General features: G+C 33.5%; 7 protein-coding genes and 1 pseudogene across 10 annotated transcripts; 4 read left to right on the top strand and 4 right to left on the bottom strand.

Moving 5' to 3' along the window:
• The first annotated feature begins 4,653 nt into the window (after positions 1–4,653).
• On the top strand, positions 4,654–9,474 carry LOC114758236 (oxidation resistance protein 1-like). Its single transcript, XM_028947276.1, has 8 exons — positions 4,654–4,968; positions 5,451–5,977; positions 6,102–6,174; positions 7,528–7,605; positions 7,700–7,763; positions 8,692–8,779; positions 8,871–8,955; positions 9,173–9,474. The coding sequence occupies exons 1-8, from the start codon at positions 4,855–4,857 to the stop codon at positions 9,257–9,259; spliced, it is 1,116 nt and encodes a 371-aa protein (XP_028803109.1). The 5' UTR covers positions 4,654–4,854; the 3' UTR covers positions 9,260–9,474.
• Positions 9,457–14,283, bottom strand: LOC114758230 (asparagine synthetase [glutamine-hydrolyzing] 2-like; annotated as a pseudogene).
• A 10,920-nt stretch (positions 14,284–25,203) lies between these two features.
• Positions 25,204–29,365, top strand: LOC114758245 (UDP-N-acetylglucosamine transporter ROCK1). The gene is made up of 8 exons (XM_028947283.1): positions 25,204–25,267; positions 25,348–25,686; positions 26,887–26,935; positions 27,040–27,266; positions 27,585–27,783; positions 27,869–28,012; positions 28,464–28,538; positions 28,868–29,365. Exons 2-8 carry the CDS (start codon positions 25,559–25,561, stop codon positions 29,027–29,029), a joined length of 984 nt encoding a protein of 327 aa, XP_028803116.1. The 5' UTR covers positions 25,204–25,267; positions 25,348–25,558; the 3' UTR covers positions 29,030–29,365.
• Positions 29,366–33,013: 3,648 nt separating this feature from the next.
• LOC114758274 (BTB/POZ domain-containing protein DOT3-like) lies at positions 33,014–36,488 on the bottom strand. Its single transcript, XM_028947307.1, has 6 exons — positions 36,328–36,488; positions 36,070–36,139; positions 34,883–35,781; positions 34,485–34,758; positions 34,248–34,376; positions 33,014–33,626 (listed from the first exon to the last, which is right to left on the bottom strand). Exons 1-6 carry the CDS (start codon positions 36,486–36,488, stop codon positions 33,246–33,248), a joined length of 1,914 nt encoding a protein of 637 aa, XP_028803140.1. The 3' UTR covers positions 33,014–33,245.
• A 2,517-nt stretch (positions 36,489–39,005) lies between these two features.
• LOC114758198 (ras-related protein RABH1e) lies at positions 39,006–42,904 on the top strand. The gene is made up of 6 exons (XM_028947230.1): positions 39,006–39,188; positions 40,046–40,116; positions 40,679–40,767; positions 41,018–41,129; positions 42,353–42,443; positions 42,577–42,904. Exons 1-6 carry the CDS (start codon positions 39,072–39,074, stop codon positions 42,718–42,720), a joined length of 624 nt encoding a protein of 207 aa, XP_028803063.1. The 5' UTR covers positions 39,006–39,071; the 3' UTR covers positions 42,721–42,904.
• Positions 42,905–43,181: 277 nt separating this feature from the next.
• On the bottom strand, positions 43,182–49,653 carry LOC114758183 (uncharacterized). Of its 2 annotated transcripts, none has more exons than XM_028947211.1 (8): positions 49,434–49,653; positions 48,488–48,602; positions 48,321–48,391; positions 47,168–47,452; positions 46,897–46,939; positions 46,081–46,243; positions 43,809–43,864; positions 43,182–43,318 (listed from the first exon to the last, which is right to left on the bottom strand). In XM_028947211.1, the coding sequence occupies exons 1-8, from the start codon at positions 49,455–49,457 to the stop codon at positions 43,281–43,283; spliced, it is 795 nt and encodes a 264-aa protein (XP_028803044.1). In that variant the 5' UTR covers positions 49,458–49,653; the 3' UTR covers positions 43,182–43,280. The 2 variants fall into 2 exon arrangements, with proteins under 2 accessions (XP_028803044.1, XP_028803052.1); XM_028947219.1 differs by having other exon boundaries at positions 43,183–43,318; positions 46,081–46,189.
• Positions 49,654–59,902: 10,249 nt separating this feature from the next.
• On the bottom strand, positions 59,903–60,217 carry LOC114758265 (uncharacterized). Its single transcript, XM_028947300.1, has one exon. The coding sequence runs from the start codon at positions 60,215–60,217 to the stop codon at positions 59,903–59,905; it is 315 nt and encodes a 104-aa protein (XP_028803133.1).
• Positions 60,218–65,028: 4,811 nt separating this feature from the next.
• LOC114758211 (probable mitochondrial adenine nucleotide transporter BTL3) lies at positions 65,029–68,296 on the top strand. 3 transcript variants are annotated; one of them, XM_028947237.1, is made up of 4 exons: positions 65,029–65,590; positions 66,175–66,478; positions 67,244–67,711; positions 68,129–68,296. In XM_028947237.1, exons 1-4 carry the CDS (start codon positions 65,163–65,165, stop codon positions 68,159–68,161), a joined length of 1,233 nt encoding a protein of 410 aa, XP_028803070.1. In that variant the 5' UTR covers positions 65,029–65,162; the 3' UTR covers positions 68,162–68,296. The 3 variants fall into 3 exon arrangements, with proteins under 3 accessions (XP_028803070.1, XP_028803078.1, XP_028803085.1); XM_028947245.1 differs by having other exon boundaries at positions 68,117–68,296; XM_028947252.1 differs by lacking the exon at positions 68,129–68,296 and having other exon boundaries at positions 67,244–68,077.
• Positions 68,297–68,478: the final 182 nt, after the last annotated feature.

The following is a 68,478-nucleotide window of genomic DNA, read 5'->3' as shown; positions in this document are numbered from 1 at the left end:
TTTTCTTCCGTAAATCACTATTAAAAAAACTATTTATAAGTTGTTTCAAATATGTCCTAAATTTCTTCTCAGCAGTATTGACAGTGGCAATCTGTAATGATGTTTTCAATAAATAAATTGGTCGAGTCTTGAACATAATACTAGCACTTCTTAATCATCTTCGCTCTATGAGAGTTGCAGCAACAGGGATTGACAAGCTTAATCAAAAGAAAACACCCAAACCAAGCCAAACCCCTCATAGCCAACACCTTCACGATGCTTCAAAGAAATGGTGTTATGGTTTCAGCAAACTCCTTCTCTGTAACTTTGTTTCAATTAAAAATATTGACAACTTGAAGACTTCCATCATGTCAGTTGCGAAATGTTGGTTATGTAGGTGCCGTTAGACACGTCAGCAGTTTTAACAGCGTTAGTGCCCAGCTGTCAGTCCTCAAAACAATACTACCTCCTGTACTTAGTATAAAAGCTAGTAACTAATTTGAATAGATAAAAAAGATTATTATATTAGTTATTTGTAATAATTAGACGTTGCCTTTCATGGAATATTCTTATTATCATGTGTATTAGTTACAACTATCATTTGATTGAATTTTTAACATGTACAACTATTATAATAACTACTTTAAAAAATATGAATAAATATGAAAAATAAAATGGATTGAGATATATACTTAAGACTAAATTAAAAATTAAATTAATTTTTATATTAAGAATCGGAGATAGTATTTGAAAGCGGGGAGAGTATCGGTGCAGACAGAAAAACTTTTAGGGAGTTGCTTCAAAAATATTAGAAATCAGATCCTAGAACCAAAACTACCTAAAACTATAAGGACTAGAGTTCCATTTTCCCTTATTTTATGTCCAATTTCATTTTGAAGCCCCAAAATACAAATACAAGTACAGCGATCTATGCGGATAAGGTCGTAAATATCCAATCACAATTTAAAAATGACACTGCTTTGTTTTCCTTTTTCTTTGTTTTTTCTTTTTAAAAACCAAACACTTCAAAGTGACACTTGCTTAGAACAGAATTGGAATTATTTTAAGGTCGTAAATATCTTTGCATTGTAGATTATGGATTCATCCAACACCCTTTGATTTTCTTGGGTTAATGTGTTTTAATTAAAAACTATTATTCTGGTTAGGTACTGAAGATTTGTGAGAGCTCTTATTGAAACAGACTGTGTAGAGGCGTTTTGTGTTGCAGGAAAAAAAAAATTTCACTGAAAACGCTGAATGGAGAGGTATAGATGGGAATTGCAATCTGTTAGCTGTGAGTAAAGAGCTTGATGCTAATCTGACAAGAAGAAAGAACAAGGTTGTTGTAAAGTGTAGGCAAGGAGTGTGCGTGCCCTATTGGGTGGGTAACTTCATCAACACCCTTTTTGGCTAAGATTCTAGCTAATGATATGAAGAACTGGAAGCCTGAGGAAGTTGCTTCTGATTTGTGCTGAAAAGGGAAGAAGCTCAAATGTGGAAGAAGGACGAATTCGAAGTGGAATGGCTGAGGGTGTTTGGTTGCTGATTTCAAATTGTACCACCTCTAGTCTTTAGATAACTAATTTGATAATATTAAAAAAATTAATTAAATTAGTTATTTGTAATAAATAAATTTTTAAAATACTTTTGTTAATCGTATGCATTTGAGTTATCCTGTGATTATAAAAACTCCTTAACATATCCAAACATAATTTGAAGGGTAAAATGAATAAATATTAAAAATAAGGTGGATTGAGATATTATATTTAAAATCAAATTTAATATTTAACTAGCTCTTAATAGGAACCAGGAAATACCAATGAATATAGCTTAGTTGTTCGGCTTATATAGTTATAGTTATAATCCGTATAATTTGTTTCAGTTTTTTTTAACAGATAAATAGTTGGTTATTTTTTTCTCGACTGCTATAGGTATAGTTTTGTTTTCTGGTTTAGCTGCGCGTTAGATTGTGCGTGTAAGCTTTTTGGGTGGCTTTTTTTTTTTTTTTTTGCCCCTCGTTTTGGATACCGGTGTTTGTATTATGGTTTTTTGAGATTAATAAAGCTGACTTCTTTTTGGTCTGTTTGTGAGGGAGTTTAGGCATCCTAGACTTGCCATTGGATGGGAAAATGTGCTATCCATAAAATTGTAGTGTTTGGGTTATTTTGAATTTGATATAAAAAGTTACAATAAGCTATAAATAGAAATTTAAGACTTGTTTGGATCAAATTGTAAAAGTAATTTCACGCAAGTCGAGAGAAAAACTCCTCTCACATATTTATCTCGTATTTTGTAAATCAAGTTTGAAAAGCTACTTATAAGCCATTCCGTAAATTTAGGCCTCGTTGGATTGCCATTGCAGAAGGTAAAAGCACATGAGGAAGCGTAAAACTGAGATTTGTGACTTATTGTGGCTCAGAAGATTGTTTGGATGTGACTTCTTTTCTAACTGATTTATGGGAAAAAGTAACTTTTCTAACTGATTTATCCAACGCAATCTGGATCAACTTTTCTAACTAACTTATGGAAAAATTGTGCAAAACTTATGATCTAATTAGTTATGTGATTTCATTTACTTTAATTAGAGACCAAATAAATTTTATTTATATTTATATTCATATTTGTCTATTATGTATATTTAATTAATTATCTACAATGTGTTTTCAAATTTTTCTCCGTAACAAATATTTTATTTTATAATTTCACAAATAAACTATTTATATTTTATCATAATAATTTTACGTATTTTTTTAAACTATTATCACATAAAAATATAAAATTTCAAATACTACTATTCAATAAAATCCATATCCTTTTCAGTCATTTTCTAAACACGTTCATTAATAATCATCAAACAACTTGTAACTTTTTTAACTGACTTTTTATAAGCACCTATCTAAACATAAATCGTATTACACTAACTGATTTTCACTCTAACTTCAGTTATAAAGTCAATTAGACTAGAAGTCAATTTTACCCAACGTTAATCCAAATATATCCTTAGTGTTTATGACTTATGACTTTTGGCTTTTGAAACATGGAGAAAGAAGTTAAAAAAAAAAAAGGAGCTAAATCCTACTTTTAAGAAATTTACTACTTCTTCCTATTTTTATTATAAGTCTTAAATACTCCTCTTGTCCTATTTATAGGGCACTGAGAGAAATTTTTTTATATAGATGTATAATTTTATCTTTCATTTATTATTGTGTTGATTTTGTTTATATAAAGTATAATGTATATTAAATAGGGATAAAGTTAGAAAGTTGTTGAATTTTAAATGAGAATTAAGGAAGTTTAAGATTTTTCTTGGTTTGTGTGAAACATATTAAAAGTGACTTATAAATAAGATAAAATGAGTAACTTTTTTTTTACCAGCCTCAAATAACTAATTTATGATAACCAAAAATTATTTAAAATTAGCTGAAAGTAATAATGAAGTTAGAAATATATTTTTATTTACAAATATATCCTTGTAATTAATAAGAAAAAATTTAAAAAATGTATAGAAAAGTATAATAAGAGAGAGTACAGCAAAGATAATAAATAATTATGCCCAAGATTTGAAAAAAAAATCCACATGAAACATTAATACAAATCTAAGTTGAAATATGTAAAATACATTACGCTCCTCCTCAAATTTGAAACTTATAAATAAGATCAGTGAAAGCTTATAAATAATTTAAAATTATATATTGCTCTTTCGTTCTTAAATATAAAACTCATTTTGTAGTGTAATTTACATTACAAAATGAGTCTTATATTTAGAATAGAAGGAACATGTAAATTGATAATTTTTTATTTTTCATTATTTAATAAAAGTTATATTCATTTTGATAATTTTACTAATTAAAATTGCTTATTCAATTATAATCTAAACAACTTACTCTTATAAACCAATTTATTTATAAAAGTCAATCTAAACGAAAAGGGAGAATTAAAATGAGGTCCCAAACAAGAAAAACAATTAAAAAAATAAGTTCCAGAGGTTGTCATTCTCATTATAAGATTTGTCGTTATAAATTGTTGATATTGTTATTGAAATCTTTTGGTAATTATTTCTCTTTTGTGGGATTTGATTGTAATTCCTCCAAACATAAATCACACTATCTCAATTTTTTTAAAAGTTAAATTGAAAATAAACTATTTTTTTGCTGTAAATCCAAATAAGCCTTTATTTATACTTTATACTTTTTTTCTAATTAAAGTGTCACGAGTTATAACTAGTTCTTATTGTTAAAATTTTTATATTTTTTTGAGCATGGTTAAAATTTTTATATTATATGTTACTATCTCCAGTTCTAATTATAAAATCCTATTTGTAATTTATAAACGGAGTCTTATAATTAGGACGGGGTAATAATTTATTACATAATAAAATGGAATGCAATTTTTAACGTTTACTGCCTTTACATTATTTAGTGTTTGATATATTTCATTTCCCCCATTGTATTTATTACTTTTTGAAACATAAATGCAATGTTTTCTAGAAATTATTTTGCAAAGTTTCTTGAAGCTTTTCTTTACAATAAAAAATATCGAATAATTGGCCTTAATTTTTTTTTTTACGAAAATTCTGAGTTCACTGGGCGAATCAGACAACCCACTTAATCCGGCTGACAAACCGAACCGACTATTCGCAGCTGCAAGTCCTGATCGAAGCTGGGGACCGGGTCACAACTTCAACAATCCTCTCTCTCACATAGGCGAAGTAGATAGTACAAAGAATGGTAAGCGGGGGAGACATTTCTAATTTGTCATCAAATGCATCAAGGCAGCAGAAATGGAAGATAAAAACATAAGAATTTTTGTCCAAAGACGGTGTGCTTGCGATAGAAGATTCTGAGTAGAAACTCATAGCATCTTCTGTATGTAGAAATGGGACGAAAGCAATCTCTGCGAAGCAAAACAGCTCACTTTGTATCGGATCTCACCACTGTCCTACTCAATCCGATCTCTGACAAACCCTCTAAAGCCCCTCCTCCTCCTTCTGTAAGTTCTTGCGTTCCATTTTCTCTCTAATTCTTATCCCATTTATTTTGAAGAATCTCCTTGTTTCTTCCCCGATCAATTCATTAGTCTTTTATCCAAATTAGTCATTTTCTACGACCTTTTTGCATAGTGTAATTTCCTCACTCCTTTCTGTTTCATTTGATCTTTTTGTTACATGTTTGTGATTATGGAAATTTAGATGGCGTATACGGCCTATATTGGTAATGGAAGTTGCTTTTCCTTGGCTTTCGTCTTTTCCGCCTTACCCTATATTGAGTTATAGATAAGGCATATCGATTCCGTTTGTCAATTAGCCCTTTAATTAGCTTTGTACATCTTGCAATACAATTTTTTCTATAGGCTGTATCCTTACGTTTCTCTTTCTTCAAGTATGTATTTTTTAGTTGTATCCGGAAGGTTAATTCTAAACTGTAATTAAGAAGTATCTCCTGCTAAAATTCGTCTGGCTATTTTTTCCTTAGGAAGGAGGGGATATATCAAATGTGTCTGATTCGGAGTCAACTAATCGAGATGGTGGCGAGAAATTAACTGATGGGCCTGATACTTCATCCTTCTCTGCATTCCTCTACTCGTTCTTGTCTTCTTCAGATTCTAGAGATAATGTAAACCCAGATGGGCAAAATGACACTAGAAGTCGAACTGATATGCCGCCATCAGACTCAGCTATGAAGGAAAATACTGGAAAGAGAAGTTTGTTTTCCAGGGGTAAGCAATCTGTTGGTAGAGCTATCAACCAAGCTGCAAGAATCACAGGATTCCGCTCTCAAGAGCGGAAGGATGAGACTGAAATGAAATTGGATGATGGGCATGGTTCCGGATTATCTGGTGTTGAGATGAGGCATATTAAGCCTGAGGAGGAACATACATCTTTGATTGATCTACCAGAAGCTTCTGAACCTTCAGCGCTCCTTTCAGAGAAAATGAGAAATATTCTTTATGCTTCTCTTCCTGCTCTTATTCATGGGAGGAAATGGATGCTACTATACAGGTATATAAGGATGCAAAATTTATTTGGCGCATATGAAACTCTTTCTATGCTTAATTTCAGCAACCTTTATATCAAAAAGTAATGTTTACGAAGCCTTTTTATCACCGTTCGTCATTTCCTGCAGTACACAGAGGCATGGGATGTCGCTTTTGACACTGTACAGGAGAAGCATGCTTTGGCCTGGCTTAAGTTTGCTGGTACGGTTTAGTTGCCCTTGAGGCTTGAGCAATATAAACCCTGAGTACTAGTTAATTTTGCTTAACTTTAGAAATGAAACACACGTTCTGAGTGGACAGTGCGATATTTACTTAGACTGGGTTATATCCACTAATTGAGCATCAAACAGAAGTCCTGCATCGTAGTCAATTCTTGCCTCATATGCAAATGTTATTTGTTGGAATTATTTAAACATTTGAACTGTCATTCACTACCATACCTTCACGCCAGCATCCATTAGTTGCAGATTTGATTCGAGGACAAGCTTGGTTTTAGAAGCGTTGCCTGTTGAGATTCTTGCAGGACATGCTAACTTAGCAGTTTCTGTTTGCCAAAAATGAATTAATTTAATATTTAATTAATATAAAAATATAATTAATTAAATTAATATTGAAAAAAATTAAGAATATCAATAAGAAATAAAAAAAAGAAATCACAAAAATGGAAAATCAAAATAATAATAAAAATCGAATACGAATAATAGAATAAAATACAATAAATATTAGAATAAAATAGAAGAATATATAGAATAAATAAAAAAAATCAAATTAATTACGAATAAAATGATGAATCAAATAAGAAAAAGTAGACTTAGAAGTTTCTGATTACTTAAATAGAGTTCTCTTTCTTGACAATGGGTGACAAATATAAATGTGTAATATTTTTGTACCATAATTATTTTGATATTTTATTTTTACAGTTGATGGGCTAATTAATGGATAAAATGATGAGTTCCTGTTTTGAGGCTTTCTTTACTGTGGTCATTGTGGAACAGGAATATACTATGTAATCTCTGTTCACTTAAGTAGAGTTCTCTTACTTCACAGCTTAAGTGATAAATATAAAGAAGTCATGATATTTGATGTCATAATTATCTTGATATCTGATTTTTTGCTTTTGATAATATCTCATGTTGTTTTATGTTGATTTTATCATATACCACAATTTATATGTCATTTCCCATTCTTGATCTTGATCACTTCGGGTGGATATTTATCTGAGTTGAACCTTACATTGTTACCAACTATTCCAACAGTCACGTTTCATTGTTGTTTAGCTGTCACTGAATAGTTTGTGAACATCGTTATGAGTAGTATGCAGTAGTTTATCGTATTTGTTAACTTCCTGTGCTTGTAAGCTCTCTGGTGTAAATGTCCGTACTGTAATTTAAAGTCATTCTACCTTTTGTAATTTGACCTGTGAAATGCAGTGTTTGGTACAGATTAATACACTATTTGTTATTTTGTATGTCAACTAAGATATTGCATTGTACCGCCCTTTAAATTGTAAGGATAAGTTCTTCACTTGCGTTAAGATTATCTTACTGTCTCCAGGTTGTTGGAGATCGTAAAGGTGCAGTTTTTGGTGGCTTGGTTGAAGCACCACTTAAGCCATCAAACAAAAAATATCAGGTCATTATCTGACTGTTTAGCCTACTGACTATGTTATACTGTTGTATTAGTATTATCATTTGTTTTATATTGCTAAGATTAGATTTTGTAACAGGGAACAAGTAATACTTTTGTCTTCACAAACGCCTCTGGCCATCCTACTATATATCGCCCAACAGGTATTGACTTCCTGATTTATAAAATGATAGGCTCCCCCCCCCCCCCGGGGCAGCATATGATTATACTCTTTCACGAGCAAATAAAACCAGAGATTAATTTGGTCTCAGAATCTTGGTGCACTTCGGTAGTTGTTCTACCTCGAGATTAGACTGAGGTATTATAAAACATATACTATTTGGTCTCGTGTGTGTTGAGTTCTTTTTCTCTTTTGGTATTGGGTAAGTTGATGTTTGACCAGAGTTCGGGCTGGATTTTGGTAAAATTCAATTTTTGATGGTTGGAGTTTGGGACTTATCAGTGGTATGATTGAGATTTGAGATTAAAGAGGGCTGTTTTCTAACTAAAGTATTGACAATATATGGACAAATAGATTGAGTTGAAACATTTTCTATTAGAATATAAATATTACTATGTAGCAAAAAAAAAAAAAAAAAATAAATGTTACTATTTTTGGTCCTAAATATAAAAATCTACTCTGTAGTGTAATTTGCACTACAAAGTGAATCTTATGTTTAGGACGGACATAGTATTTTTTTAATAAATTTCAGGGCAAGGTGAGGCAGGTAGGAAATAATAGGACGTACCAGCAAGTGTGACCAGTTTAGTCTATTTTTATGTTGGCTGGTTTTAAGGGTTGATCAGACTGCCCTGGTGCCTTGACAAATTTATGGGTTTTTTAGGTTGGATCAGCTGTTTTTCTTTTTTGTTTTTTGTTTTCCTTTTTGGAGACATTGAGTTTGGAGAAATGGAACCAATTTCCATAAAATGCAATAAATGTGACACTACTGCATTATAAACAACCACAGACACCTGTATACAAGCTTAGCTATGCCCTGGTTTGGGACTCCTAAGTTGCTATGGACTAACTATGTTCTGTTTTTCTTGGCCACAAACTAGCTATGCTCAGAGTAACCTCAATTTTTTCAGGGATAAACCGCTATTTCACACTATGCTCCTCTGACTTTCTAGCCCTTGGCGGGGGAGGTCATTTTGCCCTCTATTTGGATGGTGATCTGTAAGAATTCTGGCCTGACATTATGAAATTTTTTAGTTTCGTCAAATTTTTTACCGTACACACTCTTTAATTTCTCTTACATCTACTTCAGATTGAACGGGTCGAGCTCAGTCTCTGAAACTTATGGCAATCCTTGCCTTGCTCATTCTCAGGACTTTGAAGTTAAGGAAGTAGAGGTAGAGGCACTTAAAAAATCTCTCTCTCTCTCTCTCTCACACACACACACACACAGTCGCACTTTGTTTTCTTTGGGGTTATATCAAGGTCTAAATCATTGACCACTATCCACTCATCTTTCTATCTTTATTATCTGAGATCATGTCAAGTAGAGGCACACTTCAATTAAACATTTGCTCAAATAGAATATTATTGAGTACTTCTTCATCCATGCAGCTGTGGGGCTTTGTATATGGTTCCAAGTATGAAGAAGTTTTAGCATTGAGCAGAGCCGAGGCACCTGGAATCTGTCGATGGTGTTAACCTAGATATACATCTGAGCCAACATTTAATGCCTTGCAGCTTCTGTATATATATCATGCTGATTCAGAATCCTGACAATCTATACGTTGTAAGGGAGGCTATTTTGACAGATAACAGGACAAATTTTATCACCCAACTACGTTATCAATACAGCATTGTATAATGTGTAAATATGTACTCAAGCTGTAAATATAAGATTACTTCGTAGGACTGAATTTCCGTATTTATTATACACCAGTGGATGGTCGGTTCATTAGATTGAGGAAAAACAACCACCAACACAAGTGGGACCACATTACAGAGATGCTTCAGAGAAATAAACTTTATGCCTATTACAAAGTAGAGTTCTCAAATGTAATTTAGAAACAACACGTCTCCTCTACTTTCATTAACCAATAAATATACAGAACTCAACGTCCACTAAAAGCAGTTTAGTGGGCGCCATTGATCGGTTTGGCAACTTTTGCTTCCTCGTATGCTGCCTCATGAACGCCAAGTGCAGCCCGACCAGAAGGGTCAGGATTTTTTGACCACGCTGCGTCCCATTCCACAGCTTTTGCGGTACTGCATGCCACACTAGGGCCTCCGGGAACTGTTGACCTAGCAGCATTCTGTTTCAATGGTTGAACACGATGATGAGGTAATGTTTGGACAGAGTATAAATTTTGTAAGCAATGGCACTTTGGGTAAATCTACCCAAAAAAAAAAAAAATCATGTCCACCTTAGGGAAGAACTTCTCAAAATTGTTCTGTAGAAGTATGCTTCTTTCGTGGTAGGAGTGTTTTCTGGATAAATAAAACTTGCATTCATTAACATTGCATCTGTGACCTGATCAGTTATGAAAAGAGAACAAAGGTTTAGAATTAAATAGCCAAGAAAGTTTACTAACGAGCAGCAAATCAGAAAATGAACCTCAAGAAAGTTTCCTAAGCCAAACACATACTAGGTTGTTGGCATGCTCCTTCAAGCCATCAATCCAGCTGTACCCAACACCGTCACTGAACTGTTCCTTCTGCCTATACAATATGTGCTGAAATGACCACAACAAGGGCGGGGGGGGATCAGAAATTCAAGACGAAGATACACAAGTCCATATAACACAGAGGCAAAGACTTTTAAATAAAACGAGACACTTTAACAGCTAACACCACGAGTTTAAGTAGACAAGCAAAATAGATTAGCATGCAGCAGCGATGGATACTAACCTTAGGTAGATATGGCTTCTGATCATCATCAAATGCATTGCGTAGGATCCACTTCTCTATCCTTCCAATATCAGTCCTTATCTGTGTAATGAGATACAAATTTCATAACATGATTGAAGAGATTAAGTCACTGAGTTTAATTTCACGTCAATAAAGCAGTACTACAAAGACATCGTCATTTTTTTTTTTGTTGAACAAAGGAACACAATGTAAAACTTTTAATACCATTTTCCACTCTGGATCTATGCTCATGGCTACGTTGATGAATTCTTTATCTAAGAATGGTACACGAGCCTCTAAACCCCATGCTGAAGTTGATTTATTGGCTCTCAGGCAGTCATAAAGATGTAGTGCTTTAATCTATCAAATCATCAAAGCCATCAAAATCCAAATCATCGAAGTGTGAAACTTGAAGAATGTAATTGGGTAAGCACTAATTTTGTTTCCTAAATAAAAAGAGGAGATAATGTCTTTACTTTTCGACATGTTTCTTGGTGAAATTCTTCCTTGTTAGGTGCCTTGTGGAAGTACAGGTAACCTCCAAATATTTCATCTGAACCTTCCCCAGAAAGAACCATTTTCACTCCCAACGATTTGATTTTTCGAGACATAAGGAACATAGGAGTGCTCGCTCTGATAGTCGTTACATCATATGTTTCTATATGGTGAATGACTTCTTCAAGCGCATCTATACCTTCCTGACATAGCATGAGAATATCTTACTCCTCCATGTAAAAGAAATGCTTATTGTCAAAAGGACAAAATTCAAAAAAGATGTTTTTTCGTTACACTGGGAAAGCACAGAGAGAGAGAGAGAGAGAGAGAGAGAGAGTGACGAAGACAGTCACCACCTGAACGGTGAAATGAAATTCATGGTGACGGGTACCAATATAATCGGCTACCTCTCTGGCAGCTTTCAAATCTGGCGAGCCCTGAATATCAGACAAGTTAAAACTCCAAGCATATTAGTTGGCGGAAAATACTAACAAGAAACCACTCATTTTCAACAAGCATGAGTAAAGTATTCAAACCTCTAGACCAACAGAAAAGGTATGTAGCTGTGATCCCCACTGATGAGCAGCTTCAGATTCAGCCAAATGACGGTTGGCAACAGCGGCAACCAGTGATGAATCTAGTCCTCCAGACAACAGAACTCCGAATGGTACATCAGTCATAAGTCTCTTAACTACAGCCTGCATGGTATAAAAGTAAAACCAAGATGAAAAGTCATTGAACATGCGCTAGCAAAAGGAACCAAAATGACTATTCTCCTTCACAAACCGCACATCTAATTTTAAAATACAGCCACCACTTTCAGAACTATTATTGTCCTGCACGCTGCACACCATCATTCTAACAAACAATCACATGCAACAGATACCAGTAATAGATAAGCTAGCATATTGGTCCCAGCGGTGCACCCATAAAGGCCTAATATCGGGGTTTTGAGTGCTATTATGAGAAGATACCAATAATAAATTCATGGATAAACCTTCTAATATTTTGTAGATATTAATTATATTTTCTCAAAAGGGCATAATAAAGTTTCATTAAGAGGGAATTTATTGTTTCTTAGACAGTGATTCTTTATGACATTTCAGTTTTTCCTTAATTAAATCGCAAGCTCTTCCACTTGAGCAGTAGCCCAGAAAAATTTATTGGATTCAGTTTCTTGTAAAAATGTCACGCCACTCTAAAGGCATGTAGGATTTGTCAAAATTCCAGCGAAATCAAAAGACAATCTAAGACATTTTGTTAACGAAATTCAGTACAACAGAACATAGTAGCTTACCTTCTCAAATGCCTCACGCAAAGCCAGAGGATTGTATGGAGTCGAAGGAATATTCTCCGAATACCAAGGGGGATTATACCACCTTCTTAGGTCTCCTGAAAAGGCATCAAGTTTCAAAGGATATACAAATGAAAAAGTATCTCTATCAAATCAAAATGAAACCAATAAAAGGATGAGAATCACAAGACTCATCGGTATAGCTGATGAGGTAGCGGTTCTCAATATGTTTAAAATAATTTATGAATAGAAGAATGAGGTTTTCAATACCCTGTTTGCTGGAATATAAATGCCCTGGAGGAAAAGATACAAATCTCTCACAATCATCACTCAAAGCTTTCATTTCAGATGCAAACCATATAGATCCTGAAAATAAATCAAGCCTTCAATATATAAGACACCTGCTTTGGTCAAATTATAAAAAATATAAACCAACTTGCCAAGTTACAATGAAGCTTCGTCAAACTAGGCAAATCGTTATTTTCCATCCATAAGTAGTGTTCGGGCTAAGCGAATAGATATTATTCCAAAAGTAGTATTCGAGATGAATAAAATTTACGACTTATGGCCTCACAATGCTAATGATCAGGGTCACTAAAGCAGCAATACAATACTGATGATCAGGGTCACAGGAGCATTAGTTCGTTCTATACCAAAGTAAAGCCACATACCATCGAGACCCCAGCCCATGTAAAGAGGGGTAATCCCAATACCATCACGAGCTGCAATGAAGCTTTTATCTCTAGTGTCTAGAAGGACAAAAGAGAACATGCCATCCAACATGTCAACGAATTCTTCACCATATTCTTCATACTGAGATGATTACAAGTTGTTACAAGCAAATAGGAGGGAAGATATAAGAAAAGCCGCATTGAATAAAGCATCTTCTAGCATTATATATAAAAACAACATGAGGATCACTTGATTTCCTGAGTTCTTGAACACTTACAAGGTGGGCAATCACTTCACAGTCGCTTCCAGTGCGAAATTGGTGAGAAGTCAGTTTTTTTCTCAATTCTTTATGGTTGTATATCTCTCCATTTACCTAATGACATGGTTCAAAAAGGAAAAGATAAGGCTAAGAAAAGATCAAGGAACTAGTTTGATACCTAAGAATGATTAGAAGGAAGAGAAAAAACAACAGAAGATTTGAGGTGTCAACAACAAAAATACATGTTTTCGTAGTGTTTGACAACCTTGAATATTCAGAAAAAGATGACCCTTGGTGAAAATATTCACATGGCTATTAAATGGCAAAGAGACTACCAACTCAATGTAAAAATTAAGAAACAAATCCCATGTGCAAAATGCAGACCTTATATTGGATCAGACAGATGATATAAGCATGTAAATAGGATTCGTGTATAAGCAGACCAAACGGCTCAGTGAAGTAATAGCATGGGTGTATACCCATGGATCTTAAAGTCAGAGAAATGGATCATATGCATCGCGCACTGAATGAGAAAAGCCATGTATTTCATAGTAATAAAGAAAAGTAAATGAACAGAATCGGGTAAACAAACTTACAGTAACAACGACACTCTTGTCTTCATTATATAGAGGCTGATCCCCTGAGGTAGGATCGACGATAGCCAGACGTTGATGGGCAAGATAACAGTTTTCATGGCAATGCAAGCCACTCCAATCAGGACCCCGATGCCTTAACCTGCATTTTCAAGCTCCAGTTTAGAAAGCCGACTCTCTCATCGTAAAATATTAACTAAGAAGCAAATGGAGTTCAGTCGTCAAGCCAAAACGAGGAGGAAAACATCTATCCTTCCAAAAGAAGAACAACGCATCTAAATGTACTTATGGCAGAAAAGACCTTCTGTAACTTGCAGCCGTAGATCAAGAGCAAATATTTGCAAGCTAGAGAAAATCACCACAAGCACAGGTTTCGAGAAATGAAATGTACAAGAAAAATTACCTCCTAGACAATTCGATTATACGAGAACGCTTGGCCTGAGAGTTGTCAATGCAGCCCAAGACTGCAAGTATTCCACACATGGCGGCTTCTCTGGGAGGAGACCGGTGAGTGGTGAGGATGCTTATGGCGGCTTACAAAAAAGGGACTAACTCGGAATTTATAATGGTTTATTTTTATAATGATATTTAATCCTTAATATCACAATTAATTAATTAATTTGAGTATATTAAAGAAATTAGTTATGTTAGTTATTATTTTGTGTCTTTAATATGAGAGCTAGTTGATTAATTTGTATAGATTAATAAAACTAGTTAAATGGGTTATTTTTAATAAATATGTGTTGTCTTTCCTATTATATCCTTACTAATTAAGTGTATTGGTTAAAACTATTACTATTGCAATGATTATCTTGAAAAAAATAGATAAATATAAGAGACAAAGTAAATTGATATGTTATATTTAGAACCAAAATAAGAGTCAAACCAGTTCTTATATTAAGTATTAGAAGTACTATTTATAATTAAATAAATATTATTTTTTTAAAAATATATTGAATAGAAATATTATTATTATAAAAAATATAAATAAATAAATAAATATGAAAAAAATTAGAATCTTATATTAAAATAAAAATTTCTTATATTAAAGATGTTTAGGAGGCAGTATTTTATAAAGGCCCTGGATTCTGACAACAGTCAGAAGATTCTATATTATAATTTTACTGCAGGAGCTTTCTGATATTTAAAAACTAAAACAAAATAAGTGACGGAATATTCTCTTTAGGGTTTTTGTCGGGAACCAATTTCATTCCGGATTCTCTTCCTCTTTTCCTTTCCAAAGAATCTTACTTTTTATTGGATCTAAAAAAGAGGAAGAAAGAGAGAGATTCTTAATTCCATGGGCAATTTGAATTTCGGTGGGAGAAAAGCCAAAAATGCCAAAAAAAAAAAAGAAAAGAAAATTAACCACGTGTGATTTTTGACGAAGGAAGGAGGACAGTTTGTCTTATTTTGTAACTGTCTTTATCTTAGTTTTTACTTTTAATAAGGCTTTTTTGCCAATTACTCTACGGATTACAGATTTCATTTCAAGTTGGTACCAAAAAAAAAAGAAGAAAAAATTACAATCAAGTTCCACGGAAAAAAAATAATTACCAAAAAGTTTCAATAACAATCTCAACAACCTATAATAACAAGTCCTATAATGAAAATGACAACTTTTGAAATTTATTTTTTTAATTATTTTTTGTTTGGGATCTCATTATAATTCTCTTAAAAAGTTATTGCTTTTACATACGGTTTTCTTTTATAAACAAGTCAGGTGGGCTCGTAACCTAGGACAATTCAGGTGGGGCCGTGGACCAAAATCAGTTATCAGATTGAGGCCCTTTTAATTTATTGTTTTGGGCCCTAGTTTTGGGTCTTTTTTTTAAAAGAATTTGGAGAAGGAAAAAGTATGGACCATTCAAACCCAGTTTTGGAGGATTTTAGACCCAAAATTTCACAAATTTAACGGGCAGTCTTATCAAATAACAGGCCTGAATAATTCTGCATTTAGACTATACCATAGAATTTGGCATCACATTAAGAAGTGTTAATGTTATCAGGTCTAACAGAAAAAAAGTAGTTCTTTATAACATGGCAAATTAACGTTAGAATTTTTACTAAAAAAAGTATCCACATTTAACATTGCATGTCTCGAGTAGAATTGCCTCCGATAGGAGAATGTCTATGCACGACAAAAAAAAAAGTGTTTGCATCAGAACTCACCAATTTGTGATTGTACCCAAAAAAAAAGTATTAGAAGTTAGTAATATAAATTACATTTAGTAGAAGAAACTAATTCCTCGTAATATAACAAATTTATGTTTGAATACCCAATTGGTGATGCATCTATATTTAGGGCCCAAAAATTACTTTTTGAACAAAATTCACTTTAAAATTGAAATAATTTTCTCTGATTTCAAACTTTTGACTTTTTTTAAAAAAATTTAAACCTTTTAAGACTGTCTTTTTAATATACTTCTCCGGTTCTCAATATAAGACCTATTTTATACCGTAAATTACGGTACAAAATATGTCTTATATTTAAAACCGGAGGAATAAAATTTATGCTAAACTAACTTTTCTTAATAAAAAATTACCTAAATACATACCACATTACATTAATTAAGTTTTACTTTTACTTCAATTTATGACAATTAGTTAGGATAAAAGTCACTTTTGCTAACATTTATTCAAAAAAGGCCATTGTTATTGTTGTCTTTGAGGTGGATGTATTCATCATCATATATTTTAGTTATTATTTTGCTGTTTTTGTCACTACTGAGCATCTAATACTCATTTTTACCTTTCTCTCTACTCCATCTAGCTTTTGCAGCGGCAGAGATATATGGGTGGACAATTATTTCACTGAGGCATGCGCCACCAATGGCTATTTTTATTTTTATAATTTTAATTTTTAAATTTATATGAATTTTAAGTTGTATTCATATTTATGTATTAAATATATTTAATTAAATAAAATGAATTTTCAAAAATTTTCCAATAATAACTATTTTTATTTGGAAACTACTTAAATTAAGTTACTCTATTCATTGGGCCAATTTTTCCAATCATACATAGCATGTGTTCTACTTGTTTCATGTGAGTTGTAATTAAATAATATTCTTCTAGTCCTTAATATAAGACTAATTTAACTAATTTGATTAGATTAAGGAAGTTAGGTAAGTTAGTTAATTATAAAAAATATGACATATTCTTTCTAAAACACTATAATCATTTTTTTAATATCCTCTCTCCCTCTTATACTTCATTATAGTTGAGAGAGTATCCATATAAGTAATTTAGAAAAAAATGATAAATATGAGAAATAAATCTTATATTTAGGATCAAAATTTATTCAACAATTAGGTCCTATATTAAGGACCGGAGAAGTAATATTTTAAAAAGACGACACATGATTATGTATGTGTAACATCCGAATTTTGGACATAGAAATACAAAAAATAATCTGAAATGGACGGGCTATCTGTAAAATCACCTCCCAAAAACTATTGATTTGCTCACTTTAAGAATCATTTAAAATATTACTATGGTAAAAAAAAAAAAAAAGCAATTACATAAAACTACCATAGTAGAAAGGTTTCAATTCATCCTCCAAAAATATTCTTGAATAAAATATTTTGGGTAATTAGAACAAATAAAACCATGTTAAAAAGGATTTAATTCCCGCTAATATGGTTATAGGAAATAAGCCCATAATTAACACAATTAACATAATTCCAAACATCTCAAATTGTGCCTTCGAGTGTCAAACCCGGGAGTAACAGCAATACCAAGCTCGAAATACAAATAGATTACTAAATAGCTAGTATCATAAATCATAAATAATCAATAAGGTCTATAACAAACACAAGCACAAACCTAAGGCCTCCGGCCTACTACTAGCATTTAATCTATAATTCAGAAATCCACAAAATAGGTTTAAGAATCAAATCTTTAATCAATAGAGTATGTAAAAAAAAGGGATCTTAGGTGGCCATATATAATCCTTCAGCACATACAAAGAGATGGAGGTAGTACAAGAAGCTGTAAAAACTTAGGCCTCCGAATTCTTCCTTGGTGGTGTGACCCTAGGACATTTACTTGAAAACAGTAATAACCATGGGTGACCTTAGTAACCAACAGTTCAACTCATCATACACACTAATATGTACTTGTGAGGTATCAAGTAAGATAGTTATAGACAATAAGCAATCATGCATATATATCAATATCACTGATCTTAATGTTCAAATTGAATTTCTCCAGTCTCATAATAATGTACTAGTGTTATCATGCAAATGTAATCCTAATGACCACATTCCCTCATTATAGGGAAAATAAGAGCCAAAATGGCTAATCTCTCACTTTGGGAGATAAACTTAAGCTAATTCCTCACCTTGGGAGAATACAGAATTACGGACAAATGAGGAACTTCCCTCACTATAGGGAAAGTGTTGGAAGCCAACTATCATGTATTAATGGAAGCACTCATCACGTGACAATAATAAACACAGCTCACTCACCAATGCGCATCATATGCATCATACTAAAGAAATCCAACAAATGGTCAATTTCTAATTCCATAATTCATTTCCAAATCAAAGTCTGAAGTAGTAACATATTATCAAAGACCCAAGAATTGCATTTTCAAAACTCAATCCTATAAGACATAATCATTTCAATATATTAAGATAATTCCAAGTATATACCAATATAACTTTTATAGCTCTAAAACAATAAAACTACTCACAAACAACATACTAGCATATATAACAAGTGAAAAGTGGTTACCTCTCACCTAAGCAATGATCAATTATCACAAACAAGTTACTCCGTGCGTAATAGCACCAATGACAAATGATCTACACAAACATATAATCACCACATATTAGTTAGCAAATTAATCTAGTAGTTGACGATGACAATTGGGGACTCAAAATCCTAATTCAACCCAAAACTTCTCTTAATTAACTTTAAATTCACCAATCTAAAACTCAATACACTATTCTAATATATCAATCAACTTATAGAAATCCTCAGTTATCTCCCAAATACACCAATTGATTAGAAGCCCTAATGTTCTCAATCTAGATTTATCATAAAAAATAATCAAATATTAAAATCAGCTCAAATCAACATTCTAAACCAATTAAATATCAATTCTAACTCATATTAACATAACCCAATTATCAAAACTCATTTTGAATCATTACAATATCATTAAACATCATAAATCTCCCAAAAATGACAAACCCTAAGTTCAAATTCTTCCAAACTCCAAATCCAAGAAAAGTAAACCAATTAAACACTTAGATTAGTCCATAGAAGTCATTTAAATAAAAAATGATTGGTCAAAACCTCAGACCATTTGAAATTCTTAAAGAACCTTAAGATTCAACTATTTCAATCCTTAAAAAAATCTAACATAAAAGGATAAAAATGAGGTTAGGAATACTTACTTTTTTTTTCCCCAAAATATACTCTCCTTAACCAAAAACAACAAATCCTACCAGAGTCCTGAGTTCTTCTCCCCAAACCTCCTAAAAATTGCATATGAAACAGACTTATAAAACTAGATTTTGACGCATTTGCTATAGCGAACATCTAACAAACGATACAGTCAAGTTGTTTGTTATAACGAACATTTAGTATATATCTAGCAAATGACCTAGTCAACAACTATGTTATTTGTTATAGCAAATATCTAGCAAACATCTAGCGAAAACACAAATAAAAGCTTCGACTTTGAAAATTCATCACTAAGTCCAAGGATCTTCAAAAATTAAAAATTGTGGCTCTTTGAAAAACTTGAGATGCCTATTTTTCAATGCAAAAAGGATCACTCAAAGAAAAAATCTTTTTGCCCTTAAAAGCACCTAATTTCCAAGACTACTAAAAAATATTTAGAGATATAACCTCCAATCATTAAATCTTGGTATTTCTAAGCCTTAACATCCAGTTTCAACTACTTAATATCTCAATTTTTATAGCTAAACAAATCTCAATTAACTCTATTCCTCAACTTAAAACTTAGAATGTTACACTACCAGATTTCTTTTGGCAGAAGTCCTAGAAATGTCATTAAAAAGTAGAAGGATTCTCAAGAACTAAGCTGTAAAGTAAAAGTTTTCTAGAACTAAAGGACGAGGAAGATAAAGACACTAATAAAATCTCAGGGGTTGAGTATGAGAAATTGAGATGATTATGGGCCATAAATCATGTTAGTTTAATGAGATGATTCTTGAGGTTACACCCTAGTAGGGATCAAATTGTAATTTTAAAAAGTTTTGGGCCGAAAAGATAATAATAGAAAGTGTGCTTGAAATTCCAAAAAAATTTCATAAAATGAAAAATGAGGTTAAAAATAATAAAAATACCCTAAGAATAAATTTAAAGGATTTTTAAAAATTTGGCAAATTGTGAAAACTTTGGCTAATTAGGAAAAAATTAGTCAAAGTCAATTATTTTAATTATATAGAGGCATCAAATAATCAGACAAAAATGAGATAAAATTAATTTAGAGATTATAGAAGATTATAAAATTATTTTAGCTTGTTGAAAATAAAAAGGTTGGCTTTAAAAATATTTAAAGCTGAATTTTTACTAGAAAGGGGATTATCTAGTAAATTTTTAAAAGAAATATCTACTATAACATCCTAATTTTTAATCCAAGGATTAAAGTTAATTAACCTTTGATTATCTAAAAAATTGAGGTATTAAGTAGTTGAAATTGGATGTTGAGGCTTAGAACTATTAAGGTTTATTATTGGAGGTCATGACCCTGGACATTTTTTAGTGGTCTTGGAAATTAAGAATTTTGAAGGAACTACTGATCTTGTCTTTGAGTGATTCCTTTTGAATTTGAAAATAGAATCTCAAATTTTCTAAACCATCCTAATTTGTAATTTTTGGAGATGTGTGGACTTAAATATGAATTTTTAAAATTGAGTCTTTTCTTACTGTGTGACATTCGTCGCGACCAATCCACGACGAATGTGTCACAAACTGGTTTTTAAAATCAGTTTCAAACACGATTTTCATATGATTTAGAGTGGTGGAACATTTGGGCTCTATTGAGCTTGTAGATTTTAGTCCTTAGGAGTATATTTGAGTTTCCAAATATCAGAGTAAGTATTCCTACCTCCTTTCTATCATTTTCTCATAGATTTTTCAAGATTAAGATAGTTGAATCTTAGTGTTCTTCAAGGATTTCGAATGGACTAAGATTTTGACCAATTATTTTGAATTTAAATGAATTTTATGGTCTAATCTAAGTGTTTAATTAGTTTAGTTTTCCTGGATTTGGAGTTTTAAGAGATTTGAACCTAGGGTTTGTGATTTTTGGGAGGTTTATAATGGTTAATGATATTGTAATGATTCAAAATGAGTTTTGATGATTGTTTTATGTTAATATGAGTTAGAGTTAATATTTAATCGGTTTAGAATATTGATTTGAGTTGATTTTTATGATGAATTTAGATTGAGAAAATTGAGACTTGTAATCAATTGGTGTAATTAGGAGACAGTTAAGGATTAGGATAGAATACTGAGTTTTGAATTGGTCAATTTGAAATTGAGAGGTGTTTTGAGTTGAGCTAGGATTTTGAGTCCCCATTTGTTATTATTGATCATTTAATTAGTTATTAACTAATATGTCCTGATTGTGTGGTTGGGTAGATTGTTTATGATTGATGTTGTTATGCATGGGGCAACTTGTTGGTGGTAATTGATCTTTGCTTAGGTGAGAAGTAATCATTTTTCTCTCATAATATATGCTAGTATGTTGTTTGTGAGTAGTTTTATATTTTAGAACTATAAAAGTTATTTGGGTATATACTTGGAATTATGTTGATATATTGGAAATGACTATGTCTTATAGGACTGAGTTTTGAAAATGCAATCATTGGGTTTTTGATAATATGTTACCTTTTTAAACTTTGATTTAGAAATGGATTATGGAATTGGAAATCCTATTTTTTGGATTTCTTGAGTATGATGCATATGATGGATATTGGTGCGTAAACTGTGTTTATTACCGTCGCTTGATGAGTACCTTTATTAATGCATGATGGGTGGTTTCTAACACTTTCTCATAGTGAGGGAATGTCTTCCTTTGTCCCTATTCTTCAAAGTGAGGGATGAGCCTAGGTTTATCTCCCAAAATGAGAGATTACTCGTTTTGGCTCTTGTTTTTCTCATAGTAAGAGAATGTGGTCATTGGAATTACATTTGCATGATAACAATGATATATTGTTACGAGACTTGAGAATTGCATTTTAAACTTTGAGAATAGTGATATTGAGATATATGAATGAATACTTATTCTCCCACTTGACATCTCATAAGCACATATTGGTATGTATGATGAGCTAGACTATTAGTTATTGAGCCTTATGTCTCACCCTGTAGTTATTAATGTTTTCAGGTGAAAGTTCTAGGATCATGCTACAAGGGAAAAATCTGGAGGCCTAAGCTTTTATAACTTTTTATACTGCCTCTGTCTTTTTTTTTTTTAGATGTGTTGAAAGATTGTATATTGCCACCTAAGGCCTCTTTTTTTTTTTTTTAATACTCTATTGATTAGAGATTTGACTATTAAACTTGATTTGCATATTTCTAAATTGTGGATTAATGCTGGTAGTAGATCGGATGCCTTGTGCTTGTAACTATTATGGACCTTATTGATTATTTATGATTTATGATACCGACTATTCTGTAATCTATTTGTGTTTTAGGCTTGGTATTGTTGTTACTCCTGCGTTTGACACTTGGAGGCCCAATTTGAGATATTTGGACTTATGTTAGTTGTGTTAATCAATGGCTTATTTCCTATAACTGTATTGGCGGGAATTAAATCCTTTTCTAATATGGTGTTATTTGTTCTAATTACTCAAAATCTTTTATTTAAGAATGTTTTTGAAGGACAAGTTAAAACCTTTCTACTGTGGTAGCTTTATGTAATTGCTTTCCTTTTCTATCAAGTAGTATTTTAAGTAGTTCTTAAAATCAATTAAAAAAAAATAGTTCTTAAAGTAAGTAAATAAATGGTTTTTGGAATATGATTTTATATCTACAAGTTGAGTTTTGGTCTAAGAAAAATTAGAAAATTTTCCTATGATAAAAGGGAGCTAGTGAAGTAGATGAGTGAATTTATAGAACCAGGAAACATCAGAAAGTATTTCTGTTAAAGTTACAATGGAATAAAGTAATTTAATGTTTCCTTTAAGAAATAAAAACCCTAGAGGCACTTTATATTTAGTTATTATCATCATTTAAAGTCATATATAATAAGAGAGCAAGTGTAACAGCAGGACAAGGATATCAGAACACATGTCAGTGCTATTGGAAAAGTTAGGATCCAAAAGAGTACCAGATATGGTGCAATATTACAAAATTCATGGAGAAGTAACCTAGGGTTTATTTTTGGATGAATTTCTCCCTATTTTAGGCACCATTTTCATAGAAGGGTGGTGTTGGAATTGTAGCAATTGTTAAAAGACAAAATTGACAAGAAAACCTCTTTGGATTTCAAACTACTTTCCATTTTTCCATGGTCATGATAATTCTTCCAAATTTGAGAGCAGAATACAGTCTTTGAACTTATATAAAGGCTTAGAAAATATGACATATGACCATTGTAATTCTATACAAGATTGATTGCAGAGTATGAAGGGTTAACTTGAAAAGCTTTACAAATACCCCCAATTGTATGAAGAATATTGGTCAACTTAGAAGAGAGATGGGTGAAAATTTTTGTCCTAAAAAGAAGAGAAAGAATAAGAAGAAGAGCAAGAGAACTTAAACAAACCCAAGCTTCCACATAAGTTAGGGTTCGTGTAGCCATATAGATTGTTGAGTTTAAATATGGTTTTGATGGTAATTGAGAGCTAGAAACCCTAAAAGGAGGTGCTGTCCAATTATGGTTTAGTTATGGAAAGGTTTATTGAAATTAGATTAATGATTAAGAGGAAGAAAAGAGTAGAAATTAAATAATTTTGTGATGAAATTAAAAAAAAATCTAACTTTTCCTTGATATTGTGTAATTTTTTGCCATAGCTAGGGTTTATGTTAGGGTTGGATTTCGATAATTTTGATGCTTCCAATGTGTTTAAAATGAAAAATTGTGTAGAATATAAGTGATAAAGTAAGTTTGGAAGTATTGGAATTGAAAATGAAATTTTGCCCTAAACCCTATAGTATTTCGACCAAGTTCAGTTCTATAGGAAAGAATGAAATTTTGTTTATTTTGAGTTTGAAAATAGATTCTACATGCAAATTATGTAGAAATAACATGTAGAATTAATTTTAGAAAAATTGGATTGAAAGTTTAAAAGTTGGAGGTTAAAATTTGTTCAAGAGAGTTATGCTTGGAAATGGCTTATTGTTATGGCTCTAATAAGTAAATGGTACGATGCTTTAATGCAATTAGAGCCATTTGACATCAAAGAAGATGAAAGGGAAAGGTTAGTCAAGCAACTTCAATTGTTGGTTGTAATGGGAGCAAGAGAATGAATGTGACAAGTTAAAGGTATCAAATTTTACCCTACTCTTATGTGCTTGGTATTTACTTGCATGTATGATATACTTGTTATGTTTATATGACTTTATGAACTCATATATTGTATATGTGATTATACTTGAAGCATGCCATAGGCCTATGAGATTTATGAGTAATACATTATAGTTTCTAAATATATCATTATATTATAAAAATGTTAAATTTGCAAGCATGTTATGAATGCTAAGCTATGTCTTATATGTTTGGATGGTAATTGTTTGCTATTGACTTTTTTATAAAGATAATTCAAACATAAATCACATCACATTAACTAAATTTTACCCTAATTCAAATTTATAAAACTCAATGAAATAAAAGTCATTTTTGTGGCCGTTAATCCAAATACACCATTTGTCCTGGAATGAGATAGGAGGTTGCCATTTTAATTTTACATGTTTAATATATACTTCCTCCAATTCTATTTATAATATTCCAAAATTTAAATTAGTTTGGTTTTTTTACAAAATCCTATAAGGATTGTCTAAACATTAATTATATTTTAAGCAATTTTTTCTCATTAATTTTCTATGCTCTCTTCTTATCTTATTGTCACATTTCATTTTCTCTCATCTTTTGTCTCATTAATAGTATTTTTCTCCCTTATTTGCCTTTTCATTAAACAAGAAGATACTCGGAGGAAAAAAACAGAGATTCAATTTTTACATATATATTTTTTAAAATTAATTTTAACTGTTTTTTTAAATAATATAATTTAGTTAATAGAATCTTATACAAGAAAGAGAGAGTAATAAATAACTAGGGGGAAAAAAAATGGTTTCTGTGCTTTTTTTTCCCTGGTCAAAACCGAAAAAACCAAAGGTTAAATTTAAAATCCTGTTCAGGTGAAGATCCTGAAAAGATTGCGTTGTCCTGCTGGACGAATCTCCAAGAAAGCCATGGTTAGGACTTAAGAGGACTGAGGAGGAGCCAAGAAACAAATTAATTTCTGGTCCACACCAGCCGATTCTATTGCTGTCGTGAGGTAAAATATTTTCCCACTAACAGCTTCATGCGTCAATCTGTTTTCATTTTTAATTTATTTATTGTTATAATCTGTTTTAGTATGACGAACTAATGACCTATTCGTCAAACCCGGCCCGCGGATTCATGAACGACGCCGTTTTTTGGGCATCGGTGGATTTCCCTCCTGGTAAGAAAAGCGTTTCATAAGGGGAATGATTTTGGCTTCGCATCAGATCCAAACCGGAGGGTGAAGAAAAAGAAATTCGGAGTTGAGAGAACCAGTCAACCTTAGTATTTGTAGTCGCCAGCAATGGCGGCACCTAAGTCCAGAGGTACCACGCAAGGCTCACACGGGATGAATGCAAGGGTTTGGCTGTATTCGATCCTCCTCACCTTGCAATATGGAGCTCAGCCTTTGATTTCTAAATGGTTCATCAGGTCTTTTTTCAAATTTACTTTTAAGAATCCAATTTGCCTTGATTACTTTTCTGTTATTTACTGTTTGGTTCTGGATTCTCACATCCAACGAGATTATGGGGCTATTTTGCATTCCTGTTGATTAAACATGAACGCCAATTAATGCATTGTCAGTTTTTCCTGAACATGATAAATCGCTCGTAATTTTTTCGGCTTGACATGTTAAGATTTTGGTATTTTTAGATGTCTATCCAATAGTGACAGAGGGCAGGTTTTATACCTATAAAGATGTTCCTGTGAACGAGGGCAATTTAAATTAACTTCCTTTTTAGGTCAATTGACTCCCTTATGTTATCAGATCGTCATTTAGTTAGTGGTTGTTGGCAAGATTAAATTAGGGCATTGGAAAAACAAGATGGACCTGATTAATCACGCTAGTAATCAATCAAAAAGTATAAAAGGATGACTAAGCAACTGTATACGTGTGTGTGTAGTTGTCAATTTCCAATGGCGAATTTTGAGATAAATTGCAGAAAAAGAGAGGGCTTTTATTTTCAGGAATCCATGCAATTAGGTTTTTTAGAAGTTGAGACATTGTTTTATTTCCTTTTGAGCTATTTGTTGACTTGAAGAATGGCCGGTATGGTCCAGAGTGACCCCCCCAAAAAAAAAAAAAAAAGATGGGATTTAGAAAGCGATATTAGCTGCATTCATTTCCTTATACTGAGCGTATGACATCCTAAAATATTAATATAGATGGGAATATGATTGCTAGGCTGAGAAACTGTCTGAAATGAGGTCTGGGTTTGAATGAAAAGCCGATATCCCACTTATATGTCCTTGTCCTTTAGTCTGTTTCCTTCATAATGGAAGGAATTTCCTCATTTTATCCCGAAAGTTGTGCCACTTCATGTTAGTGTAATGAAACATTTTCAGTTCATGCCATTTGCCTTGCCTTTATATCTTATAGGCATATGCATGTTAAGTACTTTTGGTTTTAATGATAAAGATTAGATTGTTTTTCTACCAAAATCATTCTGATTGGGATTTATTTGTTAGTGTATTCTTACTTATAAGTTATTATTCACGTTGGGGGGGGGATTTAATGTGTTAAATTTGGAATTGATTTTCTAGCCATATCCTTGTGCATGAAGCAGTACATTTTATAGTCAATGGTTGTATGGATCTGTATTTTAACCTCATTTCCCTTTCTTCTCACAGAAAAGAAGTTATTGTAACTTCATCTGTTTTGGCATGTGAGATTGTAAAGGTAACTATTAATCAAATTTGTCTCGATTAGTCATATGTATTGTTCATTGCTTCTCTAACTATTTATTGGGGAAAACTCAAGTATTCTTTTTATATGTTTTTTAGGTTATATGCGCAGTAATTTTCATGGCAAGGGAGGGCACTTTAAAGAAAGCATGCAAAGAATGGACTGTGATTGGTGCATTGACTGCATCAGGACTTCCTGCAGCTATCTATGCTCTTCAAAATAGCTTGTTGCAAATTTCGTACAGGAATCTTGATTCACTCACTTTCACAATGCTGAATCAGACAAAGATACTTTTCACTGCATTCTTTACATACTTAATATTGAGGTATACCACGAGATTAACATCCTCAATGTTTATGCTTTGCTAGATCTAACTCATGTTCAAATGTGCTCTAGAAGAAACATTAACTATCTTCCATGTTAGGCTGGTATACGGTTTGATTGAATAGTGCTTGTATATCAGAAGTGATATATTGTTTGTTGCTCACTTTACCATTAAGTTGCGATATGCATTACATTGTGGTTTAATACTTTCATACTTGTTAGTAAATTTTCCTGAAGGAATGAAAATCTAGATGAAAAGTGCTTTGTATTAAATAAGATCTTGAGGGTGTTCAAGGCATCTAATAATAACTTAATACAGGCAGAAACAATCAATTCAACAAATTGGGGCTTTGTTCTTGTTGATAGTTGCTGCTGTTCTTTTAAGCATTGGTGAAAGCTCTAGCAAAGGTTCTACTGGTGGTAATGCCGATCAGATTTTATTTTATGGGATTGTTCCAGTATTAGTTGCTTCAGTGCTCTCTGGGTTGGCTTCTGCATTGTGTCAATGGGCCTCTCAGGTTACCAGAATTTAAAGTTTCAGATTTTTTTTTTTATTCATATGTTTTTTGTTTATACTTGTAGTATTCATTCATTTTATGACAGGTTAAAAGACACTCATCATACTTGATGACAATAGAGATGTCTATCGTTGGGAGTCTATGTTTGTGTCTTAGTACTTTGAAATCTCCAGATGGGAAAGCTATGAGAGAAAAGGGGTTCTTTTATGGTTGGACTCCTTTAACTTTGGTAATTTTCTTGCTATTATTTGGCCCTTTTTGGTCCTATTTCGTAGCATTTACATATTTGAGCCATGTTTCTGGATAGGTCTAAGAGACTTGAAAAGATCAAATCTTGGTACTCTGGTTAAGCATTTGCATTTAGCTGTACAAAGTTTTTTTTTTTTTTTTAAATTTTTGTTAAGGTTTTTGTTGATGTTATCCAATCATGTTGACTTTCATCTTTTCTGCTAAATGATACGCCATAGATTTATGCTCAAATTAATTGTTCTAAAAAAGTTAATAATTGAATTGTATTTTTGAAGGCTGTTATATTGTAATTTATACAAAGTTCATCATTTGGAAATTTAGTGCCTTGCCCTATGCATTCTATTTACATGCTTTAAGTTTGCCTCTTTAATTAATGTTAGTCTTGTATCTCAACTTCGGACAAGTGATATATTGATATTTATTCATTTCAGATCCCAGTGATTTCCAATGCCCTTGGTGGAATTCTTGTAGGTTTAATTACAACCCATGCCGGTGGTGTTAGAAAGGTGAAAAAACTAGTTACTTTGGAGAAAGCATAAGGTTTTTTATTTTTGGTATATATGATATGATTACTAGCTTAGAATGATTTTGCTGAACTGTCTTGATGAAGCAATTATAGAAAGTTTAAATCATCAAACTGCACATATCTGGTCATATGTAATGCTGGTTTAAACTAGGGATATAGTTACTAGATAACTTATAAAAACAATTAAATGAATGAGGAACCTAGTAATTTATAGACAGAATTATACTTGGTCGGGAGAAAAGTATTCATTTTTGTCTTGGCTATTGTATGAAGGTACTTACGGTGGTTGTGGTTCTGATGTGGTTGCAGGGATTTGTCATTGTTTCTGCACTTCTAGTTACAGCATTGTTGCAGTTCATTTTTGAAGGAAAACCACCTTCCATATGTTGCCTTGTGGCTCTTCCACTTGTGGTCAGTAGCATTTCAATATACCAAAAATATCCCTACCAGCTTAAGAAGAAGGTGTCGTAAAGCCTAACCGCAACAGGATTTGGAATGCATGACATCGATTGTTTCTTTGTATCCAAAATATATGCGTCTTGTATATGATAGAAAGTAGAAATTCTTCTCAAATCCGACCTGGACTACTAATCAATATAATTAGGATTGTATTCATATTCTGGCCTCTTCATTTTGTAACAGACGGCATGATAATGAAATTCATTAAGAAAAAGCATTTTATATTTATTATGTTTCACTTGCTATCTTATTATTCATTATTTTTTATTTGATATGGTTCATGTGTTTGTAATCTAAACGTATTCTTGGCCCATGGCAGTTAAATATATATTAATATAATTGTATTGATATTCATCCCTCATTGTTTTAATAATATGCCATTATACTCTTAGAGCCTGTTTGGGTATCTCCAAACCGTGGTTTCAGAAGCACTTTTCCGCAAAACGAGATAATCTCCTCCACATATTTACTTCGTAATCCGTAAAAGCACTTCTAAAACCATGGTTTGGATTCTATCCAAACACACCCTTAGTTAATAAATAATAAGTTTGGTAACATTAATTACGATTTTTTTTAATTTTGCTTTTGTTTTTTTTCGGGCAAATATGTATCTCTGTTTTCACTGACTTTAATCATGAAGGGAGAAAAATTATGAATGGAATCGGTAAAATAAACTGAGAGAGAACTATAATATTCATCACTCATCTTCATACCAATTTGGTATTTTTTTAGTCAGTGTATTAATAAAAAAACAAAGGAAGTATAAAATCAAACAAGATATTACTTCTGATCTTTAATATAAGAGTTTGTTTTACTTTTATTTTAGTTCTAACTCCTAAATATAAGAACCTAATTCAATTTGTCTATCATATTTATCTATTTTTTTAAAAATAGTCTTTATAATAATAGTAGTTTTAACCAATATATTTGATTAGCAATGATATTTTAGAAAAGACAACACTTATTTATTATAAATAACTGACTTAATTACTTCCTTTAATCTATTCAAATTAATTAACTAGCTTTTATATTAAGGACCGGAGGTAGTATATCTTTTGTAATTGCATAAAATTTAAAATATAACTTTTGCTGATTATAAATTATGAATATCATAACTTGTTATAAATTAATAACTACAACAAATTATACCATCTAAAAAGCTGCCAATTACCTAATGGCACAAAGCTTCCCCTCTTATGGAAGATTGTGAGCTTATCTTGTTCACTTTAAAAATATTTCAGGTTATCTACATGCAAAAAAGACAGAATCAAACCCAAAGAGGGAAAGAAAAAGAGGAATAATTTACAAAACTTTTGCTCGGGAAAACCCTCTAAAAGGACCAGTTTTGTTTGAAAAAATAAATGGTCATTATTCAGATTGAAAAAGTGAGGACAAGTGATCCTAAGTATAACCCCGTCTATTGGATCTCTCTCATGACACCATGTCAGCATCCCGGCAATCATTTGAGTTATCATTCTTCATCCACCCAATCAGCCATCTCATCATGGTCTGCCTCATCAACATCCGACTTAACGTCCACTTAATTATCCATGTCAATATATCGCACACCCACTCATCATCCACGTCACTTCGCACATCATCAAACATGTTGCTACCCACGCCATCGCCCACATCACTAAGCCGTGTCATCGTTCTCATCATTATCTATGTCATCAACATAGCCTGAGTTATTATCCACATCACCTAACGCATCATCATAGACGTCATCAAAGTTTCCTAGCCATTATTGGTATTGTCACACCCTGTGATCAACCATGTTACTACCTCCGGTCCTTGATATGAGATCTTGTTTGATTTTTATTTTGATCCTAAATATAATATCCAAATCCACTTTGTCTCTCATATTTATGCATTTTTTTCTAAGATAGTCCTTCTAATAATAATTAGAATTATTATTACCGCAGTTATGCGACTCAGGACTTGCAGGACTTGCTAATTAACGAAGATGATCGGATTTTGGCTTTCTACCGCAGGATACGTATCGGAGAGGTTAAGACGGCTCTCAAGAAAATGGACAATGAAAAAGCTGTTGGGCCTGATGGTATCCCTATTGAAGTTTGGAAATGTTTGGGCGATGAGGGGGAGGCGTGGCTAACCAAGCTTTTTAATGAAATTCTACGCTCTAAAAATATGCCGGATGAGTGGAGGAAAAGCATTTTAGTTCCTATTTACAAGAATAAAGGAGACATTCAAAACTGTGCAAGTTACAGGGGGATAAAACTTATGAGTCATACAATGAAGTTGTGGGAAAAAGTGATGGAATATAGATTGAGGTTGGAGACTTCTATTTCGGAAAACCAATTTGGATTTATGCCAGGGAGATCCACATCGGAAGCAATCTATTTACTAAGGGGGTTAATGGAGAGATATAGAAGTAAAAGAAGATATTTACATATGGTTTTTATTGACCTGGAAAAGGCTTATGATCGTGTGCCAAGAGAAGTATTGTGGAAGGCTTTGGAAAAGAAAGGTGTACGGGTTGCGTATATCAAAGTCATACAAGATATGTATAAGGCGGTAACTACCAGTGTAAGGACGCCTGGGGGGGAGACAAAGGACTTCCCTATTAAGATTGGCCTACATCAGGGATCCTCTCTGAGTCCGTACTTGTTCAACATTGTTCTGGATGTTCTAACTAAACCTGTTCAAGAAAGAATCCCTAAGTCCATGCTTTTCGCTGATGATATAGTTCTTATGGCGGAATCAAAAGAAGAGATTAACACTAGTTTGGAGTTATGGAGAAGGACTTTGGAGTCGAAAGGTTTCCGTTTGAGTAGGAACAAAACAGAATATATGCATTGTGATTTTGGAGGGAGGCAAGGTAATAGGGATTTGGAGGTGAGGATGGGAGAGCAAATTATTCCTCAAGTATCAAAGTTTAAATACCTAGGATCCATTATACAGGAGGATGGGGAAATTGATGGAGACATTTCTCATAGAATACAAGCTGACTGGTTAAAGTGGAGGAAAGCTACCGGAGTTATTTGCGATAAGAAGGTACCTGAGAAACTTAAAGGAAAATTTTATCGGACTGCTATAAGACCAGCTATGATGTATGGTAGTGAATGTTGGGCAATAAAGGGAAAACAAGAGCACAAAGTCGGAGTAGCAGAAATGAGGATGTTGAGATGGATGTGTGGTCATACAAGAAAAGATAGGATTCGAAATGAAAAGATCAGGACAAGAGTCGGTGTGGCACCTATCCAAGAGAAAATGGTTGAAAGTCGCTTAAGATGGTTTGGACATGTGCAGAGAAGGCCTTTGGAGGCCCCGGTGAGGAGGGTGGATCAAACAAGATGGAGTCCCATAAAAAGAGGCAGGGGAAGACCGAGAAGAACGCTGAATGAGGTCATTGAACGAGACCTCCTAATCAACAACATATCTAAGGATTGGGTTGTTGACAGAGCACAATGGCGTTGTGTGATTCATGTAGCCGACCCCACCTAGTGGGATAAGGCTTGTTGTTTGTTAGTCTTTCTAATAATAATAATTCTAGCCAATACATTTGATTAACAAAGATATTTTAAGAAAGATAACACCTATTTAATTGAAATAACTAACTTAACTTATTTCTTTAATTTTATTAAATTAGTCAAGTAGCTTTTATAATTAGGACCGGAGATAATATTAGGTATGTCCTAATCATCATCTCATCATTTGCCATGTAATCAACATCATTCGGTTCATTATCCTCGTAGTGGTCATGAGGTATGACACTGCTAGGAAGCTTAAAAGACATGTTTTTGGGAATGTTTAAAATAGGATTCACTTTTTGTAGTGCTTATAAACATCTTTGTCCTAGTTCATAGTGGTGAACATGTTATGATAATGGTCGGAGTCCATAGATTAATGAATATAATTTTGACAAGTTGTATTTGAGCCAAAGTGCTTACAAAGCGTGAGAAAACTGTTAGAAATTAAAATATGCTCAATAAAAAAAAACAAATATTCTGTTAAGGCTTGCTCCAAGAATTGTCTGTCGGCAATTTTGCTATTTTGGCTCCCAGTCCCAGTTGGTGGAAGCTCTATTATTATCATTTTGTTAAAAATTAGTGTTCAAGTCTTTAAGATGATAATATATTTACATTACTATATCATGACTATGTTTTGGAGTCTCAGAGAATAACTCTGATATAAACTGTAGGCCATTTGCTTCACATAGAAATGGTTATGCATACTTCTGCTACAGGATTTTGAGCCGAAAAACTTAGGACATGGAGAGCCTTCTGCTAGGGTTGGCTCTTAGTCTATCGGGATATGGTGACTTTGGTTTGTCCTGTCTTTCTCCAGTTTCGTCTGCATCAAGTTTTGCATGAAACGACTGCTTAATCTTTCTCCAATTAAGACCCCAGCCCGATGCACTTTTTGGCTTGCTGTTGCCCAATTTTTCATACTCTCTTTGTAACTCAGAGTAATCATTGTGCAGTTCTGCCATCTTGGACTTTACATTCTCAAGTTCTGATTTGAGTGCTTGAATCTCTGCATTTGTAAATGATTGGTTTACATCCTGTTCATAGTTGTTTCCACTTGGTTCTGGCTCCTTTTCTAGCATTGCTTCTCTCATCTTTACCTGCTCTGAAAATAGAACCTGCAAATCTCATATTTTGGTCAAGGATGAATTAATAAGGGCAAGCAATCATAATTGTTAATTTTCTGTTTTCGCTCAAGTAATCATAATTGAGTGAAATCTTTTGGTTAACAATTTATGCAAAGATTTAGTTGTTGATACAGCACAATGATGCCCTATGATCCACCTAGCTGACCTCACCTAGTGGAATAAGGCATGGTTGATCTTGTTTGTTGTTGGTTCTATACTCTTTTACAATCATGTGAACCATTTCACCTCTCTACAGGATATTAATTTTCATAATGGACTTGGAAATATCCTGTTCCATCTACTGATTATCCTCTAGTGAATTAATTTATGATGACTATCTCACATCACAAATTCCCTTTAATTTAAAATGTCCTTCCAAATTCGTCTCCCTCTGCTGCAATGTCAAGAGGATTAAATTAAAAGCACAATAGACGTAGGCAAAAGCTCTTCTGCATAGGAGAAAGTTTTTGCCAAAGTTATTGTCGACAATAACCCTCAATGTAGGCTTCATTTATATTTAGATCACCTCTTTTAGAGCTTAAAATAAAAGCCCTCAAAGATACATCATATATGAATGGAGCAACTAGATTATTGGGTTCTGACAAACCTCACCTGTACAATAGTTCTCAGAGGCAATCTCTCATTTTGTGCAGCATGCATGCATGCATCAAGTGAAAGTTTTCCACAGCTCATTATTTTGCATAGCCTTCTCCGGTCATGCTCAGGCAATGTAGGATGAGTCTGCAGAAATCTCAGTGTCATAATGTCAAAACATTGTCTTAAAATTCCTTCTACATGGATATTGAACAGAACATTTAAACAGAAGAAGAAGAAATAAACAGCTAAAACCTTGAGATAAGTGTCAATGGCTCTGTATAAACCATCATCACAGGTTCGAGCATTTTCTGGTAACAGTTCAGCCAAAACTTGAAACTTGGTAATTGAGAGATTTGGATCTCTTGCCACTTCAGCTAGGTAATTGTCTAAGAGCCTACTAATGTTGAATTTCCCAGCCTTGTGTTGATGTTGAACCTGTTGTTCATGCATCAAGTAGTATTCCACAATCCTTTGCACCATATCAGTGTCCAGCATCGTGCATTCTTCTGACGAGTTGACCATGTTACTAAAAGGAAAAGAAAAAGCATGAAGGTTATTGTGATTGACCATTTTGAGAATTTCTTGTTTTTTTCTCTAAAAATTCTCAATTACAGAGTCCATCATCTGAAAAAGGGAAAAACTATACACACTTTACTAGTTTCCATTGATCTCCACTTTGATATCTTGGAATCAAAAGATCATTCACCTCAGCATCTGCCAACGTCATCCCCACTCTCTTTTCAATGTCTGAAATGAGAGCAGGCGATGCAGAATACATCATAGCCATTTTTAACATCTGCAACAAGAATTTACATGACACAGCTTCTTGTTGAGGAGGAAGTATGCTTAACAGACTTTCAATAATTGTCTTCTGCTCCTTGCTGTTTCCAGACTTTTCTTTCTCCTTCCCACTGTAAATACTGAACTGTAATTCATTCTTTCCATACCCATATCCTCTTAGCCCTTCTAACTCCACATTAATTCCTGGTAACCATAGTTTTGCATAGTGCATAATGCATTCACCTATTATCTCTGGTTTGGTTCCTTTTGCTCTTATAGCTGCAATAATCCGCATGAAATGATCGATGCGAAGATTTGCCACATCGTTGAACCACCAGCCTTCTTGATTAGCTGCTGGATCTGTTCCTGTGGAGTTATCTTTAGAAGCCTTCCAAGCAATGGAATCGCAGCATCTTCTAACAATTTGGAGATTCTCTGCCCATGGAGATAGAGTTTCACAAGATTTCAGTACAGTGATTGTGTCTTTCCATGAAGAAAGCACAACAAATGTGAGGAAGGCTTCAGTCTTGGAAATCAGATTCCCATCTTCTAGTTCTTCAGTCATCTCTAAGAATTCTGATGCACATCTCAGTGCTGCTATATTCTTTGGGTTGAAATCTATTGGGAGGCCATAGCAGAATCTTACAATTATCTCAAATGTTTCAGATCCTCCTGGGAAGTTTTCAAGCCTTAGTTCATATCCTGCATTTGAGACCGAAGGCTGTACTTCCAATCGTCCTATGTAGGCGCATTTTGCTATCAAGGGATACTGTTTCAGTAAAAGAAGCAAACACAACAAATGATTATGGTGCCTTTTCTCAAGAATTAGTATCTTCTTTTTCAATGTTTTCTGCTTTCTCTTGCTCTTGAGGAAGTATTAAAAGATGGAAAGGTTACTTAGTTAGTTCAACTACTAAGAAAAAATAAAATCGCCTGTGATCAACTTTGCTCTGATCATTTGGAAGAGGAATGTGTAGGAGGGTAGTTTCAGGGAAAATTCCAGTTTGTAATATAATAAAATTGAAAAGAAGGTTACGCTATGCATGTCTCCGAATACCTTGTGAACATTATAGGTAGTTTCCTGAACTTCAATTGACAAGTCCGAAGGGATTTGAGGTGTGATGAACCTGCGTGATTCCAAATCAGAGCAAAACCCAAAAAACAAAAAAAAAAGGACATGAATGCAAAAGTCACATCAATATAAGCAGATTATGGAAGTTGTGAATAATGTCTTTGTACCTGCCAAAATATGAAATGAAACAGAATCTTTTGTGACTTTAATATATATATATATATATGTATGTATACACACTACCATGAATGTTCGTTCTTGAAGCTGTCAGCTATTGTGATGACTTTGTTGGGAACTACGATGCTCTTGTCTGGAAGTTGATCAGGGCCATTAGAATAATAATTCTCTTCCTCTGTGTCTTTTGGATTTGGTTGAGTGTCCTGAAGCTGAAGAGACTTTCTCATGGTGGTTTTCTTTTTCTCTAGTTGCAGTCATGCCATGATCACGCCTCATTAAAATTTTGAAGAATAAATGGTGCGACATACCCGACCTCTGCTCTTAATTAATGCTGAGAAGCGAGTCTGTGGTTTGTGTAGGATTGTAGTTAATATGGTTGGTGGATTGTTCCTTTCCTCGGGAGTCTATCAACTTTCACAAAATTCCCCAAGCACATAAAAAACTGAAAACGACATATGGATGAGTAGGATTGGAGTTAATATGGCATATGGTTAGTTAGTTACGTTGTTTTCACTTTCACTATTATTTATTACTCATAGAGTCCTTAATATATTGGAGCTAATTAGAGTCCTAAATGTGAGATATTCATTCACTTTGTTTATCATATTTATTTATTTTTTTTCAAACTAATTAACCTAACTTATAAGATGATATATGATCTCATATCTCACATGAGTATTTTAGGACAATTAGGTTATATTTGTTATAATTAATAATGTACTCCTCTTGTTCTTAATATAGGACCTAATTTTTGAGTTAGTTTTGGTCCTAAATATAAGACTCATTTCTCATATTTATCAATTTTCTCTAAATTACTCCTATAGATACTCCCTCAACCATAATCAAGTAGAAGAGGAAGAGGGGTATTAAGAAAGATGATTATGGTGTTTTAGGAAAAATATGTCACTTTTCTTATAATTAACTAACTTACCTAACTTCCTTAATCTAATCAAATTAGTTAAATGGGTCTTATATTAAGGACCGGAGGAGTATCTAACTTTCTTAATGTGTTAAAATTGGTTAAGTAACTCTCATATTAAGTATTGGTCAAAGTACTGGAGTATTACAGTCAGATCATTGCATCATGCAATTGAACCGGTTTGGATACTCATCAAGGTTGATAAACACTTCAAACTCATCAAATCTAATGCAGATTTAAAATTTTTAATTAATTATTTTTAAATAAAAATAATTTTTTAAAAAAATAATGATTAATAGACTATCTTTATTTAAAATTTTATACCCATTAAAATAATTATTTTAAAAATAAAAAATTAAATTAAATATGGACTGTTCATGTCTTATCTCGATGATCCAAATCTGATAAGCTGAGATACACATCACTTTGATGAAGACCCAAACTCATTTCACATGCAATTATGCTAAGTTTAGTTTATGCATTAAGTAATGTACTTATGATCAAGAAAAAGTAATCTCCTTTGATTATTTGAAATCATGTGTCTTGTTGCTAATTGTTACATGACATTTTGTTCGTGGAAGTGGAACCATCTATCCTTCATTTGTTTGAATTATTAGGGAGAGATCCTGAAACTTGCATATAACTCAGGCATCATTGTAATAAAATTATAAAGTTTGTAAGAAGATATATTATTTATAAGCAAGTGTGACTGTGTGGTTCACTTTAAACTTTTTGCAATGCACAAAAATATGTCTAGGTTGTTGTTTTCTTTTTTCAAAAGAAAAAGAAATTGATTTTGGAATAACATAATAAAACGTAATCTTTCTAAGGGAAAGTGGGGATTTTCCCCTTCTCACTTTAGCCATCAATATTCGAGATAACCAAAATGCGGAAAAAAAATTGTACTAATTGATAATAATTATATAAATCTTCAGATGTATTCTAACCTTTTATTTTAAAATCACACTCAACACTCTTAACATTTTCAGTATATATAATTTTGCATATTTTATTTTTATTAAAAACAGTATGGGTTGCTAAACATTTTATTGTAAATAATGAATAACATGAATTAATATTGGGGAAAAAACATGAATTAATCAAATAAATATAAGAGAAATTTAATTAATTACTTCAAGTTTCAAATTTGAGTACCATATTAATATTGATTTAAATATTATTTATTTCTTTATTATTACTAGTTAACATTTAGATCTTACGCCTAAGTTAATAAATAGTTAAATTACATTTTTGAAATTACAAGGTGATACCGTGCATTTGGAGATTATTAATTAATTAATATCTTTCTTATATATGAATTGTTAGGGGTAAATTTTTTTATTATATTCAAAATGATATTTTTTATGGAAAAACAATTATTAGAAAAAGTAAAACTATATAGAGCCCTTTACATGATAAAATTTAATAAAAACAAAGGGGTTAAAAAAAATTAAAAAGAAAACAACAACAACAACAACAAAATGAATGGCCGTGTGTATCAGTTGGTTTTTTTCCCCCCAAAATGATAAAAAAAACAATTATTTTAACTTGGATTATAAGGAAAAAGGGCTTTTATTTTTTTATTTTTTTACCCCAAAAAATTAGGCTAAATTGATCGTAAAGAAAGTTTTCTGTTTTTTTTTTTTAAGTTTTTTTCCCCTTGAAGTTCAAAGGTTTGGCCGTATAACGTCCGCGTCGTGGTTGGCGCCTTGGCGGTTTCTCCTCGTGCATATAAAAATGTGTTGCACTCGGAATTGGCTATTGTCATATTTTTCGTGCTTCTCCCTTGATTCTCGCTCTGTGATTGTGAGATTTTTGGGAGATTCAGATCTGACGCTTGCTTGCTTCACACAACCAACTACTGACATTTCTTTCGATCCATCTCCACAAAATGGCGACAGTGTCCCCTCTTGCCAAATACAAGGTCGTCTTCTTGGGTGATCAATCGGTTGGCAAAACCAGTATCATCACACGCTTTATGTACGACAAATTCGACACAACATATCAGGTCATTCCCGAGCCCTCTGTTTCCTTTGATTTGTTTCACAATTAGGCTTCGTTTTTGTTCATTAAGAGTTCTTTCGAATCGCACTTGAAGGATTTTGATCATGCTGTCGATCACTTATCTCTTATCAGATATCACATTTCCGATTTACGATATCTTTACGTGTTTTTTCGTTGATCAGTCTGCAATTCGACATATTTTACGCTCTTAGTTCTTTTAGCAGCAGGCAACACTATTCTCGTTTGTTATGGAGAGTTTTTCATATGTATATGCTTTGTAGCTTTAGTTAGGTGGTGCTGAGGGATGAAGATCTTCTGATATGAGACAGTTGATGTATGTATACCGGGAAAAATATTGCTGTGGTTATGAAAGTGGTTGCCAAGAGTAGGAGCGAGAATAGATCTTCTGTGACATATTCCAGTCTACTGGATGCTTTTTCTCAGTTTTTGTGTGTCGTGCGGGACATTATCATCTGAACGGTATTTAAATTCTAGTTCCGATATAATGTAGGATTAAATTAGAATCAAACCATTGCTTACAGGTTCGTTGTCCAATAATTATGAATATGAATCCCCACTTTAAGGGGTTTGAATTGGTAAAATGCTAGAGAGTGAGAAAAAGAGGTTGTACTTACGGAATTATGTCCAAAGTTTTGATTCATGTCGATAATTGAAAATTGAATTGAGATATAGGCGAATCCTATGTATTGAATTCCTCTGACCTTGTAATGTTCCTTGTTTATGCTGGTTATCCTGTATGATTATTGTTTAGCAGATAAATGAACATGGAAACTTGTTTTTATAACTCTTCTTGATTCCTGCTGCTAGGTTAACACATGTTTTGCTAATTTTGAGTTGCAGGCTACTATTGGAATTGACTTCTTGTCAAAAACGATGTACCTTGAAGACAGAACAGTTCGGTTGCAGCTTTGGTAGGGCTATGTTCCTCATATAAACAATTTTACTCTAATTATGATTATTTTAACTTTTAGAAAAGCTTTGTTGGGATACTCATTAGTGAAAAGAAAAACTTGGTTGCAATTTTTTAGACGTTATACTTATTACTTTGGTTCCGTGATATACTTGTTGGATTTCTAAGCTGTGAACTATTGTGCTCTGTTATATTGGATGAAAACATCTGGTGAACCTTGTCGTTTCTTATTTCCTCTTATTCATAGGAGATCTGAAAACTACTTTAGGTTCGCTCTTAAGAGATGAAAAGTCCTACTGCTGCAAGTTTTGACCTCATAGTTCATATTTTTCATTACTAAATTTGATGGAATTACTATCTTTCCACTTTATATTCCTTTACATAAACATCTCACCCCTTTTTATGGACATTTTTAAAAGAATAATAGATAGATTTTCAGTTCACTGAGCTGAACTTGAGTATTTTGTGGCTTCGTCAATATCTTGTGGTGTATTTGGTGTAGGCTTTTCTACATGTTGAATGTCGCATCATTTGGCTGAGCGCCGTGCATTTTAACTTAACAGGGATACTGCAGGACAAGAACGATTTCGAAGTCTCATTCCAAGCTACATTAGAGATTCTTCCGTGGCAGTTGTTGTATATGATGTAGCTAGTAAGTTGTTTTGTTTTCTTTTGTCACGAAGATTCTTTTTAGTTTTTACATGATTCTTTAAATCACTTGTTAATGACACTCAGCAAAGGCTTTGTAGCATAAGTAGTGATCGAAAAATTTCTCCTCTTAAAGTTTCTCTCTGATATTTGCTACATCTTGATGTTCGTTAATGTTCCTTTTTTTATATTCACAAGCTGTTGTACACCCATCTATGGCTATCCGAGTTTATCATCTAGCTTTTGTCATGCAGACAGGCAATCGTTTCTCAATACTAATAAGTGGATTGAGGAGGTACGTACAGAAAGGGGCAGTGATGTTATTATCGTCTTGGTTGGGAATAAAACCGATCTCGTTGATAAAAGGTGAGTGATGAGTTATGAAATGGGGCCCAAATGATTTTTACTGGTTACATTTTGTTGATTCTGTTGTATGGAGAAGGTGGGAAAGAGGGAGGAAGATAAGGAAAACAGGGAGATAGAGAGAGAAAGGGGGGGGGAGAGTAACAGGGAGGAAAGAAACTCAATTCATTAATCTCATAAGCTGGTTACAATTTGTCCAAAGCCACTTATTTATAGCCTTTAGCTACTAACAGTAATCTCTCCAACTTACCCCCAACTATTCTTTATTTATTAATATGTTTACATATCAGATTCTTTGGGAACCGAACATGTTTGTTGAAGTATTCTATACCGTGTCCAGTAGCAGAAGGGACTTTGCTCTTATGTGGTTCTTCACTGGTTTGCCAAATTTTAGGCATAAAAATAATTTCAAACATGTTACGTTTGTGACAATTGGATATAGAAAAACCCATTGTTTACCGCCTAACAACCTAATTAGAATCCTGTTGACCCCTTTCTTTTGGATTACCTGTTGGGCATTTTTTTTATTAGGGCTTCAAAATTTGATATTATTATCGAATGAGAAACCAAGTTTATAGGATAAATGGATTGATACTAGATTTAGTTTCTGTTTAGCCCGTTTCATGTATGAATATGTTATACTACTTCCAGTCCTTAATATAAGACCCTGTTTGAGTTTTATTGGGGTCTTAATTTGGTGTTAAATATAAGACCCCAATCCACTTTGTCTCTCATGTTTATACATTTTTTCCAAAGTAGCCCTTCTAACAATAATAGTTCTAGTCAATACATTTGATTAGTAAGGATATTTTAGGAAAGACAACACTTATTTAGGACAAATAACTAACTCAACTTACTTCCTTAATCTCCTCAAATTAGTCAACTGGCTCTTATAAATAAGACCGGAGGTAGTATCAAATATTTCTCTGGCTCTTATAAATAGAGAGAAAATATTTTTTGGTTTTATTTATAGAGTATTGAGAGAAATTTTTTATATAGATGTACAAATTTATCCTTTATTTATTATTGTGTTGACTTTGTTTACCTAAAAGATAATGTATATTATTAAATAGGGATAAAAATTAAAAAATTTTAAATTTTAAATGGGAGTTAACGAAATTTAAAATTTTTTTTTATATAAAATATATTGCAAGTGACTTATAGACAAAATTAAAGGAGCAGATGATTGGTTTCTCCCTTCTAACGTGGTTTTGATACCTATGCAGGCAAGTCTCAATAGAGGAAGGGGATGCTAAGTCTCGTGAATGTGGAGTCATGTTTATAGAAACTAGTGCTAAAGCGGGCTTCAATATTAAGGTGAATTCTCCAAGCCCTTTCCTTAATTTGTTAAAAAAGAAAAGAAAGATCGTAACGTGCTTCTTCTGGAACCTTCAAATTCACATCACAATTTTTGTTTAGTGTCTAATCTAACGCAAATGAAAATTTGCAGCCTTTGTTTCGAAAAATTGCGGCTGCCTTGCCAGGGATGGAAACTCTTCTTTCTCCAAAACAGGAAGACATGGTTGATGTAAATCTAAAGCCCACCGTCAATTCGTCCAATACAGAGCAGCAAGGAGGAGGTTGTGCATGCTAGATAACGGTTAATTTACGAGCAGCTAAATGTGTCTTTATAGACACCTCTGGAATTGGCTCCTTTGGTAAGCGATATCCTACAAACCTTGCTTTCATACGAATGCTTCTTCAGGTTACACACGTGGGGGGAAACCGCTGCTGTAATGTTTGATGTAAGATACAAAGTTCCGTAGTCACTCTTTTTTTCTTTTTGCCTTCAATTATTATACAATTAGCGTCTCAAGAATAAATTTTGGGAAAAATTACAATGAAATCCACTATTGAATCTCAATAATAAATGAGCAGATATCATTTATTATTTTAAAACTTATCATTACATACTACTCTATTGTTACTAAGAATTTTTAGTAATTATGCTTCTTTCTTGAGATTTCATAACAATTCTTCCTAAATGTTATAAGCTCAGAAAAAAATTTTAAGTTTTGATTCATTTAGACTTACATTCCATATATGGACGTTAAAAGCATGTTTAGTTGAGAAAAAGGACGAAAAATAAGGAATTTTTATTTAAATTGTATTCGAAAATATATTCAAATCAGACCAGGCCTCTCTCTTTCACTTTTATTGTCCCCAGTTTAGGCATATCGCAGTGTACTTTGCTGAAATCCAAGATAATGGAACGTAAGTTCGCGTATGTACGTAGTTGAGATATAAACATCTGAAAAATCTAGAAGGGGGGGGGGGGGGGAAGTTTATGGCCAACTCGAAAAACGCCACATCAAGATCAAGGTTATGTTTGGCGTGCATTGCCATTTTTTGTAAAAATAAGTTAAAGTACTGTTTGTACAATTATAATAAAATGTAATGAAAATATGTAAACAGGGTGTTGAACGTATTACAAAATATTTTAGAATATTAAATATATCTTAACTCTTATTATTATTATATTAAATGAGAATATGTAAACGTCATTTCTATGCAAAACATTTTTCATATATTACCATCATTATAAAGAGTCATGAATTAATTTTAATAGAGAAGTGTATTTTACATGGAAAAAGAAAAGGAACTATTCTAATTTCTACATGTCAACACAAAGCAGCAATTTTTAATCAAGGTTGAACAACTAAATAAGAACAAAATTCTCACCCTTCTGCCTGATTCGCAACGTCAGATATATCAACACCAGCGATCCCAAACTTGACCTGCATAAATATTAGAGATATTGATCTGTTTGAGCGAAAGATGTAAGTAGGCAGAATGAGGAGAGCATCAAAGACAAACCAGAATGACTCAACAGAGAGTTATCATTGTCACTACCTCTCCCGCATTAATTATTTCAATTGGAAGAAAGAATTTCCAGCTGCCCTGCACTCTCCCTCTTCCCAAAAGAGAAAGCATAGACACACTTAAGCCCGCCTTTAATGCTATGATTTGGAAATTGGAACATACATGACCATTCTAAGCTCCGAACCGTTGAAACTTTCAATTGCAAGATAATTAAATAGACGAGTCCCTCTCAAGGATAACCAAAAGTTAATAACATCTATAACGTAATTGATGTGGAATTTTTGCCTCTCAAGGCTTGTCCGGAATTCGGGAAGAGAAGGAAAAAGAAGGATTCTAAAGAAAAATTCAGAGAAGAGAAGCGATGGTTAAGTAATTTCCTTGGAGAAACTTCCTCCTCCAAATCGAGATAACCTAAAATTAGAAACCAATTAAGACCTTAGGTGGTCTTTGGAGAAATGGATTTGGAAACGAGTTATCCTACTTGTGTGACTATTCCAAAATCCTTAGTTAGCCCTACAAATTACTAAGTCCCAAGCAAGGAAAAGGTTTTAACGAAATTCCTCCCTACCGTTCCCTTCAGCATCAAACATTTAATGTTTTGGATTGGCATGGACTACCGCAGGAATGCTGCAGGAATACTTTAAACCTTTGAAGGGTAGAGATGCTCAGGGGCTTTGTGATAAAGGAAGTCAAGGGTCAGGCGTTGATGTGAATGACGATTGTCAATCCCTTCATTAGAAAGCTTCTGAAAATGTTATAGCTAATGAGATTTAAAAAAAAAAAAAAAAAATCCTACGGATACCATACTAGAACTAGCAACAGTAACCGAACATATTTCTGATCCCAGAGTCAATTCATGGAATCAAGACGACTGTACTCTACCTTTCTCCTGCGCCATTCTTCTGCACCCTTCCTCTTTGTCTAATTTAGAAACAGCACTCACTAACCCTCTTCTGCTGGATTATCATTCTATCAAGTAAAACACTAGACGCCCCAAATGGATTAGAGGAATCATTACCTCAATTGATTTACATTGCATCATTGCATGATATCTCTTGTGAACTCCACAAGCCACAATAGAATGTAATCCGGAAAATAAGCCTATTCTTGTACTAAGAATGGGGGCTTCAAAACTCGGAGGTATATAGTAGTTACACGTACCAGTGATTGGGGTAAGTTAAAAGGAGAAAGTGAAGCATTCAAGTACACGTTTGGAAAGACAAGATAGCTTGATCAATGAATCTGCCCAACTTTCTCATAAAAGTACTTCAATGCTCAAAGGCTAAAACACAAAGTTATTGGTAAATAAAAGTCTCATTCTTACTGAGCTCAAACGTTTTTGAGAAATTTGATAAAAATTGTTTAGGATAGCGCTGTGATTTGTAATCTTTATCAAGCATAATAAAAGTGAGAGTTTGAGCGTCTCTAGAGACTGTGGAATCTAATTAATTATAATGAAGGGATATAACTTGATAGTTGACATCTATGATAGGCATGACTAAAATAGAAGGGACATTACCTGCAAGTTCAATGCATGGATTAATGGGCTAGATGAAGAGATATTTTTGCAGGATATACAGGATGATCACGGGTGTAACAGAGATGACATGTTCAGATAAGGTGGGCTAAGAAGTAGCGGGCCTAGAGTATTGATTTCTCAAGAAAGGCAACTCTAGGGAGAAGGGAGTGAGCTCAGCTACAAGAACCACTCTATTTAGTAATATCAAACTCTTGTCTAACTTACTAGAGTGATTGGGCATGGCATGAAAACACATCCACTACTTCAGAATTATTCCATGGAAAGGAGGGTGAGATTCATTCCTTCACAATATTTTCAGCCATGTTTAAGTTGGGTGCCACAAGTGGGTAACCTAGGTGCACTTCTTCTTAAGATAGCACTATGGTGACTTCAGGAAGGAGACAACCTCATCACAAATATCATTCGCCTCAACTTCAGAAGGGAAAAGTAAGGAAATTTAGTTTGCTATCCAAAAGACAGACTCATGGACACTCTCAAGTTGTTTGTTTAGCAGTCAGATAGAAAGTAAATTCACCATGACAGAAAATTGATACTAGCACATATCTAGCAGCAAATGTAATGCATATTCTGATTGAGGAAATTTGAACTTACAATATTGAAAACAGAAAAGCGACTTTTCTGGAATCGAATGAGGCAGAACGCTTTAGTCTTCTGCATTTGTTATTTGGCATATCGTGAACTTTCTCAGTGACTGATTTATCTGTTAGTTTACACGTAACAGTTAAAAATGCATCCAACCTACTGAAGAATCCAGCTGTAAAAGCATAAGTGTAGGAGTTTAAGGAGAAGATAAAACCTGCAAACTATAAAGGGTGACAGAAAAAGCGCAAAGAAATATCATAGTGATCAGTAAGGGCTCCTAGATTTGATCAGCCATTAAAGACAAAAGGATTATGATTGACAATATGAATTTGATACTCTTGACATTCAATCTTCAATTTCAAGTCAATCTATTCTCCAGTAGAATTTTTAATTACATAGGGCAATACATGAACATAATAACGCATGTTTTACCCCCTTGCTTTTGAATTAGATGTACATACGATATTTTCTAGTTGATGGTATATTGTTCAAATCAGAATTATTCAGTAGGCTAAAGAGGAGTATCAACCATCAATTGTCTTTAGAATGCAACTATGAAAACTCTGTATGTGGGAATCTGTTCCTAGTTACATTAGATGAAAGTTCTAATTAGCCTGTGTTAAAGAGAAATTTCCTTTTGTCAAGTCATTCAGTTCATCAAGTGGGACAAATTTCCATCAGCTCTCGACCATACTGCATGCTTAAGGCAAGTCATCCATTTTAATTATGTCCGCTAAAACAAAAATTGCATACACTTCAATGAATCATTAAATGCTTATCCTCTCCAGAACAGAAAAAGTGAAGAATTTACAAAAAAAAACATACCTCTTCCGCTAGATTTAAAATTCGCTTGTCTCCAAAATAACCTCTGCAATAGTGGGCAACAGTTGGCCAAAATCAGAATTGGCAGAAGTCAAACTCAAAATGCAGTGTTAAGGCAAACTCTGTTTCTCTTTTAAAACCCCAAAAAAGAAATGCCGCAGAAAATCACATAATTGCTGCTCAGATCGTATCAATTGTTTGCAGTTAACTAAGAGAGACTATCATACGCTATCCTAAAGAGGATAGGCCCATAGGGTGGATGTACGTGACTTACAGATAGTAAATTTTCACTTTTAAGACTTTCAACTCCCTCTTCATAGGATTGAGATGAAACTGAATTTTCATTTCCACTAGGCATATCAATTATGCATGGGGAATACCCCTCTTCACTCTCCACTCGGAAATCAAAGCAGTTCTGGCAATCCAATTGAGCATCTAGGCATATTGGATCTTTAGATTGATTGGGAACCTCCAAGATGCTCAAGAATGTTGGTGGTGAAGCACAATGTGCATCGTCAACGTCCTTGGACAACAGTGAAACACTATAGACATCTTGACCCTACAGAAATAGAAAGGAGTCAATTCTTCAAGAAAAACATGAATGGTTATTTTAAGCTATTTCCAGACACCCGTTCATTAGATGAAATTGATCAATCAATTCAAAGCAAGGCACGCAATACATTAATACAACATTGATGAGTTTATCTAATCTCTTTCTGGTCCTTATAGATTGTGAGAAGGAGCTTCAGCAACTTATACTTCATGGAACTATTCGATAAATAATAATCAGGTACCTCCTTTTTGGAGGGTGCGCGTCAGGAACTTTATTAAGACAATTAAAAAGAAATATTTCATAAAGACAGAGGTACGGAAATCGTATATTATAATGTAAGTCTATGAAACATTACTGCACATGAAAAATCATAGAATTCAAATCCTATCTCATAATGAACGTCTATGAAGCATTACTACGTAGAAAAACATATAATGCAAGTCTATGAAACATCACAAACTTCTATTCAGTGCCTCTTCCCTTTGCAACACATATGGCGAGCATTAACAGAAATTAGGTCAAACATCACAAGCATATGTATATCAACAATATCATCATAAATATAAGTTGAAAAGAAAAGGGCAGCCGTGTAAAAGACAGCTGATTGGGTAAGGTAAGACCAAGTATTGCCTTTAATTTATGTTATTCTAGTTTGGTCAACAAGAAACACTCAAACCACACCAAACTGTTGCATTCAATACACAACATTATCTATCTTTATTTTTCCCATTCTCACTCTTATCAGCCATAACGTTTGATCTGGGTATTAAAAACGGAGGGAAAAGGAAACAAAAGAAAAGGATTATAGAACGGCTTCAACAAAAACAGGAAAAAAAAAAAAACGAAGTGTTTTTATAGTAGGAGAAAAACTCACCGGTGAGCTGCTTAAAGGTTGATATAATCCTGATGGTAGTGAAGCATCTTCAACAAGAATTGGCGGAATCTCTAGAACGGAATAAAGTATCAGTTTGAAGTCCTTTCAGCAACCTCTTATGAGCCGGGGTGAAGAAAAACTATATACAAGTTCTTTCGTACGATTACCTGAGGAAAAGCATTGGCTAGCGTCTGTAGGGCTTGATTTGAGTGATTTCGCACACCGACAATCGGCAGGTTCGCTGCCATTCCCTTTCAGGAATTCCGCAATTAGTGGTCCTCCCTGCAATTACTCTACAGGTCAGAGTTCTCTACAGCTTGGGAAGGCGTAGACTGAATAAAGTCGTCTCTTAAAGGTAAAAGTCCACGGAGAGTGGCTATTGCGTCCCCGAAATATTATCCTAATTTGATTTTAAGTTTCTAAGGCGGCTGAACTAAAACATTGTTGTTCGCAAATCAATCCATGAATCAACTTCCACATCTCAAATAGAAGATAATTTAGAAGAAAGTCTAAGCAAAAACGTTCGATCGCTGAGATTTATATCTTTGATTCCCATCAAACTGTCGAGTACTTCACAACCTCATTACTTCGCATAAGTTTGACTTTCTTCTCCCAGCTTTTAGCAAATAAACTAGAACTGAAAAGCATATGGCAAATGCGATTGGCTTCAGATGCTGAGAAAATTCATGTCAAGCAGCTAAACTTAAAATTTAGCTGACAAAACGAGAAGCAAACTACATGAGTTGGACATCTAGCCGAAGATCAACTTCATTTCAATCTGTGAATTAACTTTCACGCTTCATATAGAAGAGAATCTAGAAGAAAATCTAAACAAAATCGTTTGACCTTTGAGATTTATAGATTTGATTTCCATAAAAACTCCGGCAGTACTTCACGTAACTTCCACATTCCTCTCTTAACTGTTAGCAACTTAAATAGAACTGAGAAGCAACTGGCAAATCCAATCGACTTCGGATGCCGAGAAAATTCAAGCCAAGCAACTAAACTTGAAGTTCAGCTCACAAAATAGAGAACCAAATCTACATCAGTTAGACATCTAGCCGAAGATTAACTTCAATTAAGCAAAGTATAAGACTATAAGAAGAACGTTACCTCGCAGGACGAATGAACAGCCATTACTGATGAGAATCAGAGCGGAAGTAGGAATAAATGGCTTTGTTCATGAACTGGCTTTAAGAGGAAATAATCACCCTGAGCTATGAACGCCACGTCACATCAAGTAAAACTCTTTTGGACCCTACATTACCAATACGGTGGCGCGATTTGCCAGAAAGGCTACTGAATAATACGACGTCTCCGTTCCCGACAACGACATTTATTTACCCTTCATGCCGTTGGGGCCATATTGACCCTCGCTCTGGAGCCTTTTAAAGATTTTCAAGTATTCAGAAAATGACAGGACATGACATAAAATTAAAAAACAAATTGGTATATTCATGGATAGTATTTGAAACATTTTTGTGCTTTAGTTATTTTTAAGATAAATCCACTGCTATTTTATTTCATTCTTAACTCAACTACCGCGTTTGGCCTTCTTACTCCGTTGGGATCTTCGATGCAATAAATGGCCGCAATAGCCGAAGTTCTGTGTGACCTGTTGGACTCAATAAATGGATAGAATGCCAGAAATAAATAATGTGAAGCATCAAGGTTTTTTTGGAACTTGGAATAATACTGAACTGAGTAAAGGATGCTGGGGAGAGAATATTAGACTAGTTGCCCTCGGTTGAAATTTGAATTGTTAATGCTCTTTTATTCTATTTACAGGATACTGAAAAAAATTTTTTGTATAAATATATAATTTTATCTTTTATTTATTATTATATTAATTTTATTTAAATAAAATATAATATATATTAAATAGGAATAAAATTAAAAATTATTGAATTTTAAATGAGAATTATTAAAATTTAAGGTTTTTCTTAATCCGTTTGAAACGTGTCAAACTTTCTGTAAACGAGATTGATGCATTCTTTTTTTGAATTTCCTCCCCGGGCATTTTAAGACAAGGTCATCTTCCAAGCACATCAACAAGCTCAAACTAATCTGGAGCAGTACTTTATGGGACTCCAAGGGCAACTTGCCTACCACAAATACTACTGCATTCCCAAGCGGGATTGAAACCCTGACTTTAGTTAAGTTAGAACGACCCCTAACCAGTCGATTTAAGCGTTTGGTAGTAGTAGATTGATGCATTCTCATTTGATATAGGAGGGATGATGTTTTTTTTTTAAAATGTTGAGATGTTTTAATTTCAATAAAAATATATTTAATATTTTTTGTTAAAAAAAGGAAAAATTAGGAAAAGTCCTTGCTGGTTATTTTATTAATAAGAAGAGTAAAATACTTTAACCTCCCTTGTATTTTGTCTTAATTATACAGACCTCCCTTCTATTTTAAAAATATACACTTAAATCCAGACTGTTAACTACTTTAAGAATATTTCAAAAATTATTTTTTTTATTTCAAATTTATATTGAAACACTTTCTATTTGCTAAATTATCTATCATAATACTAAATCCCAAAATCTTGGTTAAAACTATATCGAAGAATTTAAGATTTTTTGCTTTACCTTAATTTTATTTTTTTATTTTTGAAAATTGTTGTTTGTTTAATGTTTTTATCATATTGGACCAAAAAATTAAGTAATTTAGCTAATGCAAACATAAATTTAAATGATTTATATAAGTTTTTGAACTCGTATAATTTATATTATGTGATAAGAAAATAAGCATTCAAAATATTTTCTAGCCATTTAAAAAACAATCTTAAGTTTCAATATTTCATGAGAAACTAAAATTATATAATTCTATAATATAATTGAAATTAAAAATTTTATAATATAATAAAAATTTTGAAAAAACATGTATTATAATTATTTTTCATTGTATCAAAATTATTTTTTTATTCAAATGTTTAAATAACATTCATGTTAAAGAGAGATATTTTGGTCAAAATAAAATTTAAAAATCAAATTTAACTAATAGTTAAATGAATGGAAATTGAATCTTAAAAGTATAAGGAATGTTTGTGTAACATACATTTTAATTTGAAGAGAAGTTTATACACGTTTTTAAAATAGAAAAAAGGTCTATGTAATTTAAATAAAATAGAAGGATAATCCATATATTTTACTCTAATAAGAATGAGTCAAATCAAAGCATCGGTATTCTGTATATATAAAATTTACAGAGTACTGTTACCCGAAAAAATTTACAGAGTACTACTATTTTTTGCATATAAAAATTTACCAAGTCTATCTCAATGTTAAAATTTTTAATAAAAAATTGTTTTCTAGTGATTTCTTTTTCAGAAAAAAAGAAATACTCTTATCTTTAAGCCTTTTGCCGTGGCTCCACGGGCACACCGAGACAAATGTCCGTGAAAACGAGTCACGGACTTGTTAACTGTTCTCATTCTCTCTCTCTCTCCTCATTCATTTGTGGGACCGGTGTAACGGATAGTTCCCATTCACACTGACCCGCTGGGCTCCTTTTTAAGCCCATTTATTTTTTTATGCTAAAACATATGTATCTCTTTGTTAAAGATAATCTTTTTTTAGTAAATATTCGCACCTTAGTCTGCTGAAGGACTGGCTCTTTCTGATCCAAATCCGCTGGTAGGTCCAGCTGTTTTAATGAACCTGTACCACCCCCATTGTTGGTCCACGTGGGCTCATTACATAAAATATATCTGAATACAAAAAGTGGACCCATTCCGCCTCGTCTACAACGGATTAAATTCTCTCTCTGGGAAAATTTTTTTTCTATTAAATTAGAATTTTTACTAAAAAAATGTCTATATTTAGTACTCCCTCCGTTCCTTATTATAAGAGACAAATAACCGAAGTACGTTGATCAAAAAAACAGTTAAAATTAGTTAAAAATAATTAATGTGTAAAAAGTATAATTTTTTTCCAAAAATGCCCTCATTAATAAGGAGAGAGAGAACAATTAAATTATTAAAAGAAAGAGAAGTGGGAGGGAGAGAGAGTGTGAGTTGGAGATAATAAATATGGGTAAAATAGTAAATCAACACAAAAAAGTAGAGACAACTTGTAAGTGTCTCTTATATATAGGAACATGCCATAAGCATCAAATGTCTCTTATAATAAGGAACGGAGGGAGTACTTAATAGTACCTTAAATACAACTATTTTTAATAAAAAATATATGCCTAAAAAAAATAGAATTGATACTATTTTTAAGTTATTTTTCAAATTTTAGAAAGCCAAAATTAAAATATGATTAGAGTTCACAGATTGATAACAATATTAACTCTAAAAAGAATCTCTTTCTGATAAGGGAAAAAAAATCTTTTTAAAAAACACACACAGGATATATGCATTGGATTGAATGTAGAAATAAATATTCTCCCGGTATTTAATCTAAGATCTAATTAATTAATTTGAATTAATTAAAAATATTAGCTAAATTAGTACATATAATTTTTTTAAATACTCTAAGCATCTTTCTTAATTCTCTCCCTTCCACTTCTACTTGAATATTATTAGAAAAATATCATTAGGGTTCATTTGGAGAAAAATTAATAAGCTTGTGAAATAGGTCTTATATATAACATCAATATTAATTCTCTAATTAAATCATACCCTAAGACTAGCACGCTGGTTGTATGAATAGGATTTGGATCCCTTCCCTTGTTCGCCCCCATGAACAGCTCCATAAAGATTATTTTTCTTCACACACTCATTTTCTATTATTTTTATAATATTATATGTAATAAAATAAAATAATGAATATAGATTTTTTTTTGCCAAAACAAGATGGTTTTATTAATCACCAAAACAAACAATTACACACACTAATAGCCACTTAAGGCCTGAAAAGAAAAGACACTCAAAAGCCTAAACATAAAACCTACCACACAGCAAAAAATAAAGCACAAACCTAACATACAACCTAAAAAACACAGCAAAAAGAACACAAGACAGCAAAAAGAGCAAAACAAACGAAAGGAGAAGCTGCATCAGGTTAGCCAATACCGGTTCTATCAAACTCCCGATAATCAATCCCAGAAATAGGCCTTGCAGACTTCCTGTTGCTACCAATGTCCACATCCAGAATGTGTTTCAAAGCAGGTGCTAGATCAAAAATCCACCCCACAGGGCACACCTCTTTTCTACAACCCACAGCAATCCAGTTTGCTGCCTCATTGCCTTTCCTAGGAGTCAAGGCAATTTCAAACCCTCCATAACCTTTCATCTCAAATATTACAGTCTGCAATTCCCATCTGCACCTCCAGTCAACATTCCTAGCAGAATTCGTTTTGCAGCACCAGAAGATCTCAGAGCAATCAATCTCCAGAACTACATTTTTTTAATTCTAGATCTTTTGCAATACAAAAAGCCTTTTGTAAAGCCAGAACTTCAACTTCAAGAGCAGAATTAGCTACAACTTTATCAGCAAAGCCCCATTGCCAAATACCGTCCTTATTTCTACACACAACACCTACAGCTGCTGAACCAGACTTCTCATCAAATGAGCCATCAGAATTTATCTTCATATAATCCCCTTCAGGAGCTTTCCATCCCATCTCAGCCGCTACATTCTCATTTTGCCCTTCCACCACCTTGCTCCACCCTTTAGCTTCCCAAAATTCCCTCACAGCTCTACCAGCGTCACTGATCACTTTGACCGGATTGACTGCTTTAAACTCAAAAACTGCATTATTTCTTTCTTTCCATATCAGCCACATTAACCAAGCTACATAAGCTAATTGAAAATCATCAAGAAATTTTTCTTCTACTAAAACTTGCATACACCAGCTCCCAAAGTTACCAAAGCCTTCTTTTTCAAATCTCAGAGCCAGTTCACTGCCAAACCATACACTTTTAGCCCAAGGACAGGTAAAAAGGGCATGTTCAATTGTTTCAGCCTCCTTATTGCAGATTGGGCAATTTACTGAGACTCTGCATTTTCTTCTAGCGAGTTCTTCTCTAACAGGTAGAGATCTCACCAGACATCTCCATATAAAATGGATAATTTTTGGTAGAGCCTTGATTCTCCAAACCTTCTTCCATAACTCCCCAGATAGAACTGTGGATGAGCTCGCCCTGTCTACTGCTTTAGTATTCATGTTTTTTGTTGTATAATACCCTTTTTTGACTTCATACTTTCCATTTCTTGCAACTTTCCAGACTGGTTCATCCTTTCTGTTGATGAAATTCAGAGGTACCTTCACAATCCATCCCAAGACCTCCTCACTAACCAGGCCCCTCATTCCTTCCAAATTCCAGCAACCTTCCTAAATCAGATCAGCTACACACCAATGCTTATTCTGATCAGGTACATTGACTTCTATAGTTTCTACTAGGCAGCCTTTAGCTTCTGGGATCCAGTTGTCTTTCCAAACATTAACTCCTTCTCCATTTCCGATTCTCCAAAAAACTTCCTTCTTCAACAAGTCCCTACCGGTCAAAACACTACTCCAAATCCAGGATGCTTTGCCCCCCTTCTTTGCTGCAAGGAAGCTTGAATTGGGAAACTAAATCCCTTTTAAGACCCTTACCCACAAGTCATCAGGGTTATTCAGGATTCTCCAAGCAGTCTTTGCTAATAGGGCATCGTTCATAACTTCAAAATCTTTGAATCCCATTCCTCCATTAGATTTAGCCTTAGTCATGATTTTCCAATTTCTCCAGTGAATCTTTCTTCCTTCCTTTCCACCATTCCACCAAAATTGAGCGATGATACTGTCTAGTTCCCTACATATTTTCCTTGGAAACTTGAAGCAATGCATCGGATAGATAGGCACTGCACTGATTACTGCCTTAATCATCACTTCTCTACCAGCTTGAGTCAGAAGTTTGCTGCTCCAACCTTCAACCTTTCTCCCTACTCTTTCTTTGATATAAGCCAGGGCCTGCTGTTTATTCTTTCCCCACACATTCGGAACTCCTAGATATTTTCCTGGCTCATCAATATCTTTAACATTGAGGATTATGCAAACCGAGTCCCTTACTTCTGGGGTGGAATTTTTAGAAAATAACTGTAGGAAATTGGCTGATATTCTTAAGGATTATTGTGAGGCTTCAGGTCAACAAGCTAATTTGACAAACCATCACATCATCTGCAAAGAAGCTATGAGTTAACATAGGACAATCATTAGCAATTCTAATACCCTTCAACAAACCAGCATCAGCATTCTTGGAGATCATTCTTGACATCACATCCACAATAAGAATGAATATATAAGGAGATAATGGGTCACCTTGCCTTAAACGCCTTCCAGGTTTGAGCTCAGCTACTTTTCTTCCCGATAGGCACAAATTCAGTTTCACAGTGGTGATACATCTCATTATTAGTCTTACCCATTTTTCACAGAAACCAAGCTTCAACAGTATAGCTTCTACAAAATCCCACTCAACTCTATCATAGGCCTTGCTCATATCCATTTTTAATGCAAAATCAACCCTTTTAGCTTTCTTCCTTCTTTTCAAAAAGTGGAAAATTTCATGTGCAACAATTACATTATCGTGAATCAATCTTCCCAGGACAAAAGCACCCTGGTTCTTAGAAATACAAGTATTCAACCAAGGCTTCAATCTATTAGCAAGAACTTTAGAAATAATTTTGTAGCCAAAGTTGCACAAACCAATAGGTCTAAACTGACTGACATCCTCAGGTCTATCAACCTTTGGAATCAAAATAATATTAGTCCCATTTAGTTCCTCAATGCAACCTTTTGCTTCAAAAAAATCTTTAACCATCAACCAGATTTCATTTTCTACTACTTGCCAAGATGAGTGGTAGAACTTACCATTTGTGAATTCAACCTATGCGTTTTTTAATTATATTACTAATCAATAATTTGTGAATTCTTGGATATGTTATTACGATATAAGTTAGTTAATTTATTAGAAATTGAAATATTTATGTTTATTTTTAAATTATTTCACAACTTAAAATTTTCTTTTATACATATATTGTTATATAAGCATATAGTATTAATTTTTATTTAATTATTATATTATCCGTGACCTATTAGTTTTTCTGATTTAATATCTGGTTCGATTTTTAAAATATTACTGGAAAATTTACTAAAACATTTTTTTAAATTTTTTTCTTCTTAGGCATGCTGATGCATAACACGAGAGAGAAGACTAGTGGATTGGTGCGTTTTACAGTCCGCTGCTTCTATCCTATACTTGTTGAATTTGACCATAGACTCGTGCTTTTTATTTGATGGTAGATGACTTTAACTTGCAAACACAATCCTTGTGAATTATATATTGTTCGACGATAATATGGGAAATTCATATCAAAATTTATCTTACATATTTATGTACAATGCGAAATCAATTCTCAATAATTAATACAAATGATCACTTTGTATTAAGTGCTATGTTTCTTTTGAGTTTCAATCATACAGACGATGAAATTAAATAAAAATGTTGGCTAAGTTAATAAATAAAATATATTTTCTTTAGGAAAAATGACATGAAAAGAAGTTGAGAATTGCAATATTCCAATTAGGCACCTAAAAGTTCAAAATCTTATAAGAGAAAGTTGTGCTTAACCTGGTATTTTACAAATATAATCAAATAACTAAAATACTCTTATATTAGATTTTTAAAAAGCTATCAAATTTGTCATTTCCCCGTATATTTTTTATCATTAGCTATTTAACACTTATCATTACTAGTTCATAACTTATTAATAAATAATTTATTATTATCAGTATATTTCTTGTCGTTTATTGTCTAATACTTGTCATTGTCAATTCACAACTTGTTAATAACTTTTTGATACAAGAGTATTTTCATAATTTAACTACATTTACAAAATATCCCATCAGGCATCACTTCCTCTTTTGAGATTTTGAAATTTTAAGTGTTTGAATTGAAATCTTACAATTTTTAACTTCTTTTCTTTTTATGTGATTTTCCATTTTCCTTATTGGAGAGACTGATGGAATGGCAGAATAATAACATCATTTTCTTAAATACTTAGCATCATGGAATATTTCATAAAAAATTACTATAATTTTTAGAGCTTTATTAAATTTCTAGTTTAAAAACAATTAATGCATGTTTTAGGTTGAGAATTTTTTGTCAATTCCCTGGATAAATAATTACACAATACACTTTAATTAACATGTTTTAATTTAAAAAACCATATATTTATTATGTTTTAAGGGTTTAATACAATTTTTAGTCTATCAAGTTTGCCTTCACTTTGGTTTTGGCTTTTTAAGTTTCAAAACATATGTTTTAGTCCCTAAAATTTCTTTTTATTTAAAATATTGATTTCTTATAATTCAATAAAAGATTTAGATCATTTTATTTTTTGAGGGACCAAAACCTTTGGTTTTAAATTTGAAAGATGAAAACCAAAATAAGAGTAAATTTGATACACGAGAAATTGTATTAACCCAAAGTTTAATAACAAAGCTAAAAAATTAAATGAAATATTAATGCTATAAATATTCAACAATAGATTACTTTGACGAATTAGCCTTTAAACTTGAGAGTCCTGAAAAAAAGACACTTGAGTCAAAAGAAGTGATGAACAAACAATGACGTTTAACCTTTCTGGGGGGAAAAATAGAACCAATATCGTTTGACCCATAAAAAATTAAAAAGCTAAGGCATGAACTTGCATGATTACTTACGAATAAATGAATTTAATTAAACCTTAGTCATCAAATTTTTAATCCAAGGAAGATGATAAGACGAGGGGAATAAAATAACAAAAAATGATACTATTTCCGATACTTACTATAAGAGTTAGTTGACTAATTTGAATAAATTGAGAAAGTTTGTTAAGTTAATTATTTGTAACAAATAGATACTGTCATTTTTAAAATACCCTTACTAATCAAGTGCATTAATTTAACATTTGATGAAATTTTTAACATGTGTAATTATTATAAAAATGTTGAAAAAAATAGATAAATATAAGAGATAAAGTGAATTAGAATATTATATTTAGAACCAAATTAAAAATCAAATTAGCTTTTATATTAAAAAACCAAAAATACTGAAAAGAGGATCCAAATCCACGACATAGGCATCCCCAACCACATCAATTGGTTTAGACCGTTTCGTTGGACAAACTTCAACATTTTAATAAAGTCAATTCTAACCAGTGATACCATTCATAAAGCTATAAACAATGTAGCTTAATTCCTAATACTTCATGTTATACTAGCTCCAGTTTTTAATATAGAAATTTATTTAATTTTTATTTTGATTCTAAATATAAGATTCTAATTCATTTTGTCTTTTATATTTATCTATTTTTTTTATAAAATAATCCTTATAATAATAGTAGTTCTAATTAATACACTTAATTAGTAAAAATATTTTAAAAAAACAACATATATTTATTACAAATAAATGCTACCTCCGGTTCTAATTATAAGAACCAGTTGACTAATTTGAGGAGATTAAAGAAGTAAGTTGAGTTAGTTATTTGTACTAAATAGGTGTTGTCTTTCCTAAAATATCCTTGCTAATAAAGTGTATTAACTAGAACTATAATTATTAAAAGGATTATCTTGGAAAAAATTGAGTAAATATAAGAGACAAAGTGGATTAGGGTCTTATATTTAGGACCAAAATAAAAGTCAAACAGGGTCTTTTATTAAAGATCGAAGGTAGTACTCAAATTAGTCAATTAACTCTTATACTACCTCCATTCCTAATTATAAGAGCTAGTTGACTAATTTGAAAAGATTAAGAAAGTAAGTTGAGTTAGTTATTTATCCTAAATAAGTGTTGTCTTTCCTAAAATATCCTTACTAATAAAGTCTATTAACTAGAACTATAATTATTAGAAGGATTATATTGGAAAAAATTGAGTAAATATGAGAGACAAAGTGGATTAGAGTCTTATATTGAGGACCAAAATAAAAGTCAAATAGGGTTTTATATTAAGGACCGGAGGTAGTATTAAGTGTCAGAGGTAGTATGTACTACCTCCAGTCCTAATTATAAGAACTTATTGACTAATTTGAAAAGATTAAGAAAATAAGTTGAGTTAGTTATTTGTCCTAAATGTGTTGTCTTTCTTAAAATATCCTTACTAATCAAATATATTGACTAAAACTATTATTATTAGAAGGGCTACTTTGAAAAAAAAATGTATAAATATGAAAGACAAAGTAGATTGGGGTCTTATATTTAAGACCAAAATAAAAGTCAAACAGGACCTTATATTGAGGACCGGAGGTAGTATAAGACTATATGTGGTTTTTTAACATGTTCCTTTGTTTTTTTTTTTGGCAACTTATAACATGTTATATTTAAATTATAGTCGGGATAATAAAAATATCTCTCTTCTTCACATTTGTTGGGCACTAAAATAACGTGCTGTCCTGTTTTTTTTTTTTTTAGTACAAGGACAAGCTACGCTTGATAAGAGTAGTTATATATTTATATCTCCTTCCCTATTATCTATGTCTATCAAAGCTAATCTCCTGCAGCAGTCGGTGACATCTGGGTAAACTTCCATCTGATCCACAATTGAGTGGGCATGCTTTGCTAACGCATCAGCACATTGTAATGACTCTCGGGCAGCATATGCAAGCTTCATATTCTACTCTTCATAGATGAGCTTCCTTGTCTCTTCAATCTCTTGTCTGAATGGATGGTTAATGCCACTATCTCTCACCAGAGTGGAAATTGCTTCCAATGAGTCTGAGTGTATCTGAAAGTCTCTTATATTGAGGCTCTTGCATACCTCCATCCCAACTTTAATAGCTAAGATTTCAGCAGCAACAACTAGGTAGTTTCCAAGCTTCCTTGCGAATCCTATAACCCACTTCCCTCGGTGATCACGAACTACACCTCCACAGGTTGCTTGTTGATTCCCTTGGGCGGATGCATCTACGTCCACTCTGAGTTCACCCATCGGTGGTCCAATCTAGTGTCTAGGTAGGCTTTGATGATCCTTGAAGATTTGATGACGCAGTTTTGCTCTGGATATATCCTCCATAATGTGAAACAAACTTTGGTGGTAGATTTCCGAGCATGTGCTGTTGTCTCTTCCAAATAATTGGTTGCACCGTGCTTTCCAGATGAGCCAGCATACATGACCAAAGATCTTCGTCCATGGCCATTGCTGGAATCTTTCTTTTGCTGGATTGTTCTTCATATTCCACGTGAGCCAGTCCTTCAAATTATGAGGAAAAAAAGACAGCAGAATAGTTAGGGTGAATAAATTTCTTTCACACTTGTGACGCTCTTTTACAGTCCCTCAATGTATGTGTGATGCTCTCCTCGCATAGACAGCCTAAGGGGCATAGACTAGAATCCGTTATCCCTCTTTGAGATCTAAGTGAGTTGGTCATTAATCTCTCATGAGCTGTTTGCCAAAGGAAATGCTTGATTTTTTTAGGCACCTGCCAACGCCATATGTTCTTCCACACCGATCCTCCAGTATTGGTAGTCAACTCAGATAAGAATTTATATGCTACTTTGATTGTAAACTGGCCATCCGGGGCGTTATGCCAGCATACCACATCTTCCTCATCAACACTTGGTGGTCTAATTTGTTGGAGGACTCGTGTTATATTATCTGGAAAGAACTCATTCCATTGCCCGACATCCCATTGTCCACTTGGCAAGACAAAGTTCGCAACCAGGTTACTGGGGTCAATTCTATCTAAGTTTTTTGAAGCATATTGAATCAGAGGTCCTTCAAGCAGTGTCCATAAGTCCAGCCAGAATTTGGTCTGTCTTCCACTATTTAGCTTCCTACCTAGTCCCTGAGTGAATTTCTCCCATACCCCAGAAATGGCTTTCCAAGTCAGTGAGCATTGCTTATGTTTGACAACTGCAGGAATAGTCTCTTTTCCACAATCATACCGGGCTCTAAGGCATTGCACCCATAGAGCTTCAAGTTTCGTCACCAGGCCCCAACACAGCTTCATTACAAAAGCTTGATTTTGTTTCTCAAGATTCCTTATGCCAAGCCCACCCATGCCTTTGTTTTGCATAATTTTTTCCCACGAGATAAGGTGCATTTTCTGTGCATGTTCATCTTGACTCCAAAGGAAGTTTCGGCTAATCTTCTCAATTTCCTTCAAAACTCCTTTAGGTATGAGAGTAGATTGCATTTGGTAAGATGGAAGAGCTGCTATGAATGCTTTGATAAGTACAGCGCATCCTGCCATGTTAAGAAACTTTCCTTTTCAGCATGAAAGCTTGGCTCTGACTTTTCTTATGATATGCCCAAATGTCTCCTTGGTTACCTTCTTGTGGATGAGAGGTATTTTGAGGTATTTACCAAGGTCAGGTGTTATTCCGATGCCAAGCTTTTGACACAAACTAGAAGCCCGATGGAAGTTGACATTCCTAGAGAAAAAAGCTTTGGACTTGCTTAGATTAATCCTATGTCCTGAGTCTATACAGAATCTTTCCATGACCTGCTTAATGACTCTGATTTGGTTCTGTGAGGCTTCAGCAAACAAAATAAGGTCATCTGCAAAAAAGAGGTGGGATAGGTGGGGTCCTTCACTATGGAATCGAAGAGGTTTCCATCTTTGATTAGCGCATTCAGCCTTTATAAGTTGCCCCAGTCTTTCCATGCACAGAACGAAAAGATATGGACTTAGAGGATCTCCCTGGCATACTCCTCTTGAGGGGGTGAAGTAAGGGCCTTCTTCACCATTCCATAGGACTCTCATTTTAGCTGATCTTGTGCATTCCATGATTACCCTTCCTATGTTCTCATTAATGCCAATACTTCTGAGTGTATCCTCAAGAAATGACCATTCTAGCCTATCATAGGCCTTTTCCATATCCACCTTGATTGCAACATATGCTTTCCTTCCAGGCTTAGTTCTCATTAGGTGGATAGCTTCCTGTGCAACCACAATGTTATCACAACTGAATCTACCCCTGATAAAGCTGCATTGTTCTGCTCCTATTAGATAATTCATCACTGGCTGCAACCTTGTTGCAATGATCTTGGTCACAATCTTGAAGCTCACATTGCACAAGGAGATTGGTCTCATGTCTTTTAGGGTCGTTGGATGCTCCACCTTAGATATGAGAACTATATTTGTTGAATTAATTTCCTTGATTTTCGAGGGGTCCCTGAAAACTTCTTTTATCAGCCTGCAAATTTGGTCCCCAATTCTATCCCACTGTGTCTAAAAAAAGTGTGCCGGCAATCCATCTGGTCCTGGGGCTTTAAAAGCTCCCATTGCAAAAGCTGCATTTTTTATTTCAATGTTGCTCATTTCCTTATGTATCAGGTCTAAGTGCTGCGGTTGGATTGTTGGAAAGGCATTGGGCCAACTTATCGCTCTATTTGGATCTGCTTCACTTGTATACAGGGTTTTGAAGTAATTGCTTGCCATTTGTTTCAGCTATTCATTGTCTCTGATCGATTCCCCTGCATCATTTTGCAGTTCTGCGATCACACTTATCTTTTTTTTTATCATAGCAGTAGCATGGAAATACTTTGTGTTTTTATCCCTCCACTGAAGCCATTGACATCTAGCTCTTTGGAACCACATTAGTTCTTCTTGCAAGATCAGCTTATTATAATCACTCCACAATCTTGCTGTCCTGTTTTTCAAAAGCGGGGCTAAAGCCCAAGTTAGCTATGTCCTCTTCATTTTTTATTCACATCTGCGTATCTTTTTGTTCGATAATGCTAAAGGCTCCTCGTCAAAAAGCAAAAGACAGTACTTGGTTATTATATGTGACACTTTCACCAAAATAAAGTGATAAATGTCGAAAAAATTGCAATAATTATCATGCCATGCGTAATATATTAAAATCAAACGCGTCTAATAATCATGATCAAACTCTACCTAAATTATTATGCAGTCCTAAAAGAGTAGTATGATTATAAAATAAAATAAAATCGATGCTCATTTGTTATCTGATGGTTCTATTTTTTTTTAGATGTTAAAATACACAAACTTTTTCTGAGTAGTTGCACATCACTTTTCTGAGCTTTAAAAATTTAAATTAAAGACTCTTATATTTATATTTTGATTATTAACTCTCTTATCATTAAAATTGCCATTAAAGTTAATGGTTTTTAACATGTCATAATATTATATTTTTATTATGTATCATACCATTTAAAAAATAGCATTTGCTGGCATTCAACATATAATTTCAAGTATTTTACATTTTTTTAATGATTTTTTATTACAGTCAAAATATTTTGAATTATTTTTTAAGTATAAAAATATTTAAAATTATATGTCAAATGCCAAATATTATGTTCTTAAAGCCCTAAAAGGTTAAGATGTATCTAGCACTTGAAATATTTTCTCAGATGTATTCAGCACTCTAAAGCATTTTGTGATGTATTTAACATCTCGAAATATTTTTTATGTGCACCTAGCACCTTGAAATTTTTTTTTTGCCTTGGTGTTAGATGCACCAAAAAATATTTTTAGGTGTTAAGCGCACTAAACAAATTACTTTAGAATGTTAGGTGCATAAAAATATTTTAAAATATTGGACGCAGTTAAAAAAATATTTTAAGATATTGAGTACATTACAAAATATTTTAAAATGTTGGATGCACTTAAAAAATCTTAGATGTATTAGATGCATATTAACCCTATATAATAAAAAGTATAAAAAATTATGACACGAGGAAAATCATTAACTCTAACAGTAATTCTAATGTAAATGATTAAAATATAAAAATTCAAGGTTTTTAATGTAAATTTTTAAAAGTTGTGAGGTCACACCCAACAACCGAAAAGAAACAAGTTCTGTATACCTTGCTGGTTGATCCAGCGGGAAAACAATCTGTCCCGCAAAGTCGCAATCACAAATCCGAGAACCAAAGAACTGTAGATCTTTACCCTTTTTGCTGGCCTTTTTTTTGTTCACATTTGTTCTGATTTCTATTGGCTCAAAATAACGAAAGAAAAGAAAGAGGGTTTGTCAACTTTTATATTATATGAAATTTGAAAAATATTTTATGATCTACCCTCTTATAAGACACATTTCTGATTATTTTATGTATTTTTCATAATATTAAGAGGGATTAATTTGATTAATTAAGAGAGTCAACTTCATTTAATAATAGATATATTTAAAATATTAAACTACTTTCTTTTTGCCACAAATTAAAATAATTTAATTTAGAGATATTGAATATATTAACTAAGAATAATTAGTTAAAAGTGTTTTATAACAGTAAACTGGTGTTCTTGATATATTTGTGGGAGTAATAATTAATTATTAATTATTAATTAATTTTATAAAAAGTGGTAATGTATTATACGCACGTGTTTTTTTTTTTTTGGCCCTTTCGTCAGATTCCACGGCATCCACGCGAAATGCAAAACTCGTTCAAATCTGACGCGGTCCTTCGCATGGAACTCAACGCAGCGGGGTCGGTGGCTTAGAAATGGACCATCCTCCGAAAAAGGAAGAACAGTGCTTAAGGGGTTTGGTGGAGGGTGGGTTGTATTGCAGAGGGAGCCGCTTAGCCTCTTGAATGCCACGCAACTACCTAGATATGAATGTTAGGAAGTAGGAAGGTCGAATAATTATGCAGTTTTGTGCATTTGAATATTACTCCACTACATCCGTCCACTTTCCCAGCTCGAACTGACGATGACACAGAGCAATGCGGGCTTCGGCGGGCAAAGCTATGCAAGAATCTTCAATTAAAATTCCTCTTGTCATTCTCACTTTACCCAAACCGGCAAATCCTATTCCGTCTTGTTATTTTGTCTTTCGGCCTTCAAGAAAATGTGAAATCTCCATGTTGTGCCGCTTCAAGCTTCGGTCGCTTCTGACCAAACCAACCAGACCAATCGCTCTCTTAGTTCGGATCTAATTCCTGTAAAAATTAATCACTTAATACAATGGCCCATCTGATCAAAACCGAACCTTGTGATTTATTCTGTCCTGGGGGCTTGTTCCTCGATATTGATTCAGCTCATGCGTCGTTTATTTCGTTGATATCGCCCAAAACTTATTCTGAAGCGGAAAGGGTTTCGTGTTTTTCATGGGGACGCAGAAGAACGGTGAGTTTCGAAATATTTAGGCGGGAAAGGAGAGCTTCGGGCACAGTGGGTGGGGGGTTTTTGTCGTTGAGCTTGTCCATAAACGGAAGCGAAGGGGATCAGAGCTATGTTCGAGAATCGCAAGAAATTCTGGGCCAGCATGAGGGTAAAATTTCGGACAGGTCCGATGGATGTAAAGAGAAGGAGAATGTTCAGATGAAGGGAGCGGGTGCTATGAATGTGACTAGGCATCTGTGGGCGGGAGCTGTGGCTGCTATGGTTTCAAGGTTTGGATTTTTTAGTATGTCTAATATTTGGAATAACGAACGATTAGTTCATGTGACGTGCTATTCTTTTCTTCTTCCATTCTCGTGACTAATTTTTCCTTTTAATTTCATCTTTCGAATGACATACCTTTGCTTTTGTCTTCTTTGCCTGGTAATTGCTGTCACTTCGTGGTTTGCCTTCATTTCAGGTGGCGACAATGATATCTTTCTCTTCTTTGTTCGGTTTTGTAAGGATTGGAAAAAGTTATATTTTCATTTTAGATTGATAAAAGAATGTTCATGATGTGTCGCCTTATCATTTTGACAATTTCAGAACTCCTTTTCTTTCATGTTGGGTCAGCTCCAAGAAATTCATGAGGTCGGTACTGTGAATTAGGAATTCACATAAATTCAACATGCCGTTCTCCTCTGCCGTTCTAAGTTTTATATAGATCCCTTTTAGTTTCAAATGGTTGCTATGGCAGAGAACTTCTAAATGCTTTAGCTATATCTGTCACTTTGCTGCACAATTTGAATTCAGTTACCCATCTTTATTTCTTTTTGCATCACAAATTTATTGGCCAACATGCTTTTTGTTGTTTCAGGACATTTGTAGCGCCTCTTGAGAGACTTAAGCTGGAATACATAGTTCGTGGTGAACAGAAAAACCTATTTGAGCTCATTAAGGAAATTGCAACTTCTCAAGGGTTGAAAGGCTTCTGGAAAGGGAATTTCGTAAATATTCTACGGACAGCACCCTTTAAAGCTATAAATTTTTATGCTTATGATACTTATAGAAATCATCTGTTAAGGATTTCTGGAAACGAAGAAACCACAAATTTTGAGAGATTTGTTGCGGGTGCTGCTGCAGGGATTACAGCTACCTTGCTCTGCCTACCTATGGACACTGTAAGTAGCAATCTAAGACTGTTAATCTTTCTCTTATAACTTTCTTTCTGTGTTAATCTGTTGTTGTATGTTCTTATATCTAGTTTGATGTAAAGCAGGTGGCTTATGCAATGCATGTAGAGTTTATATTACCAGTTTGCTGCAATTATAAACATCCTATCTTTTGAGTATTAATTTACAAAATGCCTATATAGTTTTCAATCCTAATCTTCGTTTAATTAATTTAGCTTGGACTATTGACATGATAGCTCAATTGACAATGCTGTATGGGGCTTTTCTCTTTTTTGCCACTCCTGTTGGCTTCCCATCTCTCTTCACATCAATTTACTCAATCCTTTGGTTCTTGCACTTAATTTTCAAAACAATTTAGAGTTCTTTAGAGCCTATAACAAGTGCTTCCTAACATATAGGAGTTGTAAATATGTCTTTGCCCATCACTGTTGCTTTGTTACCTTGATTTATTGTCCTCCAGGTCCAGGATGCTTTCTAATTGTACTTCTGTGATTTTTAACGTGCTATATTTCTTTTAATTTTTCTGGTGATTCAGAACATAATAATAGTCATGAGCTATAAAACATTTTAAGGAAAGAAAAGGCACTGGCTGGAGAACATAATTTTTGGTATACGTCTCTAGTGTATCACTAGGATCATAAAAAGGCATTCTCAAGCATTTCATGTTATTCCTTCTCGGAACAGTTTTCTCAATTAAGTGTGATTTTTGGTTCTATTACGTTTCAATTTTATTCTGAGAGTGACGCTTTTCAGATCAGGACGGTAATGGTTGCACCTGGTGGTGAGGCCTTGGGAGGTGTGGTTGGTGCCTTCCGGCACATGATAAGAACTGAAGGCTTCTTTTCTCTCTACAAGGGTTTGGTACCCTCCATTGTCAGCATGGCACCTTCCGGTGCCGTATTTTATGGTGTTTATGACATATTAAAGTCGGCATATCTGCATTCACCTGAAGGAAGGAAAAGGATCCAACATATGAAAGAACAAGCTCAAGAGCTCAATGCTTTGGAACAATTGGAATTGGGACCCATTAGAACTCTAATATATGGTGCTATTGCTGGTTGTGCAGCTGAAGCTGCTACATATCCCTTTGAAGTTGTTAGAAGACAGCTTCAAATGCAAGTTCGGGCAACAAGAATGAATGCACTGGCAACTTGTGTCAAGATTGTTGAACAGGGTGGTGTTCCAGCTCTCTATGCTGGATTGATTCCCAGCTTGTTGCAGGTATGATCTGTGTTCCTGATTTTATCTTTTGAAAAATACACGTCAAATTTCAGTCCATTGGTAAAATAAGAACTGGACACATTGTGATTTTTTTTCCCCCCTCTCTCCCTTTGGGGTTAACTGAGGGCAGTTACTCTAGTTATGTAGCTCTTGTTTGAACCTGCACATCGTAGGCAATAAGGTCAGGCAACAGCAGAGTTTGGTTTAAAAATGAGTTTTCAAACTGACATGAACAGATGTGTTTTTGAGAATTCTAAGGCTCCTTAGTTATTTTGACACCTTTTGGATTTGCTCATGAACTTCGCAAACGTCTGAAACTAATTGGCTTACTGTTCTAAAGTGATATTCACTGATAGAAGTATTGATTTGATTGGTACCAAAGTATATTTTTAAGTCAGAAGTTAGGCGAACATGTAGGACCTCTATGCGACTCAAGGAGGATGCTATTAGGGCATAAAATTGGGCAAGATTGCAACACCTCTTGAAGCCGATGTGTCCTTTTCTTTGTTTTTGATCCCCCTGTCTAGTTGGCCAGGTCATGACTAGTGATCGTCATCTACTTCGGGTCTCTGGAATGTTTCAATGAGATTAGGTTAGACTGAATCCGTGGTTGAAGATTATTCAGTATTTGAGCTTGAATATAAGACTAGAGTAGCTAACTACAATTTCCCCTTTCAGAAGACAATAATATTTGAGTAAATTTATGATTCAGTCCCTCAAGGACTTAGCCACATGCATTCTTGTTCACTGAAGATATCAAGAGTCAA

This window comes from Neltuma alba, unplaced genomic scaffold (assembly GCF_004799145.2).
Source record: "Neltuma alba isolate B1F8T4 unplaced genomic scaffold, ASM479914v2 tig00001521_pilon, whole genome shotgun sequence".
Lineage (NCBI taxonomy): Eukaryota > Viridiplantae > Streptophyta > Magnoliopsida > Fabales > Fabaceae > Neltuma > Neltuma alba.
Note: the sequence above shows the minus strand (reverse complement) of the source record. Positions and strands in the feature narration are given on the sequence as shown.

Bases quoted from the DNA above. Each gene is read 5' to 3' on its own strand.
- LOC114758236 (XM_028947276.1), top strand. From the start codon at position 4,855: ATGGGACGAAAGCAATCTCTGCGAAGCAAAACAGCTCACTTTGTATCG. The intron at 5,978-6,101 runs GTATATAAGGAT...CATTTCCTGCAG, and splicing joins AAATGGATGCTACTATACAG to TACACAGAGGCATGGGATGT. The intron at 8,780-8,870 runs GTAAGAATTCTG...CATCTACTTCAG, and splicing joins CTCTATTTGGATGGTGATCT to ATTGAACGGGTCGAGCTCAG.
- LOC114758245 (XM_028947283.1), top strand. From the start codon at position 25,559: ATGGCGGCACCTAAGTCCAGAGGTACCACGCAAGGCTCACACGGGATG. The intron at 27,784-27,868 runs GTTACCAGAATT...ATTTTATGACAG, and splicing joins TGTGTCAATGGGCCTCTCAG to GTTAAAAGACACTCATCATA. The intron at 28,013-28,463 runs GTAATTTTCTTG...TATTCATTTCAG, and splicing joins GTTGGACTCCTTTAACTTTG to ATCCCAGTGATTTCCAATGC.
- LOC114758274 (XM_028947307.1), bottom strand. From the start codon at position 36,488: ATGAGAAAGTCTCTTCAGCTTCAGGACACTCAACCAAATCCAAAAGAC. The intron at 36,140-36,327 runs GTAGTGTGTATA...GGAATCACGCAG, and splicing joins TTCAAGAACGAACATTCATG to GTTCATCACACCTCAAATCC. The intron at 35,782-36,069 runs GTATTCGGAGAC...TTACTGAAACAG, and splicing joins CTACCTATAATGTTCACAAG to TATCCCTTGATAGCAAAATG.
- LOC114758198 (XM_028947230.1), top strand. From the start codon at position 39,072: ATGGCGACAGTGTCCCCTCTTGCCAAATACAAGGTCGTCTTCTTGGGT. The intron at 40,768-41,017 runs GTAAGTTGTTTT...TTTGTCATGCAG, and splicing joins TGTTGTATATGATGTAGCTA to ACAGGCAATCGTTTCTCAAT. The intron at 41,130-42,352 runs GTGAGTGATGAG...ATACCTATGCAG, and splicing joins ACCGATCTCGTTGATAAAAG to GCAAGTCTCAATAGAGGAAG.
- LOC114758183 (XM_028947211.1), bottom strand. From the start codon at position 49,457: ATGGCTGTTCATTCGTCCTGCGAG. The intron at 48,392-48,487 runs GTAATCGTACGA...ATTCCGTTCTAG, and splicing joins TAGCCAATGCTTTTCCTCAG to AGATTCCGCCAATTCTTGTT. The intron at 43,865-46,080 runs GTAAGTTCAAAT...ATATTTATGCAG, and splicing joins GCTTTTCTGTTTTCAATATT to GTCAAGTTTGGGATCGCTGG.
- LOC114758265 (XM_028947300.1), bottom strand. From the start codon at position 60,217: ATGGGTGAACTCAGAGTGGACGTAGATGCATCCGCCCAAGGGAATCAA.
- LOC114758211 (XM_028947237.1), top strand. From the start codon at position 65,163: ATGGCCCATCTGATCAAAACCGAACCTTGTGATTTATTCTGTCCTGGG. The intron at 65,591-66,174 runs GTTTGGATTTTT...TTGTTGTTTCAG, and splicing joins GTGGCTGCTATGGTTTCAAG to GACATTTGTAGCGCCTCTTG. The intron at 67,712-68,128 runs GTATGATCTGTG...GCGAACATGTAG, and splicing joins TGATTCCCAGCTTGTTGCAG to GACCTCTATGCGACTCAAGG.